The sequence below is a fragment of the Pseudochaenichthys georgianus genome, chromosome 19 (genome assembly GCF_902827115.2).
Source record: "Pseudochaenichthys georgianus chromosome 19, fPseGeo1.2, whole genome shotgun sequence".
Classification (NCBI taxonomy): Eukaryota; Metazoa; Chordata; class Actinopteri; order Perciformes; family Channichthyidae; genus Pseudochaenichthys; species Pseudochaenichthys georgianus.
In genome coordinates, this window is record NC_047521.1 from 17,811,624 (window position 1) to 17,870,789 (window position 59,166).

Sequence of the window (59,166 nt, forward strand, 5' to 3'; positions counted from 1 at the left end):
TTAAGAAAAAGTGGGAATGTAAGTTGCTATTGTCAAATCTTGCCGTTGTTTTAGAGTGAAATTATCCCTTTTTTATTGTAATGTTACTATCACTGTGTCTAATCCTAATTAACTGAGGTGAATGTCTACAAAGGAACTTGGACAGATGGGTGATCACAGATGTTTCTCTGGATTAAACCCACGACACCTTGTGAAAGCACTAAGGTACAGTCTTGCAGACACAGCCCACCTCCACACCTGCTCACTCCACAACTCCACACACACTCCAACAGGATTAAACCCTGCAACACTTAACCCTACAGACCCTTTCATCAGACACCACTCTGTTTTCCTCTTGATCTTTAACCTTATGCCATTATGTAGCTGTGATGTTATTGTTGGCCTCTTGACTCGGCCGCAAAATGAAAATCAAGAAAGGTCAAGCAGCACGATTAAAGGAAAAGGTCATGGGGACGTAGCTCCTCAATGGACCAAAGTGTTTTTTAATGTATTTCCCAGCTTGATTGTATCCAGATCAAGAAGGTTTAAAAAGATTAGTTTGCTTTAGTGTTAATGTTTGCTAATGACCTCCGGTGATTTGTCTCCACACCAATCGGCTTTGCATTAGTGACACAGTCTGAAGACAGTTTCGGTCTCCTTAATTATTGGGTAAACACACTCTTTTCGTCACTTAGTCCAGGTTTCCTAGTTACTTACTGCTTTGTAGTTACACATTGTTCAATCTGGCATACACTACTGTGCCACCCTACTGTATGTGGATGATATAGTGTAGCTGTTAGCCAACATAATGATAATTAAGAGGCCTTTAAAATGCAGTTAAATGCATTAATTATCAAAAAGGAACTAGATATATTTTGAATTAAAAAGGAAAGCCAAATACAATATTGTATTGGTTTCTCTCTAAGTAATTTAAATATAAATGAATACAAAACTAAAATCAAGCCATACAATTTACTCCCTAAAATAATGGAACATACCATGTGTCATCAGCTAGGAGGAAGTGACATCACACAAGTCTTTTGGAAAACACGCTGAAAAGAAAGTATATTTTCTTATCCACCCTATATTTTATTAGTTTTAGTTTTCAGAATAAGATTTGTAGACTCAACATTTCCAACAATTGTGTAAGGAACCCAAATATGTAAATGTCTTAATGCCATGAGGTGCTGATGTCTTTGTTAAAAATTGAATTAGCAAAAAAAACGTAATGATTGGGATTTCAAGCCTACGGTGGGAAAATGTATTTTATTAAAGGTTTACCTAATTCACCATTAATTTAGTGATCAAACTTGAAAATGGTATGCCCCACAGCACAGAAATATAGAAGAAACTGACACCAGCTGAAGACTCAACAGAAGGTGTTTTGCTCTCAGATTTCTACAGCCGTGTGTTTCCTCTGAGGCGCACATGATGAAAGAGTGTGTTGCACAGGTCTTCTTTACGCCTCACCTCCCAGCCTCGGCCCTCGCTCCCTTTAAATGCTTTCCCAATCCAACATGCTCTGAAATCTTGAAAGCGAACTTCACAATCCATTAAGTCGCTAAGAGAAGGATTTGAAATCCATGGGACAGGGTTTCTGCACTCGTTCTCTCCCCAAGGCTCATATTATGCAGCATTTGTGGATCTGGAGATATTAATTTTTCAACTACTCCGCCTCAGCTCTTTTCTCTGCTTATATATAAATAAATATTACAGACACACTTCACTTTCCAGCAGTCTTTTGTTTAGGCTCAATTCATTCAAGTCCTCAATTTTGTTGTATTTCCACAAAGGACGCTCTGAAACGTCCTGGTATGAAGAGGAAAGGCTAAACTAATCTATTCAATTTGAAGTGTGTCACAGACTTTGGGGCTTCTGCCTTCAATGCGCAGGGATAAGAGGATAATTGGAGCTGCTCTTTTTTGCCAAGGATGCTTTGCTTGCTATCAGCCAGTGCTACTTTTTCTACTCGCCGCCCGAGTCAACAACTGTTTTGACGAATACAAAGATGAAAAAAGGAACATTCAGCATTCTGAAGAATCAGCAAGACAGGAAAACAGTTGGTAATAGGCTAGGTCTCGCCTTGCTTGGTATGTTTTTACAAAGGAAAGTGCAAGCTTCTGAGAAAGAGGGTAGAGGAGGACGGAGAAAAGAAGACTGAAATAGTGGCACAACTATTTTCTATTCCATTAGTTGATTACACAGTGTTGAAACTGTCTGCAATGCATAAAGTGGAATTACAAAATGTGACTACATCCACAGCAAGGACACATGCATCTCCAGCCTGAATGACTTTTTAATCTTGAGCTGTTCTGAACATCCTGTACACAAGAAAGTTATTTTATTTTCAGCCATTTTGTCAACAACAACAACTTTGTTGCCATTGACCCTGCTACCACTTCACCTTGATGATATGCACTGAGCATTTTCTGTCATACTTCTCTCCACGGAGGCGTCTCATCCTTGTTGTGTTCATATTTCAAACTGCATCTGATTGTCGTTTCCTTGTAAACAATTTATAGTTTTTCTTTCTTCTCTTACATGCACTCTCAAAAGAGTGTTTAGGGGGCTAAAGGTCAGGACTAGAACTATGGTCACTGCTGGATTCGAGAAAGAAAACCACTTCAATCACAATTCCTCCTGCATTTTCCAACCTAACATTGAATATATTAATTCAATTAAGCACACTTGATCAAAATGAATCATCTGATCATGCAGAGGATTACAGATTGATTCAGCATTTAATCAGTTATTGATGAATGGGCATAGCTGACTCATTTAATATTAATAGAAGCATTTAGTTTACTGCTGTATCTGCCACTTCCCCATACTGTAGCTGTATTGATTATTTAACTTGGTTTGCTGTTAAGCTGTCTGCTCTCACAGTTAGCTGAGGCAGTACACTTACAAATCATAACTGACAAGTGTATTTGTACCACTTTAACAACCTTTAGGAGTGAAATAAAAATGTTGAATGTGATTTCCTTAGCCAAGTCAGAGGGTGGAGGACATGTCGTGACAAGTCATTGTCAACAGGACAGCCAGGTTGCATCCAAACAAATCACGATGATTTAAAAAAAATAGTAGAGGGAAGACATTCGCTAAGGTTGTTTCCATCATCTGACAGTAATGTCTCTATTCATCCTGTGATTCCAATCCAACCCACAATTTAAAGGGTACTTACTGGGCCCATGTTTCACCCTTTGAACAAGTTTGAAAGACATTGCAACCTTAGGTTTGACAAAAAGATAAACAAACTAAACCAAACATAAACAATATTAGCAGAGGGAATAACTCCTGTCTATCAAATGCGGTTTGAGTAGTTTGCTGCTGTTCTTGATTTGATTTCACTTGACTTGGCTTGTGACTGTTCGGAAGTTCAACATGTTTTACCCTTGATCGAAACTATTATGAATTTGAGAATATAATGTGAAGTTGTAGAACTGGTTGCATAATGGTCGAATTTTCAGTGTCAAGTAGACCAGAGAACGTAGGAGCAACGACAATGAGGTTGAACCAAATGTGTTGTGATCAAGAAGCTGCCATTTTAAATCTTTGGTTGGAAAAAAAAAGTATTGCCCTTCTTTGAGCCAGCACACTCCATATAAATTGTGATCTACTTGATTAATTATGTCTCGTACTACAGAGCAGTGCCTGGATGTGTGATGTGTAAAAGCACGAGACCTGAAAGGGCTGAGGCCTGTGTCTTTCTGAACACCATCTGACAGCCCTGTCTGATCCCATAGATCTGTGATCTGTATCATGGAGCTCGATTAATCCCTCTTTCAATCACCCTGAAAGAGTGAAAACACGAGAAGCAGAATGAAGCGTGCTTAGGCCTTCCCATGCCTCACAATGCTATATATCTCCATATATAAACCAAAGCAATTAGGCTACATATTTGTGGATCAGTAATTGTCATTCTTAGCATCCATGTTATGCTGCACACCAAACAGTAGTGAATCGTCATAGAGGGAAAGGAAGAGAACATAATAGTGAGGGTAATAGTGTTGCCTTATAGGCATGTGGTTGCGTTGTCAGGTTAGGATTACAGATTTATCCCATGCACATTAAATTTGACATTTATCAATCCATCCTCCAAGACCTCTGTGAATCCATAAAGGTCTCTTGATACCTAATTACACCACCGAAGAAGAGACACAGCTCAATACCCGATGCAAACAGGGTCATCAAACTGCCAAGTGCCGGTTAATGCTTTTAGATGTTGGATAACTCTTTTAATATTTCTAAAAACAATTTCCCTTTAATTACTTTTATCTCCACATCTCAATTGTTATTGGAGATCTGTTGAACTCTTCGATGTTCTCCATTTATTTTGCCAGGGTTGAAAGGCAACTGTAATAAAAAGTGCTGCTTCGTTTCATCTCATATTCCTCTCCTTATCTAATCCCATTAAGGCTCACGCTTCAGGAAATAAGAGTGCCTCCTTGTAATGAAGAAATACATTAACCAAGCTACAAAATGGCCCCTCTGCACAAAGCCTGTTTTCGCCTTCAGCAATCCTTATGACATCTCTCTGGAGATCTCACATGTATATAAATAGATGGTGTTGTCTTTATATTCATTTCAGATCCATTTACTAATGATGACATACATTTAAATCGAATTTTCTTTACGGTGTAACAAAATGAAATGAGGATGTCATGGTGTAATGCTTTACTCCAGCTCCTCAAGGATGTTTTCCTCCTAAAGCTTGGCTATCAGCTGTTTATGCGTGATGGTGCATGATCCACTAACAGAAGCTATTACAACCAAGTCTTAAGATGTGTTAAAACATCTGCCCACGTGAGCTCTCCTGAAAGGTTGTCAAGGAAAATTAAGGAGGTTCAACTGTTTATTTCCTTGTCCAAAGCCTACGATACATTTATTCTAAAGATTATTTCGTAGACAAATTGAGTAAAAATGTCTATCTTAGTTACACGGACAAAAATATAAACGCAACACTTTTGTTTTTGCTCCTATTTTTCACGAGATGAACTCAAAGATCTAAAACATTTTCTATACACAAAATAACCATTTCTCTCAAATATTGTTCACAAATCTGTGATAGTGAGCACTTCTCCTTTGTCGAGATAATCCACCCCACCTCACTGGTGTGACATATCAAGATGCTGATTAGACAGCATGATTATTGCACAGGTGTGATTTAGGCTGGCCACAATAAAAGGCCACTCTGAAACGTGCAGTTTTGCTTTATTGGGGGGGTCTGGGGGGGGGGGGTCGGAAAACCAGTCAGTATCTGGTGTGAGGGGTAGGATTAGGGTTAGGGTAATGTTGTGAATCGAGTGGCCTGTGTTCGTCGTCCATAACATACGCCTGCCCATACCATAACCCCACCACCACCATGGGCCACTCGATTCACAACATTACCCTAACCCTAACCCTACCCCTCACACCAGATACTGAGTGGTTTTTGGACCCCCCCCAATAAAGCAAAAATGCACGTTTCAGAGTGGCCTTTTATTGTGGCCAGCCTAAGGCACACCTGTGCAATAATCATGCTGTCTAATCAGCATCTTGATATGCCACACCTGTGAGGTGGGATGGATTATCTCGGCAAAGGAGAAGTGCTCACTCTCACAGATTTTTTCAGATTTGTGAACAATATTTGAGAGAAATGGTTATTTTGTGTATATAGAAAATGTTTTAGATCTTTGAGTTCATCTCATGAAAAATGGGAGCAAAAACAAAAGTGTTGCTTTTATATTTTTGTTCAGTGTAAGTCCAAAGTGATGTAAGTGAAATATAAATGTCTTGTTCTGTCAGTTCAAATCCAAAGATTTTCAGTTCAATATGATAGTAACAGGGTATTTCCATATTTGAGAGGCGAAGGAATTCTGCATTTTTTTTTTATTCTAATAATTGATGATTATTTGTCTATTGTTCACCTTATGTGTAACATGTAATTGTAAAGCGCTCTAATAAAAAATGTAATGCATTATTATTATTATTATTATTATCAATAAGTCGACTTATCGTTGCAGGTCTTATCCATAGCCAAGTCATTTTGAGCTGAACTGCTGAATACATGTGAATCCCCCTAATCTCCTTTCTCATACCCACAGACGTATGTGCACAGCAGCCTGTCTGTCCTGGTTAGCAGCAGCAGCTGCATCGGCAAACACTTCAGTCAGACCTTCTCCAGGGAGCATGCATCCTTCAAGGTCTGAGCAAGAAGCGAAAATGACTTCACGAGTGGAGCGTCTGCAGCTCAGGTCTAATGTGGCTGTGAGCTGAAGCATGGCCATTGTTTGTATGAAGGTGTGAGAGTCCCTTTGAGGGTAAAGTGAAGTAGATGAAGTATTTAATTGCTACATGGTTAATAAATGAGTTGGGTATTTAACTAATTGTATGGGTTCCTCTGTATGTCAGCAATAGACACAATATAAAGTCCACACTTAAGAGTCAAGCTGACCTCAAAGTGGCTAAGAGCATGTTAAATATTAAACTGCCCTTTGATGCCAACTGCCTGCTGATGTGGTTGCAGAACTCAAATGGGATTAAATAATGTTCATGCAACAGATGAAGAGTGTTAACCTAACATTTAAGCCCATATGAAATCTGCCAGTATTCTATTGCTTAAACATCAGGATGACTGTTGAAAAACTGATGCTATGGTGCCACCTGTTGGGCTGTTGAGACGTACACAAGAATGTATCCAAGACATCTTTAGCCATAACAAATACACACCTTTCCCTGAGATAAAAAGGCTTACTTCCCTTATTACATGGCTTAGTTGAATACTCAATTCTGATTGGTCAATTTAGAAATCGTGACACGTTAATCCAGAACAGACCGCTGTCAATGACTTATTGACCGTTGTAAAGGACGCACAAATCTGCAGAAAGAAGTTTGGTCGATTTAACTGTATGTTTTGGCCGAAAAAGCAAACCGATGCTTCGCGTTGGGCTTCTGAACAGCCTGTCGGGTGTTCTTTTCCCCATGACTGCCTCACTGCACATTGTCGCTGCGATCTCAATTAGTAAAGTTTAAAATACGAGGTTAAATTCATTCGACTATCAGTCGCCCAAAAGTCACTGCCTCAAGGCAAGATCACTGCACTTCCGTACAGATTGTCAAGTATTGTACCCTGTGTCTCCTTATGATGTAATTTTAAGGGCAAAGAACAAAGTCAATAATTACCAAACAATGATCGTTTTGTCCAAATTTATTAGCAAGAAAAATGGGAATCCAACATGAAAATCTTCCTGTTTAGATTCATTTCTTTGTAGCTTCTTCCTCTGCGAAGCTCTTGATCATCTCTTCCTTCTTGGCCAGGAGACGTTCTTCTCTGCGCTTGCGGGCCTCCTTTGTCTTGGAGCGGCGAGCCTCAGCCTGGTCACTGGATAGGTAAAGAGAAAAGGATTGGTCAGTACAACCGAAGCTAATGGAAAACATACTTTTACACATGGATACGTTCAGAAAGAGCAAGCTTAACTATGCCAGGGAAATGATCCTAAAAACAAATATCAAAACGGGTCCAACAAAAAGAGCAACTTACGAGAGAAGCTTTCTGCGAGCCTTGTCTGCCTTCAGCTTGTGGATGTGCTCCATCAGGATGCGCTTGTTTTTGAAGACATTACCCTTGGCTCTCAGATAGAGACTGTGGTACCTGGAGGAACAGAACAAAGATATTCAGACCATCTCAAAACAAGATGCTTCTTCCCTTCCTGATTAGAAGTCAAACTCGACTGACTGTCACCAGAAAAGAACTTCACACTTACATGTGCCTGTCAATTTTCTTGGCCTCCCTGTAGCGACGGAGAAGACGGCGCAGGATTCTCATGCGGCGCATCCAGCACAACTTCTCTGGCATACGAGCATTGGCTGTTCCCTTTCTCTTACCTGGTAAGGAGAAAAAACACAATTTAACATTTATAATAGAAGGATAACATTCAGTGGCTCATTTTAAAACTACTATTTGCAGGATTAAGAACAATTGACATTTTTATTTCTTTAAACTTTTTTTACCAGAGCCATTGACTTCCATATTGTCCACAGAGAAACTACTGAACTCGATGCGAATACTCGATTCAGTAGTAAAATCCTAGAGTCTTTAAAAGCAAATCAAATGTATGCATTTTTAACGAAATAAAGAAAAAAGGAGATTACCCACCATAACCCATGTGACGTCCCTTCCGGCGTGCCAACGTGTTCTTGCGGCAGCGAGCACGGGAATGAACCGTCACAGGTTTTCTGATGATCAGACCATCCTTCACCAGTTTTCGGATCTGCTGGCCTGTGGAACAAAAACAATGCAATAAAGATGGTTGCCTTTTGTGCACACAAATCTACAGGAGTGCTCTTGAATGTAAAGCATACTACTCACGAGAGTTTGCGTTGGCAATCTCGTTGGTCTCATTTGGGTCCAGCCACACCTTCTTCTTGCCACAGCGTAAAACGCTGGACGCCAAGCGTTTCTGGAGCCTGGGAAAGGGAGGATTAGTATTACAGCAAGTAATCGTGATTCATCTGAGTTGTTGTTCTTTTTACTTCCTGTACAAAACACTAACCACTGGAGGTAGTCTCTGTGCTCTAGTATTGACTGAAAGGGTAAATACACAGAAATATTGCTGCAAACTGAAGTACATTTATAATCTGGATTAGAAATAAAAGGCACATGGAGAAAAAATATGTATTAAAAAGGAGGAACATAAAAACCTATTGTAATGAATAGCCTACTAATACTAAAGTATATAATGGTTTGTGATTTCTCAAACTGAGAAGAAGTCTTTGCCAAATGCATTTAAACAATTAAAGACTCAAAGTTAATAATGTTGCCCAATTGTTAATTGGAGGAGGCCCTCCATGTTATTTTGCATATAAAAACAATTCACTTGACCTTATCAGATATTTCTCAACTACTAGGTGCCATAATCATCTTAATCCATGAAGGTTTATTTCTTTAAAAGGAAAAATGTGCCAGTCACAAAAACGAATTAGCAGGATGACCGGTTCATTAAAAAACAGTCAGTTATTTGCTCGTAAGGGTTGATAGAAGGCAGAATGGAGACAGTCCCATAGGGATGTCATGACATTTGTTTGACTACTAGGCATAGAATTGAGAGAGAGACATTTGGAAATTGCCTCTAAGAAATTCTGAATTAATCCACCTGGAAAATGGGAGGATCGTGGATGCACAAATAACCGTAATGACCCACAGTTAGCGTGGCACGGGAAGGAATAGAGCAACTATGCTAGTTTATTTATATTTTATTGAAATGTTTGATTGACCAATGTTTAAAAACTGCATTTTATGTCAGTTGATTTGATGCGAGGGGCCTTAGGTGTTAAAGTGCATGGTGTGTCATGTCTTGGTTAGTGTAGCTAACTCAGGTTAGCTCAACGACATAGGCCCCATGCTACATATATTCCGCTAGAAATAGGCGACCTTACTCAAAGTCATTCAGAGTTCAATGTATCCCTCTAGTCTTGTATAACAATTACAAGTTTAAAAATCCTGTTCATTTTTTGTTTCGGATAGAAACACATTGTTAAATGTTAAATGCCTGGCTTACCTCATGGCTGCAGCTAGCTTGGTTAGTAGGGACGAAGGAAATAGAAAGAGCCAGAGCATCCCATTTTAAATAACGTCACGGGGGAACTCAACTGCGACAGTTTTAAATACATCGTTAATAAAGCAACCGGTAGTAGGCGGTGGCAGTATTTATTAAGATTTCATTAAAGATTTTGATATTTTATGTTGTATCTATGATTTAATATAGTTCTATAGTCAAACTGAGTGTATTAATAGATCACCCCCACCGTAGCACAGTGGTACGCTCCATAAAATGTAATGTGTATATCTGACCACTGGGTGACGCACTATGTCCATGTTTTAAGAACTCTAGTTTCTAAAACGTCGAATCTTTGTGTTAGTGTTTTTACTCTCCAATGTTTTATCTAATCAAAATACTTTATTCACCCCTATTGCACTTGGGAGAGCTGCTCTATAGTTTAGAATAAAACAAAAATAATGTAAATAAACAAAATAGAATATAAATATTCATACTAAAAGTAATATTGTGCAAAAATATATAAAATAAAAATAGATGTATAATATTTGTACAAACATAAGAAGTTAAATTAAAATGTCCAATAACAGATTCAATAATATGATGTAGATACACATAATAAATAAAAGAAGGAATGTGCAATAAAGAAAAAATAGAGATATTTTATTAAAACCTAAGCAGTTCAAGGAAAATGTCCAAACAAGTAAAGTCAAAATGTGCACAATTCAGTACAACAAATAACATGCATATAACTATTATTATATGTATTAGTTTTAGGCTTAAGATATGAATGCCATCTATCTTTATATGGATCTGATCGGCCAGTTCTGCCCTCTCCTGGTTGATGGCAGTACTGCACCGCCGGTAGATCACCTCTACACCAAAAATAACAGTGCTCCTGCCTCCTGTCCTGTGACACATTTGTGTCTGTCAGAGCTGAGCCGTCCAGTATTCAGAGGAGAGTGGAGCTCTTGCAGGGAGACACGGGCACTCAACAACGAACCACAAGGCTGGCTGCAATTTTGTCGACGAGTTTATTTTTGAGATATGAGTCAGCGTAACACAACGTTCAAGGTAAGGGAGATTTCGTTCTGGCGAGCCATGGCTAGGAGCGAGCTAGCGCTATAGCTACATCGGCAACGTTGAAGTAACTGTTACTAAAGCCGCGCGTTATTGTCATGGAAACAATAACTGCATTGTAACAATAGATTCCTCGACGGCGTTGACATATTTGTGAATGGTGAAAGCTAAACACAGTCAGGGCCTATTTTAGTGGCATATAACCTCACGTTAGCCGGTTAACTTTACATTGACATTGAGTCAAAGCAGACCCCTTGACAGTATATATCTTACTTTGGCTGGCTTTAGTGATTTACAAATAGCTTTAACCGCCTTCTCATTAACTAACCCAACGTTAAGCTAAAGGGATTACATTCTGCGTAAACCCTAACGTCAGGTTTGCCACATGAGGCTCGGCAGCATGCCATATAATGTGCCTGACCCGGTGAATGAAACTGCACATTTAATTTAACATGTTCACCACCAAATAAACCGCCTTTAAACCAGATAGTGTTAAGACATTTTAGCAGCCAAACAATTCGGCGTTAATATGTATGTTAAGCAGACACCCTGCTGCCTGGTTTGTGCCATTGTTGTCTGCACAGCTAGTTATCTGACTGCACCCCATCTGTGAGACTTCTGCTGCCTGACCTGCTTATTGCAGACAGTTTGGAGCGCCTGAGTCGGATTAACCTACTGTATTCCCGTGCAGTGAATCCAAACAGAGATGGTGTTGTCTTCTCAAAGATAAGCATCCTCTGGTGTAACCCTTACTCCTTAATCAATACTGGTGTTTGCCCAGTACTATCTAAAATCAGCAGAATGTGCTGTTGGCATGTTTGTTATCTATGTTGCAACTGTTTCTTTGTTGGGAAATTGTTTCCCTTGATATATAAGGTAAGGACCATAGCCTGCATCAGTTGGTATACGTAAATCTTGAATATTGGTAGTATGTTCTGTAAAAACTGCATTTTTACATCTTAACATTAGCTCTGAATTTCTATCATGCTGAGATACTTAATTATACGATACGATTTGAATGATAAGAAGTTTGTCACACTTTTTGCAGAACAAACACAAAGAACAGCACTGTAATGTAAAATAAACCATACGTTTACACGAGTAGCCTATGTAGGAAAAAGGTATACTATTTTAATAAATATATAAAAAGCTCCAATTAACATAATCATATATATAATGGTAGTCGTGGATATGATATGATATGTATGTTTTGGTGTTGTTAAGTTATTGATAGTGTATGAATTCTAAACTAAACTCTATATCAGCCAATAGATTTACTTTTCTGCTAATCTTTAATTATGGCTACCTTCTTCTGCTCCTTAATCCCCACAGCTCCTCACCCTTCAACTGCTTTGTTTTGCTTCCAGCAAAGTCACCCCATCAAGGGGAGTACTCTCGGCCATTGACCCCCTTTTTTAAAGCCCAGTTTACCTCATCAGTGTGCGTATCGCCTACTAGCACCACAGCACTGCAACAGCACAAAGGCTTACAGGGCATTCATGTGCTGCTGGACCAGTTAAGCTGGAACGTATGCTGTCCCCCTCAAGCATAATATTCACTGAAAATGGACTTACATTCCCCCCTTAACTTGCACACAGACTCTTAAATGTTTGGTGTGAAAATATTAAATAATTGAGTTACTCACTAGCCTTTTACAGGGGCCCTGTATGTGTTTGCTGTTAATTACTTTAGTACCCTCTTTGTACGTCTCGAGGCTGTTGTACTCTTCACTCTGTATTTTATTATTGGAATGAACAATTGCGGAACAACAGAAATTGTATTTATTTGGGGCCAAGACACGGCACACCTCCAATTTACTGAAAAGGTTAACAAAAAGTAACCAATACAGAATGAAACCAGTATTTATCAGGTTTGTTGTGGTCAGAACAAAGTACAATATTATTCAGTGTTTAAATCATCAAAACATTCGCAGAATATCAATCAAAGCTGCAATGAACTGGGATATTAAGGATCCATATTTGACAATTAATTCCACTTTTATCACTTGAGAAAAGCCACGCCATTTTGAGTAGCTGAAGCTGTAGAGTTCAATACTTTATAAGTAATACGACAATTACTTTACCGTACTTCAATTTGTGCAACTATTTTGTTGCCCCTCTTTACCGCCTCTAACAAGTTTCAAAGGCCCAGCTCTTATCCGGTAAATACTCTTTAATATAAACTACCAGAAGCTATTTAAAGATAGTTAACCTTTAGGTGTGCAGTACACGGCACATCGGTCTGCTGAAACCCATAGCCAGTAGGCACAAATCAAATGAGGATAAATGTCTTTGGAATGGCCCGGGAGCTAACTAACCTGCTGCAACAGATATTTATAGAGTGAATCATCCCAATCATCCTCTGGGTATAGTTCCAGATTCCCTAATATGATGTAATGTGGAGTTGAGCAACTTGTGTGTTGTAACATTTTACAGTATGCGCTCGAGTATTATGTACCCACTGCTACTGTAAACAAGATATGCAAATGTTAACTGTTATTGCTCTTAGCTCTGGTGTCTAAATATACATGTTTACTGACGTTAGATATACTGTATATGAGTTTAACCTTTGTACATTTCAAGGAAGTTTTCTGTCCGTTTAATTTCTTTTTTAAATGTGGATAAATCCTGATTTGCATACGGGAAAGGAAGATGTTTGAATTCTGAATAACTTTGAGTTTCAAATGAGGAAGTAATTGACCCTACTAGTAAATTGTGGTATTTAAAACAAGCAGAAGTGAGACTATAACAAGTCAAATATAGTCGTAAACAAGGGTAAAATGATATTGGAGTGTTCATGAACAATGGTAAAATAATCCCAGCCTTTTGCTTTGCATTGTAGACGTTTCTTTAACATAGCGACCTTGCTTTTCTGAAAGCTCCTTCAGTCTCAGGGGTTTCGGTGTAAGGCACAAAACGTTCTTCATTGGAGTGTTGCTGGTTATTTGAACTGCAGGAGATCAGCCCATTAATTGTACTCAAAGGCTCTTGGGACTAGTAAAACAACGTCATCCTGATATTATTTAGAAAATGGCATAACTGGAGCAAACAGGTGTTCATTGAAGCCTCTCCTTCTAGCAGGGTGATGCATCATGGGGGAGTGGTGCACATTATTTTAGCCTTTAGATACACCTAGTTTTCCTGTTGAAGTGAGGCTGGTAACAGCTGTTGTATGCTTAATCCTTAATTCAGTGAAAATGCTGAGCAGCAGGCAGATGTTCCAGGGTGTGGAGGGCAACATGTATACATCACAACACCAATCATTGTTTTAATATAATATTCACATCATCAAATTGTTATAACATAAGTACGTAGCAGCAATCCCATTGTCACACAACATGCAGTATGTTGGCATTGAGTATCTTCTCTATATCTTCCACTGTAATCTATGCATTCTACTTATTATATTGATTCTTTTGCACAGTGGAAAGTTATTGCAACAGAGCTGGCTGATATAAAATGTACATCCAATATCCCTCCGCAGCTAGACAAAAAAAAACACAGAACAACACGTACACTACATAAAAGGGCACCATAAATAAAAGTCCTTCATTGTGAAATAATGAATAGAATCACTTTGACAAAGACATTGTAGACAAGACAGTGGCTGTTTCTCAATCGCGAGGATGCTGGCTTGGTAGTCGCGTACTTCCAAGTCACTTCCTTCAGAAACGAAGCCAGTATGCTTCCAAGCCACGGCTTCGGAAAACGAAGAAGAATGGAACAGACTAGCAAGTGTGCCTCTCTCTAACGGTTTCAACATAAACTGTACCGAAAATAAATACCTCACAATGTCTGTCTAATTATGAACTTGCTTTACTTTCACGGAACACATTTTTGGTGATAACAAACAAATGTAACAAAGTAACATATTTACCAACACATGTTCTACGCCACTACATACTTACATTTAAATGTGTGCTGCGTCGGTTCAGCAATTCTCCGCAAGGGTTTTTGAAATTGGTCCGTGCGCAAAGCATTGTGGGGATTGTAAGGACGCGAAGTCTACCCATGTGCAGCTCGAAATTACCTATACATCCATGGAAATTACCCCCAAACCAAGGACGCGGCCTCGGTGGAATTCCAAGTATGCTGGAGATTGGCGGCACTCGATGACGTAGCATCCTTGAAATATTTCCTCGAGATTGAGAAACGGCCCATGTTTAGTGACATGTGTGCTGACTTCAGCGAAAGCTTGAGGCAGGTTGTAATGTCTCTAGTATTGTTTATTATAATAATAACCTTGTCTAGAGTGAACACATGGCTAACAGAAAGTGTAGTTCATCATCTTCATAATAAATATTTAAATCTTAAATACAAATTGAAATAATGAGGCGATAAAGTTTTGCAACTGTCAGTAGTTTTATGTTGGTCTATTTCAAATGTGATCTTACTTCGTAAAAAGTGAATTGTGTCGAATGCCAGGTATATTTAATAGACGATACTCTTGCTTTTAAAAGGGAACAATACATATTACCCGGAGCGATGGCTGCATTAAAATATGACTGTGATATCTGTGTCTTGCCAGCTTGCCAGCTAGTGGTGTGTGATCTGGAGGGAGCGATAAGGACGGCAGAGAACATGGCGCTGTCAGACGGCTTGTTGCTGCAGGTCAACAATGGAGAGCAGTGGACTAACCGCTGGAAACATCCCAACGATGACTCGGTAAGACACACCGATCGATGCATCTCGCTAATGCTGTTATACACTGGGCTCAGCATTACACATCTTGTCAGTGTGTTTAATCTATAATCATGCCTTTACCTTCAATGATTTGTGTATGTGGCTGTGTCCCCAGGATCGCAGCACCAGCCCCTCTGTCCTGCGCTGCGTCGCCAGCACGTGGAAGGAGGGCCTGCTGAGCAGAAAGAGGCCCTTTGTGGGCCGCTGCTGTCACTCCTGCACTCCACAGAGCTGGGTAATGCTAAACCAGAGCTCATAATCTCTAACACGAGTCCCTTTGCTGGACTCTTGTCGGGTCCAGGGGATTATCTGCTCTAATGTAAATGTTTAAGACTCAGGAGAAAATGTACAACTAAAAGTACACCTACACCTTCCAAAAAAGAATGTAGAGACTGAAGACACAAGAAGTCCATCTAAGCACCAAATCATTTGTATGTGAATCAATCGTGATTTAAGATTGGGTTTAATTGTCTACTATTTTGATCTATTTTCTGCCATTTTTTTAGACGATTTATCCATTAATCTAGAACATAATCCATCATTAAAATAATCGTTTTTGCAGCACTTCTATACATCCAAATAAAAAAACACATACGATATGTGCTACATTTGCCACGGTTTGGTTTTCCACATTTTGTTCTCACGATCCAAGGCCAACCTTTCTTGTAACGTCTCTAAAAGATGCTAGAAACACTCGCCTACTAAAAGGCCTCAGGCGTACCATTTGTAACCGCTTAGGCAACAGTCATTAAACACATTTATTTTAAAACAGTGTGTTCAGCATGAGTTATTGCTGGTTTGAGCGTGGGGAGTACGTTTCCCCACAGCATTGGTAACAGGTAACGCAGTACATTAGTGTGTGACAAGCGAATAAAACACCATGCAAATGTGGTCTGACACACTTGCCCAAGGTGACACATCGGTGGCTCCAGCTCGTCTACCTCTGTAAAGATTTCTCATTTGAATTTCGGTCCGCATTGCTTGCAAAAGAAAATCCTATAATGAGCTCAGTGCTGGTCAAAGACAAGTCGATTGTTTCCCAAATCTTCAAACCCATTGCTGTCTCTAACGGCCCGTCCACACAGCGCCGTGACGCTTGCCGGCGGGCGTGTCTGACACTCGACCAACAACCAATCACATGAATCTCCCGCCCCAGACACACAAGCACGCGGTTTGATTGGCTAGAGCTTGTACTGGCATATGATTCGATTGGCTGACGCCTCCGTCGAGGCGTCAAAAGTTGAACATTGCTCAACTTTTGAAGCGAGCAACGCCAGCAACGCTCCACGTCGCTTCCCAAAATGCAGTTCGGCTAAAAGTGACGTCACCCCATTCAAAGTGAATGGGCAGAAGCGTTGGAAGCTTCAACGCACGCCGCTGTGTGGACGGGCCGTAAGGCTCTTAGTCAAAGTTATTCTGATACTGTTGTCTTCCTCATAATAATAATCATTTTTGTTTTGGTCGCAGGAGAAACTGTTCAACCCCAGTATTCCATCTCTGGGACTGCGCAATGTCATCTTCATTAATGAGACCCACACCAGGTAAACAAAGCAAAGTCTAGCATTCCACCGCTATAACATCATCTCATTACACGGGGTTCTGCCGACGTTCACCGTCTTCTCACCTGATGACCTTTTTAACTGCACCTGAACCAAGCGTATCTCTATACCTCCTCCTGTACAGTACAATCAAAACAGTACAGACAGACACTGGTAATCATAACATCCTGTGTATAATAAATAGCTTTAAATCAAGAAGGCCGATCTGTGAAACAGTGGAAAGGTAGACTGATGAATAATTGAAAGTGTTTGTCAGTAGACACCGGACAGATGCATCCAGTGACTGACCTGAGCAGGCAAAGCTGAGCAAGGCTCCTTAATACCTCAAACAGTAGGAGGTTTTGGATAGCACTGCTGTGTATTAGCATGTAGACAGAGACATTCTTGGGCCTTGATGGGCTTAGGTCAATATGCACCGGTATTAGTGTTGGCTAACACAGTCATGTGTGTGTCATAAGTTCAACTCACACAAACACAGGCATTGTCGCAAGAAAGCTGCATGCATGTAATCGATATGTCAGCCAAAGCTGATCTCTGAACATGTGTACAGTTACCAGCGAATACCTAGTTTGTCTTGAAATGTGTGTAAACTATGATCAGTTCAACTATATACAGTATTAGGGCTGCACGATATTGGAAAAAACTCACATTGCGATTTCCCCCCCCCCCCTTGCGATATATATTACGATAAGAAAACATACAGGAATTGAAGAAAAGACCGTTTTTTTTCCCCGCAAACCACCCTTTCTTGAACTTTAATGCTATACAATTGGTATTCTTTTAACTATATTTAACCGGATGAAGGATTTTAGTCACGGACGTCTGGATCTTATCAGAGCAACAAGCTGAGCTAACTCGGTTAGCAGCGGCGAACTGCCCTGGAGAAACACCTGAAACTACTTTATTCAGTGTTTTTACCTTTAATCACCGGGTCCGTTTGTTTTGGAGATTTGATTGTGATTGGTGGTTTGCTGTGCATGCAGAGCCTGCATGTCACTCACTCAAGTACCCCTGACATGAGAGCCGCGCAAGTTTTCCTTTTCGAATATCAATAATACATATTTCTAATCGATTGAAAAATGTGTTGATACATTCGTTAGCCCCACCGTCTACAAAGTATATTTAAGAATGTGTTTTCTACTTTACATGTTTTGACATTGGTGTGTGTGCGCGCTCATGCAGGCAGCGGGGCTGGCTGGCGCGCAGGCTGAGTTATGTGCTGTTTGTCATGGAGAGAGATGTCAACAAGGACATGTTCACCAGGAACGTAGTGGACAACGTGCTCAACAACAGCAGGTAACGGCCCGACGAGCCATCGATGTGCACCTGAGCATCACGAGAGTCCGTGGTTTCCCCCACTTACAGCATGTCTGTGATGTGCTTTGGTCCATGGCAGGGTGGAGAGTGCGATTGCGGATGTAGCCACGGATTTGGACGCTGCAGGAACACAACCTGGCCAGGAGCACAAAGCGGTCCGAAAAGTGAAGCAGAAAGCCCGGGCCTTCCTTCAGGAGATGGTGGCCAACATTTCACCGGCCTTCATCAGGTACGTACTGCAAATCTTAGCTCACTTGCTTTTGCTGGGCTTATAACCAGCGCTGTACTCAATAAATATGTGCTACGAAGTTCAAACCAAAGCGTCGCGCTCATATTCGGAATCGAGATTTGAATGCTCCAAAGCAAATGGTTCATCCAGACTTATATAATGTTACCTCACTCCAAAATGCACTATATTTTCCCACAGCTAAACGTTTGGACCGTTTGTTTCTGTTGCACATCTTCTCACTCTTTTCTTTCTGTCCAGGCTGACAGGCTGGGTCCTCCTGAGGCTCTTTAATGGTTTCTTCTGGAGCATCCAGATCCACAAGGGTCAGCTGGAAATGGTCAAAAAAGCTGCGACAGAGGTCAGCAAAAGATAAACAATACTGTCTATACATGGTCTTCTACACAACACGTGCAACAATGTATTGCATTGTAATTGTACACATATTTGTGACCGCTAAACAAATGGTCTAACAAGAAATACACACATTGATCATTACAAATGTGTTCTATATTAGCTGGAGGCAATAGATTAAAGTAGAAGATACAGTTTGTATTTGTCATTGTTCCATCTGTGTTTATATTCAAATCCTCTTTGTCTTGTCTTTACAGCAAAATGTGCCCATGGTCTTCCTTCCCGTTCACAAATCCCACATCGACTACTTGCTCATCACGTTGATCCTGTTCTGTCACAACATCAAAGCCCCTCACATCGCAGCTGGGAACAACCTTAGCATCCCTATCCTCAGGTAAAAAGCCCACGAAGCCTCACGTCAGGTTTGATCGTCTGGCAACGGAAGGCTCTGAGTAAGGGAGAACTCAAAGATCAGTTTGATATCAGAAGGAAGGGAATTCCTCGGAAGTAGATCAGAGAGGATTTAGCACAGAACTGAATTGAATTGATTTATTTAAAACAAGGGACAGTGTACATTAATCAACATATTAAAAACATGTAAAAGTACTCGAGTTAGCCAAAAGGCTAGTTTTCACCGATAGTCCGTTTGCCAGAGGGTGAGAGACATCCTAAAAGCAAGAACGAAAATACCACGACATTGTTATACCATTGTACAAAAGAGTGAGATGGACGACAATTGTACATCTATGGAATACAAATAGCAGGGAAGCTAATCTTACAACAAGTCGGGAAGCTGTTTTATCATAACCTGCTTTTGAAGTGTCAGTCCAGATCTTATGTAGTACATCCTGGGACATCTTTACCGAGAACAGGAACACAACAAGCGGTCGCCACACATCGACTATTGGCTGTTTGCTGCATGTCATCCATGCCTCTTCACCTCGCCCTGCCTCTCCAATAAAGGAGAAATGCCTAAAATATATCTGTATACAAAATAGCGTAGATAGTTATAGAGGTATACACAACTGAAGGGTTCAGCTAAAAAATGTGTAGAGGCGGTCATTTCATGCAAATTCGCTTGTTCAAAATGGTAGAGGACCACCGTTGTCAGCTGTCATCATCACTTCGTTGTTTAAATCACAGTGAATATTCCCAATAATGACTTTGAAGGTGCATTACTACAGTACAGCATTGCCCTTTAATCACAGCGAAGCCAATATCAACATGATTGGCCTTACGTGATATCTGAACCGTCAAATCGCCGCTGCTTAACATTGAAGCCATGTGATCGTTCTTTTTCTTTTTTAGCACTCTAATCCGAAAACTTGGAGGATTCTTCATACGGCGGAGAATGGACGAGACGGGAGATAAGAAAGACGTTTTGTACAGATCACTCTTACACGCAGTAAGTCCCACGAGTCTGTTTCTCTTCTACAATAAAGGCTGGTTTAGCATACTCTTCCTCAATTCACGAAATGTTGAGTGTGTTTCTTGGCATGGCTGCTTATGTAACTGCATGCTGTCTTCATGCCTTCTGCTCGGTGTGCTCGTTTCATTCCTGAGTGATGGACAGGGAGGGTTAAAAGCTTTTCTTACATAATGTTAGTGCTTTTCTACCCCACCCCCCCCCCCCCCCCCCCCCCCAGTGTGCTGCACTATCAGTCGATACTTTTATGCATTTTAAATAAGTTACTTAGACATTTAAAACTCTTGAGTAACTAAGTTCAGTAGACTGCTTTAAAATGACTAAGTCAGGACTGGGTCAAAATCATGATAAATTTGACCTTCAAATGCCTGTTAAAATGGTTTACATATTGTTTTTAAAGTACTGTCGATGTTACATCAAACTCAACCGTTATTTGGTTAATGTGTCAAGTCCCCGTGACACTGGTAGGATAAGTACCTCAAGAAAACTCACTGCTCCAAGCCTTTTGAATAGATTGAATAAGAAACTGGACGTGTTCCTTTTTGTTCCAAGTATTTGGAACATGTGAATCAACAAGCTACTGAGAACATCTGAAGTAGAACTAATGTCAATGACTGCTAATGTGTTTTCTACCAAAATAGTTCCTGAGCAGTGGATTTGTCTAATTGTACCAGACCACCCAGTTGATAAGTTGATAATTGCTTTTCATTTGTAAGTTTAGAGTGTGTGGAAGAGAGTTCAGGGTACTCGACGCAGGAAAGGCTGAGTTATTTGATAGAGATAAGATAAGAGGGTAGCGGCTTAAGGCAAGAACAACGGTTGTAAAGTATGACCTAAATATTATCCCTTTGTACTGCAAATATAACACCACCACATTCCACCAACACACCGTGTACGGGTGGACTATGCACTGCTCTAAGATGGGAAAATATTCATTTCATTTGTCGCTGACAGACATTTTGACAACCAAACTCTTCCACATGCAGAAGGTAATAAGTCATGTGACGCTTTAATTTCGTGTCGCTCTGGTAAAAGCCGAAAACAGACCGCATGTCCTCTTCACGGCTTTATCTAAATGCCACACAATCCATTTCGGGATAATGTTCTCCCCAAAAGTGTCGACATAGCAAGAGGACAGCTGTGTATATCTACTGTACTCAGCGGGATACTGTTACGACACCGCCGGCTCGGCACGTGCCCATTCCCCGCAGTGTGTTTAGGGGTCAAACCGTCGGTGCCCCCCCTCTCACCTTTATCTGTATTCAGGCTATGCATATACAGTACACCAGCCTGCATAGTGCTGACCTCCATCTTTGTAATCGCGGCAATGTTGTGTTTCAGAATCTCAAAGACTTGGCAGCGAATTGCATTTTCATCAAAGTATTATGACCTTCTACTTACAGCCTATAGACAGTTGCTCAGTTTTTGACATCCAGTGCGTGCTTTTATCATCCATCTTCCCCCACCTTGCTCCCTTCCACATCATTCTGTGTTTGATCGCTCTCCCCTCAGTACACGGAGGAGTTGTTGCGTCAGCAGCAGTATTCTGGAGATCTACCTGGAGGGCACGCGCTCCCGCAGCGGGAAGCCGTCTACAGCGCGCGCGGGCATGCTGTCCATCGTGGTAGACACAATGTGGACCGGGTCGATCCCAGACGTGCTGGTGGTGCCAGTTGGCATCTCTTATGATCGTATTCTTGAGGGCAACTATAATAGCGAGCAGCTGGTGAGTGTCGGGTGGCGTCTGTTGTTTGTGGGCCCTTTTGCTTTGGCAACAAAGGGTTTTTTAACTCCGTTATTAAAGGAAACAGAATAGGTATTATAGCATTTTACTTTTGAAATTGTAGCTGTGGTAAAAATGTGTTGTGTGTGGTGTTGACAGCTATTACATGTTGTTTGTTTATTATGCAAGTCTACATTTTAACCATCTGAACTCCTCCATCCCACCAGGGCAAGCCTAAGAAGAATGAGAGTTTGTGGGGAATTGCATGTGGAGTGTTTAGGATGCTGAGGAAGAACTACGGTTGTGTTCGAGTTGACTTCAATCAGCCCTTCTCCTTAAAGGTGACTTTTCGCAGGTTTATATAATAAAAGAAGCTCTAACTATGACAGCACTCAGCTAACCCTTTAAAGGAACACTTCACCCACAAAATGACTCTACACATGTTTACTTTGAAACATCGCGTTTAATGCATGACTCACCAACGTTTTGATGATTTAAGTACAATCGGGGTTGAGTTTAACATCAGCAAAAATATAAAACATTTACGAGGTCTTACACAACTTTTATAGTCTAAGTCTCATTTATCCAGTCTTATGCCCACTTCTTTCCGAACACATGCATTTCTGCTTCAAACTTACTTTTAACTGCACGGTCACATATTTCACATGTTGGCACTACTTGTCCTTCTGAGTTTTCTTTAACAACTCACGGTAACACAGGGTGAGTAACTGAAATACACATAGTTATTTTGTGGTGGAAGTATTGCTTTAAAGCGCTTAAAATAATTAAAAAGCTTAAAAATGTAGGAATCTTACAATAAAATGTCATGTTTTCTTCATATTTATTTACTCAACTAAATCAGTGTTTTTTTGGGTCTAATATAGGAGTACCTGGATTCCCAGAGAAACCGCCATATTCCTCCAGCAGTGTCTCTGGAGCAAACCTTGATGCCCATCATCATTTCGGCACAGTAAGGCCAAACACAACACACACACACACACCACACACACACACACACACACACACACACACACACACACACACACACACACACACCACACACACACACACACACAAACACCACACACACACACACACACACACACACACACACACACACACACATACACATACACATACACATACACACACACACATCCTCCTCTGACCACAAAGCAGCGGCCCCACATTCCCACCTGTAATATTATGAACTTTCAAGTCTAAACTTGACATCTCCCTCCTGCTACTTCACAGCACGCTCTGTTCTCTGACATCTGAGCACACAGCACTCGAGTTAGCATTGGCAGAGGTCAGTGCAGTTCAGAGGCCCTTCAAAATAAAAGGGATACAGTCAAACAGTACATCAACAAAGACAGCAGCGCTCCATGACAGCTGGTTTGGACACAAGTTTGAACTCATGCTAGCAGAGCTGACTCAACAGAAATGGTGCCCTGCAGGGTTTCATTTACAAGCCGGGCCGGTCGTGCTTTTTACAGCTTAATATAATAAAAAGTGTTCTGAAGTGAATTACCTACCCCACCTTCATTTGTGAAATGAACTGGTGTGTCATTCATGCCATATCAAGCTTGCATAACAATACATGTGTCAAACTTGGCTTTACATTGTTGATTTGTTATCCTTTCAGACCGGATGCCCAGCTGTTTGAGGGGCAGGAGGAGGAGCAGCAGAACAGAGAGATGCCAGAGGACATCGTGAGGCGCCAACTTATAAACAACCTGGCCAAGCACGTCCTCTTCAGTAAGAAACTCACGGCCCCGCAGACAGGGGACTCACCACACCCTCACTATAGCCCTCCTGCATACAACATTAAGGGATCACCATCAGCCTCACCAAGAACAATATTTTGAGTTTGCAGAATAGAAATGCATGTGAAAGGTCACGGATCATCATAAGGTCATCCTATTCCAAGTCTTTCAATCAGGATGTCTCTTTTATTTCAAATACTGGAGCACATGTAGCTTTATCAGGCTCTTATATCTGTTTCCTATACAGCACATGGTCTTATTGTCATCCTGTTTCAAAGGTGCGTCTGCTAGCCAGAACTAAGGCAGCACACATGAAACACTATCCCTCATTCTGCCTGCATGAATTGAAAAACAGCACAGCATCCGTCCATCCGCCCCACATCACTGAGGGCTTTTTCTTGCCATGAGGGTAGCACTACAGAAACCGGTTCTCCCCAGCTCATTCAGCTGCATTCTCCTACGCTAAGCATTTGTGTTTTTCTCCCAGCCAATCACAAGGCCTCCTGCTGGATGGCATGTTGTTTTCAGCCAATGGGATGAAGGGGAGGATAGAGAAGCAGCAGAAGGGAGGATTGCAGTACCGCTGCTCACACATGCTTTACACCGCTGAACTTGAGCCATGCTTAACGTGACCACTAGTAACCCTTGTACTTAGACATGCACACGCACGCGCACACACACGCGCACACACACACACACACGCCTCATAGGTAATTGTTGTTATCAACTCTTTTTTTACTCTTGTGTAATATAATATCTACATGCCTCTATGGAGCATTCCACAATGGTATATGATGGCACACTTTATTATCAGTAGGTACGATGCAAGAGAAATAATAATAAATGTATCATTTATAAAGATGTGGTTGCCAACATAAAATCAGTCATAGATTCTAGTCACATGATTTGAGGTCTATAAGCTGATTATTTGTGAAATTGTAATTATTTTAAACACACGTGAATCAGGTATTATTTTTGTTTTGAAGTTGTATTTAAAGAGTAACAAGAAGATGAATTCCCCAGTCCCAAAAATGTATAAATTACGTCTTCAAGTCACTTTTACCGACTTCAGGTCAGCTGCTTAAACAGCCTGTGTGCGTAGCTCATTGTGTTCTCTTTGGTCTTCCCTCACAGCGGCTAATAAGTCATCAGCGATCATGTCCACCACATTATAGGCCTGGTCTCCTGCTGTACAGACAAGACAGGTAAGATGGCTCTGCATGTGCTTCCCCACTGTAAACCGCACCATCTTCCATTTTTCCTTTTCATCCTCGCCCCTCTGTTTCTCAGTTTCTACTCCTTTTCCCCATCACGCTCCCTCCGTTACACCAAGGTGATCCAAATGTCACATGACCCTCTGCCCATGAAAGTAATGAAAGTCCCTCAGTGTTGGAGCTCCCTCTTCCTCGCTACCTCCTCTAGTGGTGAGCCGCTGCCCTCCTGCAGGTCACACTGATGTAATAGGTTGACAGATGACCAAAAATGACTGAAATAACTTTATCTTTTGAGGAATTTGCAACCTTCGACATAATGCAAACTCAAGCCCCGTCTACCTTTTTTTTCTCATACTGCATAACATTTTGAGGCGCACATGATATCAGTTTGTTTTTGACTTATTTGTTGAGCTGTTGCCTCCGCCTTTTGCTCCAGGGGGTGGTGCTGTCCAAGTTTGGTGAAGACTTCTTCAACATGAAGGAGGAGATCCTTTCCACGGGACTTTGACATGGGCTTCTCGGGGAACTCTGACGGATGTTGTGGTTGCGTGCCCTTCCACCTGCTGGGAACTGCGTCAACGGACCAGCAGCGCTAACCGCAACGGAGAGTTTCACCATCGCGCCGAGCCAGACTGTGCCAGCGCTTTTCGAGCTCAACTTCTACAGCAACGGCCTTTTCCATGTCTTCATTTCTGATGCAATCATCGGTATGTAGAGTTCTGTGGTCACTGATATTTCACTTGTTTGCTGTTGATGTTACATCTACATGCAATAATACATCTCATCAGGCAGACTTCAGCTATCCCAGGCCTAGATTGTCCTCTACCAAATTGTTTATTTTTCAAATTGATTGTTAAAAAGCATCATTTTCCAACCTGGTTTGCCGCCCTTGTTTTCTCTATATTAAGAAACATGTCAAAAAACACAGGAGAAACACTCTTTAATAACAAAAACTATAAAGAATAGATATATTAAAAAAACAAGATAAACACATTTCAAATACATCATGAATCAAATTGTTAAATGATACAGTTAATAAAACAAATAATTACTATTATTATTATAAATATAACAAAAATACCTTTACAACTTAAACTAAAGAAAGTTCTTGACTAACCAATACATGTGTTCCTGACGTGTCTCCAGCCTGCAGCATCCTGTCCCTGCAGCGAGAGCTGGTGGCTGAATCAGAGTCTGACCCCCCCCCCGAGGGTCTCAGCAGCCTCCCCCTCAGTCAGGAGAGGCTCATCCGAAAGGCCGCCGGGCTCTCTCACTTCCTTGTCAATGAAGTGACACTGGCACCAGTAAGTCCTGCCCCTATCTAAACGTTGCATTAAACAAAAATAAACGTTTGAATTGCCTCTCGATGTCCCTGTATGTTTGTTATGGATTCAAACTGATTTTTTAAAGTGTTTTTTCCTTCTCCTCCCGTCTCCTACAGCCCTGTCAGACTATTTACCAGGTTTTCCATGACGCAATAGCGCGGCTCATCCAATATGGAGTTCTCTACGTAGCAGAGGTCAGTTTACAGATACACACCTCACTGCTGGTGGACAAAACTAAAAGTGAAAGCTGTGACTTGTGCTAGAAGTATCATGGGGAACATCTATGGATGGCTGTGGGCCAACTCGATCAAATGCATTTGTTGTTGTGTGACAGGGAGGACCAGGAGGAACTGAGTCCCAGCCCCACAGAGGAACCTTGGCCCAAAAAGTTCCCAGAGCCCCTTTCCTGGAGAAGTGACGAGGAGGATGAGGACAGTGACTTTGGAGAGGAGCAGAGAGATCGCTATCTAAAGGTCTGTTTAAGTAACATCATAAACGTAGTCTATTTTATGATTAAACCAACATAACCTTTCGCCTTGCACCAACATTTAGAACACTTTTTAAGTTGTCTTTCCCCCTCCTTGTGTTTCTTTGGTCAATCAGGTGAGCGTTTCCGCAGAGCATCAGGAGTTCTTCGTCTTCCTGCAGCGACTCGTCAGCCCCGTGCTGGAGGCCTACAGCGGCGCCGCCATCTTTGTCCACAGTCTGAGTCAGCCCATGGCCGAGTCCGACTACACCCAGCGGCTCTTCAGATACCTGCTCACACGCACAGAGAGAGGAGTGGCTGCTTATGGTAAAAACTGCACTATCTACCTCCATACTGTCCACTTTTCATCATCCCGGTTTAGCTTACATGAAAGAAAAACAGTCTTTGTTTCATTATTTTTGTATTTGATCTGGGATCTTACACAGGCTTTAAGTTAAGAAATGTTTTTACTTTAAGAGTTTATTGATAGGTTAAATATATCCTTGAATTTGTATATGTGACCCGCTCTATCGAAATCAGTCGGAAGTCGCAACGGCTCATTTCAAAATAAACGTGGATTTGCGAGAAAAAAAAAGTTTTCCGGGGTTCGGGTGTTTTGTTTGATTTTAAATAAACAAAGTCTTGGCTTTCAGAATATGAAACTTTTATTTCCAAAATCACACGATAAATACATTTTTGAAGCTTGTAAAGGGAAGATAACAGCTCTCACTCGCACTGGGCTGTTCCGCAGTGCCGCCCCCCCCTCCCTCCGGCTGACATTATGAATGTAAGGCGTATAGTAATCATAAATAACACGGCAGGGTCCGTTACAGTTTGTTTTCAATCTGGTTTCAAATAAACAAAGTCTTGGCTTTCAGAATATTAACTTGTTTCGGCAAATTCAGATGATAAATACAACTTTGAAGCTTTTAACGGCATAATTACAAGCGGAGAACGGAGTAACTTGACGTCACAGCAGGCATAACAACAGCCGGTGTTTCTCGCGAGGGTTTTCCCCGGGAAACAAACACAATACACACAAACACAAAAAATACACAAACACACACACACACACACACACACACACACACACACACACCACACACACACACAACACACACACACACACACACCACACGCGCGAGAGCTTCCCCCAGACCAGTAATCCAAACGAAAATATCTTCCCTCCATACTACTTTGATCATTTGCTCCGCTAATAATCAATCAGATCGATGGATTCCAGACAAGAGGAAACTTTGAAGGCCTTTTTCTCAAAATGATGACTCGGTGACAGTCATTATATAATGTGACATATTTTGCTTAATATTTGGAGTACATCAGCAATCCTGATATCATTAGAAAGCTAGGAATCTCCTCTTTCTAACAGTGTATACAACTCAAAATGTGTCTCCGGGTCAATGCGACTGATTTCGATAGAGCAGGTCACATAACATCTGCAAAAATACCTGATATTCAACATAATCTAGTTTTCCATCTACACAATCAGCCATGTACACCAAATATCTTTTCATATTTGAAATGAAACAATTCAATTTAGGAAATATATATATCATAGCAAAGACTACTTCTTAAATAACCATGAATTAAAGAACATTTTAAAAGGTATAAAGTCATTTGCAGCCTTTGTTTATGTATGTTTGATCTCCTTTCTTCCAGGTGAAAGTGCGACTCATTACCTGGTTAAGAACACAGTGAGGACATTCAGAGAGCTTGGGGTAAGAGTGTGTTTATTAAATATTTCAAGTTTATAATTACATGATGTGTTGTCTGTAGTTATTTAAAGAAAGTGTTAAGGAAGTAGGTTTCATGCCTTTCTCGTCTCTCCTGCAGGTCCTGAAGCAGAGAAAAGAGAACCAGGTGACGACTCTGGAGCTGAGCAGCACCTTTCTACCTCAGGCCAATCGGAACAAATTACTGCAGTACATCTTGGGTTTCACCCTGCTGTGACCGACACCACCCTATCAGCCCAGGCTCCTTCCAATAAAGGGGCTTCTACTGGTTACTTCTAAACAATCCCAGGTGCTACTCTGTGGAAAGCTTTACCAGGAAGTGCCTTCACGTAACAGCCGCTAACTGTTAGCTGTTAGCCGGAAGAGACCTTAAAGCCAGTCTTCCCTTTTTGTTCCAGTCTAAGACTAGAACTGTGCAGCTGATAAAACAACATGTATTGTTCTCTTCGAAGAGGGATCATCCTCTCTTTGTGAACTTTACCAGTGAAGTCATGAGGTTTTAAAATGATCAACATTTTAAACTATCACAAAATATACTTAAGCAGGTTAGAAAATAAGAGTTTTACAGCAATCCGAACAAAGCAAGCTGCCTTTCATCTATTCAAGTGAACAAGACAAATATGCATAGAAAATATTGGTGAACATAACCAACAACAAAGGCATTTTCACGTAAACTATGCTTGTTTGTAAGACTGCTGTTTTCATTTCAGTGCACTCTACTATCATACCGAAACAACTGGTCAAAATGAAATCTGATGAAAGGCTAATTTTTAAAACAAATCTCTGTACATATGCCACGAGAACAATGGTTCTTGTTCGCAGTGCATTTATAAAGACGCCCTCCGGTGTCAATTAAATAATATAGGATCATTAGATAGATTCGTCCCTACAAAATGCGTACACATTTTGATTTGCAACACTAAATGTCCAATACTAATCCTCCTTATAGACGGCTTAGGTCCGTTTTAATACTGATTTAAAATATAGGCAGCAAATCAGAAAAGCCATGCATTAATATCTACGTGGCGAAGTCATAAGTCCGGTGCAGCTAAAATCACAAACATCTACAGTTAAGTGCATTCAAACCACTAATATCTAAGTGCTTTCAGTTCCACTTTTCTTCATGGGGTTTGATGAGAAGTGATCTATGTGTTTTTGTAACACTTTGTTCACGTGTCAATGAATGTTACATGGCACAGCACTTAAAAAAAAACATCATACCAGCCATCACATCCCGCTCATTTTCAAATGCTATGAGCTCAGAAAACTCTTTGGTCATGTCTTTCAGGGAAAGCAGAGATTTGGGATAACCACCATTTTGTTTGTTCCTGTATTATACACACATTGTATGAAGTCTGTTAAAGCATCACTGCTGAGAGCAATTTCTGCTGACTCGTTAGGCTTTCGCAAAACAAAGGAATTACACAGTGAGGTACAAATAAGTGGTACATATCCAGTGTGTAGTCCCGTCATGTCTCTTTAAGACAGTGTCTCTGTTCTAGGATGTAGAGGACGTAATTTATCCTTTGTTTACTATGAAATGCAGAATACTGAAATAATTTTCCATAACTGCAGGCTAATCTATTTGAACTTTGTAGTGGTTTGATGGTACACCAAGGAGATCAATATAATTTCATTTCTTGTTTTCGGACGTGTCAAAAATAAATGGGGTCAGTCAGTTTGTGAAAACTAACTCTAAAAAAGATACAAACTGAAAAACGAAACCTCTCTGCATTGAGCAGCCGAACATGTACCAGCTTTTAACTTGTACTGTAGGATCAACAGCACTCAGTATTTAGTTCTCGTCTTACATGTGTAATTCTTTATCTGAAGGCATTTTGTTTTGAACATAAACGTACATCTATGTTAATAGTGGTGTACGAGTGCACACAACTAAAAAAGGAGGAGTGTGTGTGGAAAGGGCAGAGTAAGTTTGATGAATTCCCTGGACTACTAGAGGGGACGTCTACTATTTTTCTTGTCAGATTGATAATGTGAAGACATTGTGAATGTTAGAAATTGACATTCTTCATCGTCAGGGCAATAAAAAGAATGGGAGTTGGGTATGTGATATTTAAATGAATATTTATACGGAAAGATTTGTTGACGGTGATAAAACAACACTGCTTGTTACAATTAACTTTAATGTTTTTCTGTCAACATATTGCTTTATTTAGTATTATAAACCTGCATTTTTTGTCCAGTTTTTCCAATCTATGTACGAAATATCCCTGAAATGGAAACCTATGGAGGATTGTTGACCGTAGCATGTGAAAGAAAGAAAAGTATGTTATGTTAATGGCAAAACGATCAGAGATTTGACATTTAAAGCATTTCTGAGCCCACAATCTGTTTTAAGTCCCCCGTGCTGAGGGACCCCCCCCGCCGCCAAGATGAAACCACTCTACCTGCTGTACTGCATGTTTCCTCTGGTCGCCTTTAATCATCGACATTTCAATGTGAACTCTACTTAACCTGAGAATTGTATTTTACAGCCTAGTATGTGAATTATGTTTCAGAGAAAGATAGTTGTTGTTGTAGGAGATGAAGTTCAATTTGTTACCTCTTGAATGTATCTCATCTGTCCCCCTGAAAAAGGTCAATGTGATGTGGTGAAGTCCTCACTTGAGTCGGTACGGACATGATTTTTATGAACTGCTCACGGGGGGTTATTGTTGAGACTCGTTGCTACTGAAGCTGCATTAACAACATCCCTCTGCAACTATGTAACTGTAGGATTAAAGAAAATGCCTGTGTCTGGGAGCAGGTGCCTTTTTAATACACTGTAGTGTTCTTTGGTTGTGCTTTTTTGTTCTGTTTTTGTGCATGTTAGATTTGTGTGTGGGAATCCAAAAGAACACTGTAGATTGTAAATGAAGAAAAACAATAACACGAGCAGAGAACTTGTGGTTACTATAAGAAGAATCACCAGCTACTAAAAAACAAAAGTGTCACTTTTTTTGCTTTCTCAGAGCAAGCACAAATGGCATTATTAGGTTTTGTTTTTAAATAAATTAATCATAGATTAACAATGGTTGGTTGTCTGTCTGTCTTTTTATGTATGTATTGATTTTTGTAAGGGGGAGGGACAGCAAGTGATCATGATTGAACAGACATGTTGCCTGTCTAAGTTTATGTTTTTCTTTCCTATGTTGAATTTGCCCTCAATTTAGACAGTTTGTCATGTTAAGTAACTATGTACATTTACTCAAGTACTTTACTTATTTGAAATACTTGTACTTTACTTGAGTATTTTCATTTTCATTTTATGCTACTTTGTACTTCTACTCCACTATAATTCAGAGGTAAATATGAAATACCTTTAGTTACTTTGCAGATTTGGATAAATGATGTTAAATATAATCAACCCTTAATAAGACTTTAGTTCCACCTGGTGTAAATTCACAAGTTACCCTACAGTATACAAGTGATTAAAACTAGCTGCACCTTTACCAGCTTTGATAACATATAATCAATCATTATAATCAAAACATAGTCTGCATAGTGAGTACTCTTGGTACTTTAAGTATATTTTGATGCTAATACTTTTGTACTTTTACTTGAGTAACATTTTCAATGCAGGACATTTACTTGTAACAGAGTATTCTTAGAATCTGACTTCTACTTTTACTTAAGTACAAGATCTGAGTACTTAGCTTTTACCTCACACATTCTCGTTTGTCCTGTAGCCTCTTTGAATTATTCTGCCTTTTTGATAAACTGTTTTGCAAGAATGTGGTATAAATGGATGAAGCCCAAATGCTACACATCTCTACAAGAAGAATCTGTGATAATTGAATGTGCAAAGTGAGGATTTGGTGCTTTTTTGTGCAAAGTCATTACATGTGAGGTTAGGGAGGAAGACCTGTGGGAGGACAGGAGGAAGATATATATTGAGGCCTCAGACCAACTGAAGCTTTAGTCACCATGAGGACGTCTCAGAAACGCCAAGTGTCCATCCTTCTTCCTAACAAGCAGCACCTGGACTGTAATGTCAGGGTGAGTGCTTAAAAGTCCTTTTGTATGTCTTCGTTATGTGTATTTATTTATTTGAATGCATCAGTTAGAATTTAAATGGATGTATGGACCTCATTATGTGAGTGTTGAAGAGCTATCATTTAAAGTATGTGCTTGTTTTAAATATGATGTGATCTTAATAATTTGGAATGTTTGTTTTTTTACTGAATGGTAATTCTGACATTCATTTTTTGAGCTAAGGGAAAATATATAAAACCAGACAGGGACTATTGTTCAAAGATAAAGGATAAGATTCAATCAACAATGGTGAAAAAGTTAAAACACAATATAGACAAAAATACTGAAACATGGTCAAACGTATAATTGATGCTAACATCGAAAATAAGCAACAAAAGAATAAAAGAAAAAGATCACAAAAGTAAAGACGCCCAATAGTGTCACAACGTAGTATCTGTTTTGTTTTTTTAAATAATGTAGAAATTCAACTTTTTTTTGTCTGTTAAATAATTGTTTAGCTGTAAATCTTAGACGCGAAGTTCCATATTCATGCCAACAAATTGCGAAATAGGAACCCAACCTTACTGTATAAAATCGTGAGTTTTTAATTTGTGTTATTTCCAGGTGAGAGCCAGAGGCCAGGAGGTGTTGAACAGAGTGTTGAAGCAGCTGGGCGTCAGTGAGCTCCAGGTCCTTGGTCTGGCTGTTCTCAAAGGTCAGCGTCTGTGTGGGAGTGCATAAGAAAATATTTTGAATTCATTTACTGAGGGATGCCTGAATGTAGGGAGGCTGCTCGTAAATTAAAAAACTCACAGGAGCCCATGAAGTTAAGATAAGTTGATCAATGATTCAAAGAAGTGTTTTCGTAATGTTAATTTAATAGGTGTCTTTTTCCTTCAGATAATGAATACCTCTTTGTTGATTTGGAGCAAAAGCTTAGCAAATACTTTGGCAAAACATGGAAGAGAGGATCCTTAATGGTGAGTTAAAACTCTTTCTATAGATGTACTTACAGTGTTGCATGAAATCCATATGTTCTGTGCAAACTACTCTTTGTCCAAGTATTGTATATGTTTTATCTTAAAACTGAATGTGCATAAGGTCTGTGCAGTGGTAGAAGAAGTTCTCAGATTTGTTAAGTAAAAGTAGCAATACCGCATTTTAAAAGTAATTTGTTACTAAGTAAAAGTCCTGCATTCCAAATCTTACTTAAAGGTGGTAATTCACTTCAGAAACACCTTTTGTTATATTCCATGGAATGCTCTTAACAGAGTCCTGCGGGAGTAAGACTGACAAAGACAATAGAGTCCTGCGGGAGTCACGAGGGATGCAAAGAGGAGGCAAATCCTACTTTGATTAAACTAAGTATCGCTGGTGTTTTATTTTATTTGGTTGTTTAGCCCCTCATGCTATAATCATGTGTATTTTCTCCATTCCTGTTCATGTGTCTTCTCGCAATTATCACTGGCCCCGTGTATCTCGTAATCGATATAACCGGCCTGCTCTCGTCTATCCCACATGCTCCACTGACATCCAACATCTAGTTACAGGTGGCCTGTGGAACTGCCAGTCAGCTGTTCCTAAGGCTGACTTCATCTCTGGCTACGCTTCTCTGCAGTCTCTGGATTTCCTTGCTCTCACTGAGACGTGGAATACTCCATCCAACACATCTACCCCAGCAGCTCTCTCCACAGCATATTCCTTCTCCCATACACCGAGACCCGCTGGCAGAGGAGGTGGCACTGGTCTCCTGCTCTCTCCCAAATGGAGCTTTTCCCTCTTCAAGCTACCTTCACTCCTTCCACCTTTGAATTCCATGCCGTCACAGTAACCCATCCTATACAATTAACCATTGTTGTTCACCGTCCACCAGGTGCCTTGGTGGACTTCTTGGAGGAATTAGATAATCTCCTCTCACACATCCCTGAAACTGGCCTTCCCGCTGTACTTCTCGGAGACTTCAACCTCCAGACAGGGAAGATAGACGAACTAACATCTCTGTTAACCGCATTTGCTTTCTCACTGTCTCCATCCCCACCAACTCATAAAGCTGGCAATGTCCTTGATCTCATATTCTCAAGGAACTGCACTACTTCTCAATCAATCAATCAATGTTTATTTATATAGCCCAATATCACAAATGTTACATTTGTCTCAGTGGTCTTCACAGTGTGTACAGATTATCAGTATGACAATACGACACCCTCTGTCCTTAGACCCTCACATCGTACAAGGAAAAACTTCCGGAGAAAACCCAGTTTAAAGGGAAAAATGGGAGAAACCTCAGGGAGAGCAACAGAGGAGGGATCCCTCTCCCAGGACGGACAGACGTGCAATAGATGCTGTGTGTAAATTGAAAAGATAATACATTTGCAACATAGGTAGTCCAAATGTTTGGAAATGCATGTGTGTATAATAGGAAGATGAATCCACGAGGATATCCATCCAGGACCACAGCCACGACTCACGATCCAGCACTCGCGATCCAGGACACAGGACCGCAGGATCATCCATGACTCCGGATCCCAGCGTATATAGACACCAAAAAGAAAGACATTTGGGGAAGCTGGGTTAATCGGAACATGAGAGTACACAGGTATAGACAGAGAGAAGGAAGAGGTAAGATGTCCCCCGACAAACTAAGCCTATATCAGCAAAACTAGGGGCTGAATCTAATCAGCCCCTAACTATAAGCTTTATCAAAAAGGAAGGTCTTAAGCGCACTCTTAAAAACGGATAGGGTGTCTGCCGCCCGAACACAAACTGGAAGCTGATTCCACAAATGTGGAGCTTGATAAGAAAAGGCTCTGGCTCCCATTGTACTTTTAGAGACTCTAGGAACAACCAACAACCCTGCATTCTTGGAACGCAATGCCCTAGTAGGACAGTAGGGTATAATGAGTTATTTAAGGTAAGAACTACCCTACTTCTAACCTCTCTGTGAACCCGCTCCACACATCCGATCACTTCTTCATTTCATTCTCTCTACCCCTTTCCAAACATAACAAACTAATCTCTTCTCATCCTGCACCTGTCCACCGTAACCTTCGTTCCCTCTCCCCCTCTACCTTTGCCTCATCGGTGCTCTCAGCCCTCCCTTCCTCTGACTCGTTCCAACTTCTGCCTCCAAACTCTGCTGCAGAAACTCTCCTCTCTACTCTCTCATCCTCTCTGGACTCTCTCTGTCCTCTCACATCTCGGCAGGCTCGTCAGTCCCCTCCTGCTCCCTGGCTAAATGACGCACTGCGTGCTAATAGAACCATCCTTAGGGCAGCAGAGCGGAAACGGTGGAAATCCAAACACCAAGACGACCTCCTAACCTATCAGGCTCTCCTCTTTCTCTGCTTCGATCTCTCAGGCAAAAAGCACTTTCTTTCAAGATAAGATCCAATCTTCCTATTCCAATCCCAAAAAACTATTTTCCATCTTCTCCTCCCTCCTGGACCCCCCCAAAGCCCCTTCCCCCTCCTCCCTTCTGTCAAGCGACTTTGTTAACCACTTTGAAAAAAAGGTTGATGATATTCGCTCTTCTTTTTCTGACTCACCTTTACTCACCGCTGGGTCACCAGACCCTCCTTTCACCCACACACTGACCTCCTTTCCCCCTCTCTCTCCAAGTGAGGTTCTTACCCTCATTACCTCTGCCCGCCCTACCACCTGTCCTCTGGACCCTATCCCTTCAAACCTCCTTCAGACTATCGCTCCTGATATTCTACCGTTTCTCAGCCATTTCATCAACACTTCTCTAACTTCTGGTCACTTTCCAAACAGTCTCAAGGAGGCAAGAGTAAACCCTCTCCTAAAGAAACCCACTCTCAACCCGTCTGATGTTATAAACTACAGGCCTGTCTCTCTACTCCCGATCCTGTCTAAAACACTTGAACGCGCTGTCTTTAAACAACTCTCCTGTTATCTCCATCAGAACAACCTTCTGGATCCGCACCAGTCTGGTTTCAAGGCAGGTCACTCCACAGAAACTGCCCTCCTTGCTGTCACTGAGGAACTGCACACTGCTAAAGCAGCCTCCCTCTCCTCTGTCATCATCCTGTTGGACCTGTCTGCTGCATTCGACACGGTGAACCATCAGATCCTCCTTCGCACTCTCCAAGAACTTGGAGTTTCAGGCTCTGCACTTTCCCTCCTCACCTCATACCTCAAAGACCACACCTACAGGGTTACTTGGAGGGGGTCGGAGTCCGACCCTTGTCAATTAATTACAGGGGTCCCTCAGGGCTCTGTTCTTGGTCCCCTCCTCTTCTCCTTGTACACAAACTCGCTCGGATCTGTCATTATCCCGCATGGTTTTTCATACCACTGCTACGCTGACGACACCCAATTAATTCTGTCCTTTCCCCGCTCAGAGACCCAGGTCGTCGCACGTATCTCTGCTTGTCTAGCGGACATCTCTCAGTGGATGTCTGCTCATCACCTCAAGCTCAACCTTGACAAAACTGAATTGCTTTTCCTTCCGGGAAAAGATTGTCCCACTCTTGACCTGACAATCAACATCGGCACCTCTGTTGTTTCCCCGACTCAGACTGCAAGGAATCTGGGTGTGACCCTAGATAACAAACTGTCCTTCATTGCAAACATAGCTGCTACAACCCGCTGCTGCAGATACACGCTTTACAACATCAGGAAGATACGTCCCCAGCTGACCCAGAAAGCGACGCAGGTTCTGGTCCAGGCTTTCGTCATCTCACGCCTAGACTACTGCAACTCCCTCCTGGCTGGTCTACCTGCATGTGCCATCCGACCTCTGCAGCTCATCCAGAATGCAGCGGCTCGTCTGGTCTTCAACCTTCCTAAATTCTCCCACACAACGCCGCTCCTCCGCTCCCTCCACTGGCTTCCGGTAACTGCTAGAATCCACTTCAAGACAATGGTACTTGCGTACCATGCTGCGAATGGATCTGGCCCTTCCTACATCCAGGACATGGTTAAACTGTACACCCCAGCGCGTGCTCTACGCTCTGCATCAGCCAAACGACTCGCTGCACCCTCGCTGCGAAGGGGACCCAAGTTCCCATCAGCAAAAACACGTGGGTTTGCTATCCTGGCTCCAAAATGGTGGAATGAGCTCCCCATTGACATCAGGACAGCAGAAAGCTTACACACCTTCCGGCACAGACTGAAAACTCATCTCTTTCGACTCCACTTCGAGCAATAGAACTATTAACAAAACAATTATATACTAATAAAGGACTGGCTTACCTAAAGCCAGTTGAGTAGCACTTGAAATGTTTTTGCTCTATGAAACCTGATGTACTTATATGATTCTGTTTTGGATAAAAGCGTCAGCTAAATGCAATGTAATGTAATGTAACATCCCGATAGCAATGAATACATTAAATGCTTTGACAATAAATACATAAATACATTTCCTCTGTGGAAGGTGGTGCTGTAAAAAGCACGACCAATCATCTGAGCCGGCCCGGCTAAAATAACTGGAACTGCCTGTCAGCCTTCCATCTCGTGCACAAACTTATCTCGTGCCCTCATTGCTCATGTGCGCGTTCGTGTGTGTTGGAGGAGGGGCTCTGCAAGGAAGTACTCAGAATCATATTTATTAAGATTATTCATGTGTTTTTATCACAACTGGTAAATGTACAGCTAATTTGAATAACATATACTGCTACTTGATATTTTAACCTATAAATAAACAGTATGTCAAAGTATATTTAATCATTGATTTTTAGATTGTGTATTAGCTAATAATATAACCTAAAAAGTAACTAAAAGTTGTCAAATAAAATGTAGTGGAGTAGAAGTATAAAGTAGCATAAACTGACAATACTCAGGTAATACCTCAAAAAAATACTTAAGTACAGTACTTGAGTAAATGTACTTTGTTACTATCCACCACTGGGTTTGTGTAACATGTTTCTTTTTGTTTCTTCAAATATTACCATGACTGTCTAGAATAGTCTAGCCTTGAACCTTGAACCTTGAATAGTGTAGAATAGTAGAGGTTTTATGCTTGATTTAAAGTGAGCAATATTTTTCTTTATTTTACTTTTCCAGGTCCCATTCATCTTGTTTCTGAGGGTGCATTATTATGTAGAGAGTGGGCTGCTGATAATGTAAGCTGATTTGCATATTATTATTTTACCCACGTCTTAACACCATGAATGTTGTTCTTGTTTTAAGTGATGTCCTATTTGGTTGTTTCAGGAGCAGCAAGGTGCAGCAGCTGTACTATGCTGAGCTGAGGCAGAAGGTGCTGCTTTCAAAGAGCCGCCACCAGGAGGCTGTGTTCTTCCAGCTGGCAGCGTCTGCACTGCAGGCTGAGGTCGGAGATGTGGAGGAGAGAGATGTGGAGGAGAGAGAAGAGGAGGAGGATGAAGAGGAGAACAGAAAACACAGACTTTACTTTCTTCCTGAGGATTACTTTCCCTCATGGGTAAAAAGAAGTGTGACCATTATGTGCTGTTTTATTTTGTGTGGGTGTGTGTAACAACATATATGTCCTCAGCTGATAAAGCGTCGTGGGCGGGACTTCCTGCTCCAGCACTGCCCGGGGTTACATGCTGAGCTGAGAGGTGTGACACGAGGCCAAGCCATCCTGCAGTTTATAAAAGAGGCCAGGAACCTGCAGGATGGAGCAGTCACCTTCTACAGGATGAGACAGGTCGGAAATGTTTCAAGTGTCATATGTTATTCCTGGTTATTCACCAAATGATTTATGAAAATGATACAAAGAGATATCCAAAATTCCTCTTTTGACCCTAATGTTTCAACAAAACAAAAAATGTTGAACCTTGCTTTATTCAGATTTGTATCTCAGAAATGTATGTATTAGCAAATATTTAATAAGATATAGCCTTATTTGCACATTGACATTTGAACTTTTAATATAAAACAATAGTTGTCTCAATGTAATATATCAACTGGGAAGTTTCATGCTGATTTCTTTTAATAAATAACTATTGCTTTACACCTGTAGTGTCTTCCCTTAACATATTCTGTCCGGCTTTATGAGATCATTATCTATTTGTTTAAAGTAACTCTGCTTCTTTGTTCATGTGTAGGAGAAAAAGGAGCTGAGAAGTGTAATCCTTCTTGGTGTTGCATCGAAAGGAGTGCATATTTATCAGGTGGGTTTGTGTTGGGAGTTTTTTTTTACTTGAATTCTTTAAGGTTTTGACTTTGAACAAACCTTCTGGAAGTTTCTTAATGAATGTACTGCTGACTTTGCATGTATTAACATTGAACACTTTTATTCAGGAGGTGGAAGGGAAGCTGTGCCTATTGTATGATTTGACCTGGACCCACGTTGACCGCCTTACTTTCCAGGTCGGTTCTAAAGACACACACACACACACACGCACACGCACGCACGTATTGACATAGACGTGCATGTTGCATGGATGGTTCTGTACCTCTCTGTTCTCAGGGCAGCAGGTTTGAGATCTCTGCAGTGGGCTCTCTGTGCCTCCCTCAGCTGGTGTTTTACACGGCTTCAGCCTGCCACTCCAAACACATCCTGACACACCTCAGAGACAGCCACCGGCTCCACATCAACACCAGAGCTGCAGTGTGCTGCATCCAACAGCTGGAGGACATGCAGGGTCAGAAATCTGAAGAAAAAAAATCATTATTTCACTTCAATCCATTCACAATTTAATAAATGTTGGTATATTAAGGTCCTTGCAGTGAGAGTAGGTTAAAAGGAGCCTTACAACTTGCCATCAAGATTGATAACATGTGAATAAAGAATTAAATAGTAGTTTAGAACAAAAGCAAACACTTATTCTTAAGAGGAAGGCGTTAATGTTAAAAATGTATTATTGACTATCGCTGTTTACAAGGACCTTAGTATAAAGGCTTATCTATATATCCTTTTTAACCATATGTAGTTTAAATCTTTGCAATTAAAAACAATATCATAACACATATATTATGGGACTTTAAAATCTGTTTTTCAGCTGATGACAATCCAAAGGTGTCTCTTTCTTTTTCTCTGTCTCTCTGCAGCAAGTCACTTGTACAAAGAGGCCTACATCTGTGACACAACAGGTTTAGCACAAAGACTCCAGACCAACAGCCTCTCATCATTCATGTCCGACTGCAGTGTGGCAATCCAAACAACCACAGCCTGGTCCAAAGAGGAGGAGTGTGAGGAAGAACAAGTCAGAGGTTAGCTGAGAGGGGAAATTTTTCTGACACACTGCAGCCCTGTGTGGTCTGATGTTAAATACAGTAATAATGCCATGAGTGAAATGAATATCACATAGTTAAATTATTAAAGGAGAATGTTTAAATTAATATTGTTTTGACTTCTATATTTGTCGTGTGTTTTCTTGGCTATGAATAATGAGAATACATTGATCTTCTGTGTTCATGTTGGCAGAGTTTGAGCTGTGTGTGGACGAACCAGAGGAGATATTTGTCGATGAGGTGTTGTGGACGGCTGAGCTGTCAGTCGATGAACCTCTGATTTTCCCCTCTTCTTATTGGACAGGTTAGTCCATGCAAAAAGACATTTATTTATCATATATCAATTAATGTGCACTACATCATTGTGCTGTGCTCTTTCATTATCAGCTGTCGCCATGGAAATGAAACAGGTGAGCTGATCTTTCTGGTTACAAATTTCAAGCAAAACCCAACATCAATAATGTCAGTGTTTCCTGTCTCATGTCTGTGCAGGTTCTGAGGAGGAGAACCGATGAAGGGGTTTCTGTGGACTAATATACTTCCAGAGGCAAGAGGGGTTCATTGCAAGCTGAGAACAAGACCCCTAATATTACTGCATGCTCACATGATGTTGTTAGCAATTCAAGTAAAAGTAGGCTACTCATGCGTTGAGGTCTTCGCATTCAGTAGAAATAAATGAGTATTTAAGAATATGAGGAAAATAAAATGATACATTCAAGTTGTCAGTCTTCGCTTCTCTTCAACATAGATAGATTTCATGTGATTGTATGTAAGTGTATAGAGTGCGTATGTGTGTAAATTAGACGTCACCCTGCAGTCAGCCAATCAGAGCGACAGGCTGCGACCCAAACACGGAAGCAGTTGAAACTACTGCGAAGCAAAAGTATGTCTGTTTTCACATAAAGGAGGATTACACGTTATTATTCATGTGAACATTTAAAACCACAGGTCAGATTGTCTGCTTGAGATGTATATCCCTTGGGTTCTCCTTGCTATTTTATGTCTTGTTTGCGCTATCATTGGACACAACCAGGGTAAGTGGTTTCAATTTGATAAAGCTGATGTCTAAAACGATGGAGAGGCCTTTAAACTGGAGTGTAAATCCATGTTAGTACTGTAACTAGTATGTTAGTACTTCTGCTGTTGCCAAAGAGTAACTGTTGCTATTTAGAGTAGCTTAACTTAGTTGTAAATATAGCAATGATTCTCTTATCCACATAAAAGACAGGCAGTAAAACCACATGTTAAAGAAAGTGCGTGCTTGGAAGTTAAATATGAATACGTGGTAACGTTAGAATTCAATTAAAAGTAACGGCCACACCGTTCAAATGATATACACTTTTCAAATGATTAGAAGTTAATGATGTTATATGGTGTGTAATGTTGGCTCACAGCGCCCCCTCCTGGCTCTTCTACTGGTTATGTTTCTTGTGTAACACCGGCTCCTCTCCACACACAGCCATGCCGCCTCCGCTGCCCACCGCCCTCGGTGTGTGCTCTCTGGCCGGCATGGCGCTCCATTGGAGGGACGTCAGCTCCAAGATGAAGGGTGGGAAACGGTCATGGAGCAGTCTGCTGAGTCAGTATCTGGCGGTGAAGGGAGTGGGCTGGCTGGGCAGAAGGCAGAGAAAGACACTGGAAGCGGACACTCTGAATGTGAAGCGAGTGCAGGAGGAGACCCTGCTGCAGCGCCTGCGCAAAAACGAAAACACAAGTTATGGAAAACAGTACGACTTTAGCTCTATTAAAGGTATGAAATGATTAAGATGGTGTTAATGAACAGATGTGACATTGTGTTTTATTTATATAAGCAAATGTAAGTATTTTGTTAGATAACTATTTGTGTTTTACCTCCTCTGACTCTGATTTGTCCTCTGAGTGGCTCTGATGTAACATTATGTTTTGTGTATATGGCTATGGTCAGGATGCACAGCAAGCACTAACCAGGATTGTAAAGCACAACTTCACCCCCCTCAACATATTTTTGACACTTTTACACACTGAAACCTTTTGATCATTTGATTAATATGAATGTAACATTCTCTTTGTACATACAATCAGTACAGACTACAGAGTAGACCATTGTCTCATTTGTATGCATATATTTTGCTTTCCACTTCTAAATGACAAACATTACTTATGCATTGTCAAAACGCAATACAAATATTTTTGATCAGAAAAATAAAATGACATGTGCAGTTTATCCTTTGTCATTTCTCACCATGAAGGATGAGTAATGCAAGCTACTTCTCAAGCTTTTTAAAAGGTCAAACTTAATCTAAAAAAACAGCCTGTATAATATTGTAATGGCGTCAGCTGTTCAATACCAGAAAGAAAATCCTCAAATGTATGTGCAGGAGTAAAGGGCAATATTCAAAACTGTGTTTCTTCTTATAAAACTTATGTTCTAGATATTGATGTCTTCCGGTCACGCCACCCCATCACCACATACGAGCACTACCGTGAGCTGATCAGACGCATCGCAGCGGGAGAGGAGAAGCTGATCATTGCTGACAAGCCGCTGATCCTGGCCATGACCTCCGGGACGTCAGGAGCCAGCACCATGCTGCTCAGCACCAAGGACACCAACTCTGAGTTCTTCCTGCAGGTGGAGCTTGATGATGATGATGATGATGATGATGTGTGTTGGCCCAGCTGTAGCTTGTTGTTTTGCATGTAAAACAAAACAATGCTTTATTCTTTCTGTCAGGGAGTTGCTGTGTGTTTGGATGCCATGGCAAGAGCATTTCCTGCGACCGACAGCCTCCAACGCACCACCAAGTTCTTCTACTCCCCTACCTTTCGGCAGTCTGAAGCTGGTATTCCCATCGGACCAAACTCCTCCACACCAGCCTCTTCCCGCCACATGCTCAACATCTACACCACCCCAGCACCTGCATTTGAGGTACATTTTACAAGAGGATCAGCATGAATCTCACTTCACTATTTTGTCAAGTAGGATTTACGTGTTATTTTTATTAAGTGCAGAATGTATTCATTTTTTCCATTTTAAACCGTTTTTAAGGTATTGTACTCTCCTTCCTTCCAGGTTCCCAGTGAGAAGGACACCCTCTACCTGCATCTCCTGTTTGCTCTGAAAGACCCCAGTGTGGGAACACTCGAGTCCAACTTTGCTTCCACAGTCTTCTACGCCTTCAGCGCTTTACAGGTACAGCACCGTCTTTATTATAAGGACTGGAATGAAAGGAACATGTGTTATGAGTCCACTAATTGTTTGGATTAAATGTATACCACATGAATGCAGCTAATATAATCTCGCAATGATAAAGCAAGCAGAACATTATTTGTGAATCCACCCTGTGGTTAAGTTGAACTCCTACAGGTAATAGAGTCTCCCATGGCCAATGCTACACCCTTCCTACACTTTTACTGTTGTTTTTTTATTTATCATAATGTCATTTTACGAGTCATTACAAATTAGAAACATATGGGAAATGTGACCGAAAATAAGCTACTAAAGAAATATTACATCATCCAAAAACAGCACTCTGTTTTTTTGATTTGGAGAAAAGGCCTTTAGTGCTGTATCCTTCATGCATGCCTGGACCGAGTCCCACCGGGACGTTCTCTAGTTAAGTGGAAAGAAATCATGAAACAGGTGTCAGGCTCCCACTGACCCAAAGAAAAGCTCAGGTAATTTCTCTGATGGCGAAAGGATTAAAAAAGTAATTTCTATCCCATCTCCTGTGCGTCCCAAAGGACCGCTGGCAGGAGCTTGTGGAGGACATCGAGAGAGGGAAGGTCAGCAGTGCTCTGGCTCTGGAGCCCGCAGTGAGGTCCAGCCTGGAGGCTCTGATGAAGCCGGACCCAGAGAGGGCCGCCCAGCTCCGGGCTCTCTTCCAGGACGGCTTTCGTGGCATCGCCAAGCGGTTGTGGCCTCACCTCCACCTGGTGCTAGCAGTCGACTCAGGCTCCAATCAGATTTATGGGGAAATGTTGAGGGAGAACTACTGCCAGGGAGTTCCTTTCTATTCGCCTTTCTACGCTGCTACTGAAGGTAGGAACCTGGGGAGGTATTACAGGAACTCTTTGTTATTGTTTTATTGTTTTTGTGTGTTTCAATCAGACAAATAGAGTTTATAAAGTTGTTTAGCTCGGCAAGATGAAAAAAGTGGCATTTGTTGCTAGCTAGCTGATTAAAACTGATAAGCAATGTTGAAATTAGTATTTAGAATGTCCTTACATGAAATAAAAAGGATGATATAAAATAAGATTGGATTCTTAAAGTTAGTACATCTGCTCTAAACGTTATGGTGGTCAAGTCTCCAAAAGTCCTGATGTATTCAGTATAAAACTCATCTATAGCTACTAGTATTAGCATTAATGTTATATATGGGCCCCTGCAGGACTAATAGGGGTGAACCTGTGGCCCCAGGAGCCAAACAGACGCTATCTGCTTTGTCCTCGCTCGATGTTCTGCGAGTTCCTGCCAGAGAGCGGCCTGGAGGAGGAGGCGCCTCACACCCTGCTGATGGAGGAGGTGACGGAGGGACAAAACTACGAGCTCATCATCACCAACGCTTCAGGGCTCTTCAGGTCAGGGTTTAATTTACAAGCAGAAAGGGATCAAATCATCAGGACAGAGAGTGCTCCATGGAAAATTATATGTTTATATCGTTTTTGGGGAAGTAAATCCCTATTTTACCGATTCTAGGTGTATTTGAATGCACTTGTTATGGGCTACAAAGGTGAGAAAGAAATATATTCAATAATTGCTTCTTGCCATTGCTATTGTGATATGGTTTCACTTGACTGCACTCTATCAAGAAAGATGAATAATGCTATGTCATATCAAGATGCGTGCTTACAGACAATTTGACATCCAATTTAATTTGGTCAGACCCACAACCAGCATTAGTCTCATTTGACAGCTGCATACATGATACCCGATTTGTGCCTGCTTTGTTACAGATATCGTGTTGGAGACATTGTGAAAGTAGTTGGATTCCACAACCAGTGTCCCATTGTTGAGTTTCAATACAGGTACATTTTGTTCCTGTGCATATTTGTTTTCTTGTATCATCTCGTGCTGCATGTCTTCCTGTTTGATGGTTTGCTCGTGTGTTCAAATATATAACACAATCAAGTATTTCCTCCTTGCTTCCGTCCATCTTCTGTCAGACGGGGTCAGATGTTGAGCGTTCGAGGGGAGAAAGTGTCTGAGGCGTTGTTCCTTGATGCTCTGAAGAAAGCTGTTACTCTGTGGCCTGGAGCTCAGCTGGTCGACTACTGCTGCGCTGAGAGCGGCATCATGGGTAAGACGTCTCACCTTCACCCCAAATCCATAGCAGAATTTGGGATCTGCTAATAGTTTGGGGACTTTTTCATGTTCAGTTTGCATTAAAATGAATGCAATTCTTCTCTGTGGTGTTGTAGGAGATTCAATAGGAGGCTCAGATCCTCATTACCAGGTCTTTGTAGAGCTGAAAGGTGTGAGAAACCTCTCAGAGGAGCAAAGATACAGGGTGAGGCAAATCTAGCAAAAAGCATGTTTTTTCTTTCTCATGAAACAGATCCTAACTCTTTTGCCGTTCCTTCTCCTTGCCTCCAGTTGGACACCAGTCTCCAGCAGGACTCTGCTGTCTACAGGTCTTTCCGTAGCAAAGGCAGCATCGGATCAATGAGGGTGCAGCTGGTGGCGCAGGGTGCATTCAAGGAACTCCGTGAGCACATGATGGCCTACTCCAACACCTCACCAAACACCTTCAAAATGCACCGAGTGCTGCGCAGGAAGGAATACGCAGACTTCCTCGTGGGAAAAACTGTTTCCTGAAAGCTCCTGTTCTTTTAAGGAAGAGACAAAACAGTGGACTCTGACTGTGGTGAGCGCTGACCGAATGAAATGGGATATTGATCAACTTCTCATAAATGGGTTAGTTCCTTGTGGAACTCTAACACAACATCTTTCATTTTTGAAAATGTGAATTTGACTCATTATTTCTTGAATATTTCTATAATTATAAATAACGCCAACTGTAAGTTTTGTTGAATTAAATGTTTAAGGACCTGGTCTTGAACTATAAATATGACATAAATGTATATCTTACTATTGCCTATCATTACAACGATGTTTTTTTATTTATAGAAAGGTGTTCTTCCTACATGTTCTAATGTTTCTTAGGACCACTAAAGAAAAAGTAAAATAACAGATTGTAAATTCTCCTCCTATCTTTTACAATACAAGCCTTTGAATTTCTGCCATCTGGTGTTATTGAATGTTGCGGCACCGACACATCCACATTGTCCCTTAAGTGCACTCACCGGTGAAGCAACAGTTATTTCTAAAAACTGATGCAGTAAAAATGGAGAAGGGCTGAAATGCAATGGAGAAAAACATCCTAAACCCTGTTGCCTATAAACTATCTGTTTGGATGTTTAGGCTGTGATCCGAAGTGACAAATCAAAGTGAGTGACTAAAGTATTATTGGTTTTATTAATCATTTTCATTTTGTTGTTTATGTAGTAAATATGGACTCAAAAGCAGTACATGGGCGTCTTTGTTGTCCCTTTCATTATCCTACTGATAAACAGAACTCACAGACTGGATGTGTTGGTAAGTAGATTAGTTAATAATGATTTACAATTTTTCATTATTTCTTTGTCAAACTGTTATTGAATCTCAGCATGCTCTGTCTTCTGAACTACCATATAAAGATAACCTGGCGCTGGCCTCCTGGAGTGAGCTCCCAGTTTCTCTTTGGCTCCAGTGGGCCTTTCAAAAAGATGAGAAAATTAAGAGCAAATTCATTATAATGCAGACTGTCCCATGACAGCAAGCAGCAAACACAGGGTGGGCAGTTTCTGCACATACCTGACTTTTCTCTACTCGCAATACTTTCCATTGTCAGGGCTGTGTTGTCACCACTAGGAGGGAGTAGTACATACGGTATGTAAGACTTCTGCACTAGATGTTACTCATGCTGTTCACTACAGCTCCGTCCAAACATAATCAGTGAATTATTTACGATAACTTTAACTGTTAATGCCTCCATCTTAAACAGAGAGGCCGATGAGATATTCTTATAATAGTGTCTATCTCAAGCTTCATCATTTATTTGATTACAATTTCAAACGTGTCAATGATGTCCCTCTTGTGGGTTTATATTTCATTAATTTCAGCCGAGATTTGACAAATCAAGTCAAATGAAAATAAGTAAATGTACGTGTATGTGCTATGCTAGCTGTTCCCAGTCTTTTGGCTGAGCTAAGCTAACCTGTTGCAGGGTGCATATTTGTAACTATTGTTTCAAGGTTCACCATACAACTAAAAAGAAACCTACATTAAAATAATGCTTCTCAAATCATATTGATATTAATATATACAAATAAATAAAGACTTTGTGAAATGTTTGATTTTTACAAAAGCTGTATTATAGTTGCGCCTGACTATACAGTAGTTCCAACGTAATACATCATCATACTGTAGTTAATAAAGCACAGTTTCAGCTTACAGCATCTTTATGTTTATGACAGATTGTTGTCTATCATCCTCGCCTGGAGGATTTACACACAGACGCACATACATAAACAAACAAAAACAAACACACAGAGCTCCTAAGCACATCTGCTCAGTCACCAGTTAATTCAATGTAAACAGCAGAGATTTGAGAATGACAGGCCTGATTTATCAATGGGTTTACTGGAGGACGGAGATGTATTTCATTTAGAGAAGGGATTTCACATGTTGAGTGAATGATGCCAGCTATAAAGCTTATTGATCCCACAGTCTGGATTATTATAGGGATGTTCCCGCAAATCTAAAAAAATATCTTCAGTTAGAGTTCTTTTCGTAAATGTAGGCAAATAATTTACCCGCATTTGAAATAGAGGAACATTCGTCAAATTTAACCTCAAACAACTAAATGTGGGGAAATACCAGCAGTGCAGGCAGAGCTGAGGATTGTGGGAAATGTATTTGGGATAGTATTTCACTTGGCCGCCTGTGGGGTCACTCGGTCGTATTAGAATGTAGGTAGTGAGCATGTTTAATGTATTAGCCTCTATATTGGCGACAAGCAGAGATGGATGAACTACAAGAGGAGAGGACAATGAGAAGCCATTAAAAATAGATAGCAGTGACGGGCTGCCAGGGCTTGAATAGGATCCGTGAAGGGAAAAATACTTTGTTACTTTCTGAGCGCCAGCCTTTTACTTTCACTGTTTTTTTTCCTCCTCTATTTTATAAATGCAGCTCACCTTTGCTGCCAGCTGGACGGGTTGATTCTGCATTTTTAATCACCTTTTCTCTCCAACATTTTCTGACTGAAAGAATATTAGTGATCATCAGCTCAGGAAATGATCTTCTCCTAGATGTTGTTGTTGCTGCTTTTTCAGAAATGATTTCAGAGAGGTCGTTTCAATTCACCACTTCATTAACCTTATTATTCTCATCTCAGAGATCTGCAAGTGCTGCCAGGACGGTCCATAAAGATCCAAACCAAATGTATTCTTCTCCCTACAGATGACAAAGTTCATTTCTGGCTCGAGGAAACGCCCACACAGCGGCTGAATCTGCTCAACTTTTCCCAGATCTTGAAACTTGTGTATATATATTTCAGTTTATTTTCTCACATTGTTGCTTACAATTTGCATAAAGCTACAGTTGATTCAGGGTCTAGGAAATATAATGTGAAGATTGTATTTCTTATTTATTGTCTTGTTTTTTTTGCAGATAGAGAGACTTAAAAATATCCAAGTTTCAAACTCATGATGTTACAGGTAGGTTATTTAATATCTTCCTAAACCATCACTTAAGACAGTCATGTCATGCTAACTTTAAGAGTGAGGGTGCTGAAATAAATAAATAAAAAACTCAAAATGATGTATAGTTCTTGGTAGGGATTCTAGCTTCTATACTCTATCTATCTATACTACCTGAGCGCCGTAGTTGGATCTATCCTCAGGCTTCACATAAATCACAGAGACCAAAATAGAAACACCTCGTTTTTCAGAAAGACTCAGTCCATACTGAAAACTTTCCATAGTCCAATTTAAAATGAACACACTCAAATCAGTCTACTTCCTATTGGCCTAATATTCCTGCAAAAAGAAAACCTTGCAGACATTTAAATAACATCTAAACATCAACATGTGCTTTCACTTAACATAAGGACCATACTCACTTATCCAAAGAAGAGGACGCGTCTACTTTAAAACGTCCCCCAATTATCAGGTTTCTTTTAGAATAATTAATATTTAATGACGGTTGAATCAATTAGTTTAATAGCGGGATCATCTTTCCCCTCATCACTAAAAAAGATCGAATGAGGTTTCTGTTGACAATTTATTAATAATAACACAATATGATAAATATTTGTGTTACTTCACTATCTCGTGGTATTTTCCTCGTTGGCAGAGCTTTGTAAAAGTGAGTTAAGATGTGACTTTACTTTGGTGTGTCTAGTATCAAGTCGTCATGAAAAACATCTCCGGGCTTATCCTTTTAATCCGCTCTTAGCCGCTCTCATTCCAGATCCTTAATTCTTTCATGAGGATACTGTAAGGGCTGTGAGGGCATCAGTGACCAGCCCTCTCAAGCAGAGACAAAAAACAAACAACATTATTCTGAGATTGATATCATTTGGGCTTCACTCCTCGTGCAGTTCTGTCACTTAGCAAAGTGTATATGCAGGTAAAAGAATGAACCTGAATATATCCTTTCCCCACACACACACACACACACACACACACACACACACACACACACACACACACACACACACACACACACACACACACACACACACACACACACACACACACACACACACACACACACACACACACACACACACACACACACACACACACACACACACACAAACCACCATTCCCCTCGAGTCGGATAAGACGAATCAACACAATAGCACACCGTCAAAGTGAACACAATAGCCTGCACTGAGCGACATGCAGGTAATCCATCTTTCCTTCTTCAGCAGACATGCACACAAAAGCCATGTGCTGATAGTAGCACCTTGGGGTGTAATGGTGCTGTCAGCTGCTCCGAAAGCATCCTCCCTCCCTCCCTCCCTCTCTCCTTTCCCTCCACTCCCTCAACTTGCTTTCACTCCTTCTCTCTCTCTATCCCCCCCACCACAGATGAAAACAGGTCCCCACAGAGGATGCCATCATCTCATTGGCTGGGATATTACAGGAGTGGATGGTAGCCGGAGAAAGAGAGAGAGAGAAAGCTCAAGAAGATGCAACTACTGTGGCACAGCATCCTGACGGCACTGAGCTGAGGGGTGTCAGAGGTGTAGGAGCACGTGTTCTGTCATTTTTGTCCTGCAGATTTGTTCCCCCCTCCTTAAAGAAAGAAGCTGTGGACTTAAAGGATAACTTCCACCATGTTCCTGCAGGAATGAGCCCTTGGTTCTTGAAAGGTGCCGACAAGCAACAGCTGTGATCTGAAGCTCTCTGGATGTCAGCGTCACCTGGACTTGATCTCTCTTTGCTGACTGAGCAGCTGCTGGTGATTGCTACTGTTCTGTATTGTTGGAGTGAGCTATTTTAGTCCTCCCATACTGCACTGTTGTCTTTGGGAGAGGCATCGCTTGGAGGAAGGTGTGTGTGTGTGTGTGGGGGGGGTCGCTTTTACTGTAAATGTATGTCCCTGCAACCAGCGCCGAACTGTCACCCTCAAAGTGTCCTGCACCTGCTGAGAGCCCCTGGAAGCCCCCTGCCGTGCCTCTGGGATGGTGTGACCGCCAGCCAGCTTTTGGCCGTCCCACGTCTGGGTCAAGATGCCAGTGATGAAGGGCCTCCTGGCCCCTCAGAACACCTTTCTGGACACCATCGCCACCCGCTTCGATGGCACCCGTGAGTACAAAGTGCTTTGAGTTCAGAATCAGGATAATCAGAATTAGGTGCAAATTATGGAAATTGCAAATGAGAAACATATTAAGAAGAAACAAATGCAGGGAAGAGTACACAGTAACATGTGTAATGTAAACATAACAGTAAAGTGTATATAAAATGATAACAAACATGTACAATGCGTTTATTGCAAGGTGTTCGCTATATCCTTAAAGAAGAAAAGTAAATTGTTGTTTTGGCACTTTCAAAATTGGAGCTTTCTCGTTGCAAAGTGGTTTAAGTTGCTTCTCATGTAACTTCCTCTTCCCTGGTTGCAACCCTACCCTGTCATATTTCAGCTTACTGTATTTTGTTTGACCACATTAACTATATTTGGAATTAAAACATTTGAAAGAAACAAAATGTCAGCAGGAGAGCCACAGGCAGATGAGACTGAATCTTGAGAGTGTTCTCGGATCGGTCCATGGGCCCTGTATCTAAACACCAACACATCAGCACCACCTGACCAAAGGCCCGTCTGCAGGCAGTGGCAGTGCGATGTGGAGAAAAGTTTGTTGCCACTTTTACAGTCAGACACAGCAGCCGAAAATTGACCTTCAGAAATCATGTTGTCCTTTCACATTTGTTTCACACAGTGAGCTCCAGACTAGCCGCTGCAGCCATTAGGCAGCCAGTCAAGTCGAGCCTGACTCGTGTGTCTTGTTTTGTACCTTGTGCGACCTCAGGGGAGGTTGTGGCTCGTTGTAAACAAATACCGTGGGGATTTCTGTGTTTTGTTGTCGATTGAGCCTGAAAGAACGGCTGGTTGCAGACTCAGGGAAATAAACACAGTAAATGGGGGACATTACTGTGTAATTGATGTGGGTGTGCAATTACAGCTTTGACTCGTGAGGCATTCTAATGAGGCGTTAGAGGATTTCTCAGGAGCTTAAAACATGTCTGTAGTTTGAAAAACAGAAGAGGTTTGTGTGTTTAGAAGATGCACATCAGATGTAGAGATGACGACAAAGTTCAGCCGTAGGATAACGGGTCGCGATCCCATGGTGCATCTGTCCTGCTGAGGGGTTCTTGAGCTAAACATGGACTCCCTGCCGAATCCTCAGGGCTGCTCTCTGGGTGGAGGTCTCCCCTGACCTCCCAGTGGAAGGGGAGGAAAACCCTTCGCTTTGGGGCTGGATGTCTATTCTAATGTGCTACATCACCAAACAGAAGCTTTTCAGCTCTAAATAGGCTTCAACTCATTTCCTTTTTGATGAATCTGCCACTTTTCTTTATAAATTAATCGATGAATTACTTTAAAATGTGAGTACATTGTTAAAAATGTTTCATCCAAAAATCCTTGGTTATTCAAATGAACATTCAAGATATTCTTGAACATGATATAAGATAAAAGCAGCACCTCCCCACATTTTAGAGGCTGAAAACAGCATTTGTTTAAAATAAATAAATACATAAATAACTCTTTTTCTGTCAATCAACTTATCGACCGGTTGCTTTAGTCTCCGAATAAGTCGTAATATTAGCTCATCCATGCCCTTAAAAACAAGAGAAACCTCATTGATCTTCCAAGTTCTCTTCTGTTGGTATAAGTGTATTCATTATTGATACTTAAGTCTAGGAACATGAAGGGCCACGGGGCCATTTCTCTCTTACATAGTGCTATTTAAGCCCTCAACCTCAACAGTCCTGCAGCTCTATTGTAACTCTGGACCGATGAGCCCACATTCACCATGTAAGGATGGCAAATCAACAAACTATTTCATATCTTCATACTGCATGGCAACTACTTTATATCTGCTCATACGTCAGTTTTTGCTAGTGTTTATTCTCTCCATGCTTGCTTGCGCATAAATAACCAGTTAATGGCCGAGATGAAAGTGTGTTTGTAGCAGCAGGATACACCTCCTTGCAACTACATGCCAGTTTGTGCCACTTCCTAGCCATTCACAAAGCCCACCATAGGCTGTGGCTCCGTAAGTAGGGGCAGTGTGCCAACGGCTCAAAATAGCTTCTTCCTGTTGCCGGGGCGACACAGTCCCGCCACTTGACATGGATGATGCTTGAACACTTTGGTCTTTGAAAAAAGAGTGTCCGCTAAAGAGAACACTTGAATTGGTTTCTAATCAAGGACTTTTAGAATCCAGCTGCTCTCTTGTTTAAGGAAGGCGCTTCTTAAACAAAGGGCATTGTGGGTCGTGCAGCTGCGATCACTTTTCTGGGTCACCTCAGACCGCCTTTAACTTGATTTAGAATAAGGTGGTTTTCCTCCTTGACTTTGAACAAACTCTGGCTCTATATACAGACACACACTTTTATTAGAGACAGTATCTGTGTTTTTCTTCCTTTGCCTTTGCGAGCACATCAGAATGACTTCAGAGCCAATCATGGTCCACGTTTACACAAATGACTTTTTTTTTTAAAACTCATCATACACAAATATATTCCAAGAATCATTTTTTTGTCGTAAAAGATGACTGTAGGAACTTAATACTTTGTCTAATGTCTTAGTTTTAAACTGAAACGCCTCCAGATGCATATTTAAAGTGTTTCCAGTCCGACACACTGCAAAAACACAAAAGTAAATATCAAGAATTAAGTTAACCATATTCAAACTAAATAATACATATAGTGACATAGTCATCCTGTTTGTTGGTTGAGAAATAAACCATCTCTGAGCACAATTACAACATTAAGATGTATCTGCATACACAAAGAAACTATTTTCAGCTTCAAAATAAGTCAAACTTGATGCTTCTGCACACATTTTCAGCAATTTTAAGCAACATTTGCAATTAATAGCATACATTATTCCCGTTAACAGATGTTCCTGTCCATCATTCATTTTGACAAACACATAAGAAAAAGATCTGCAGTGTTAAATATTCAAAATAGGCTTGAAGTAGAGTTAAATACAATATGTATCACATCTTTGGCATTTCACTGAAAACAATGAAAAGAGGGGTTTCAATAATTAAAACATAATGCCAATATCACTTTGAACCAATGTTTTTACATTAAATAGTTAGAATAAATAAAGCAGCTTTGAAATATGTAACATGATGCCTGTCTCATATATTTAGTCACATAGTCAAACGTTTTTTTTATCATCAGCTAAACAAAAAGAAACTGCTGACTTAGCAGCCATTCACTTTATGTACAGTAATGTGTCATTCTTACATCGCCCTTGCCTCGACTGCCCTCTCTAATACATATATGATGTATTTCAAACAATTGTGTATGTAAACATCATCATCCCATTATAATGTATTTAGCTGTCCATATAATTACTCACATTGTGTCTCCATGCAAAACGAGACCACCCTTTGCCTTTATGAAAACTGCTCTGTATGACAAATGATAGAGCATTTTACTTTTAATAGCCCTCCTAGCCATTATCTATCATTCCGCTTATATTTCAGATGTTAATGCCATCAGAGGTTTGCAGTTTCTTAACCTTAAATGTATTCTAATGGAACAGATCGAGAAACACAACTGGTGTGTGGCACAGACCTCCCCACACTACAGGCAAATGTCAGAACAGGTTAAGTCAGTAACCTTTGTCTCGTGGCAAAGTCAGCGTTCCTGTTCCCCACAGATCTGCAGCTTTGCATTATAATGCTGATTCTATATGATGTCTCCATATGTTTGCGATTGTTTATTGATCCCTGAAGGGGAATTAACCGAGGTCAAGGGTCAGGGTCACTTCACAGAGCGGCACCTCCGCCTTCTGCAGGCTGATGTTTGTTGTCACGCAGGCGAAAAGAACTCAACCTTTGAGTTTCCCTCTGTCGTATGTGTGTGACAGCACACACGTCAGTCTTTTGCACTCATTCCCACCGCTCTCAGCTCCTTCACAATGACCTCCCCGGTGGCGGTTTCCCGTTGTCAGCAGCGCTCGCCATGTGGGGCGACCTAACCACAGGGCAGCTGCAGGCAGAGATAAGAACAGGGTTTATTTCCCCCCTGAACACTTTTCAAATATAAGGCGATGGGTGGATGAACTTAAGAGGAGATGTGTTAGAGTGAACCTTATGTGGCTCAATGCTACCCCGCTAATGAGTTGGAGGCGGCTGGAAATACCAGAAACCTGCTCCATATGTAGTGGAAAGCTGAAGCTTCTTGTATTTAGTTTGCCATGTGACGAGTTAATCCCAATGTTTTGTTACATTTTCTACGTTTCTACTACATTATCACTTTATCAGAGATGAAGAGCCTCCTACATATGGCTAAGAAGGGGCCTGCTACCCAAATGATTAGATGAAGTACACATCTATATTTATGGTTCCCCACCAATCTAAATACAAGTAGGTTGTGTCCTCTAACATTTGTTCTTAGCTGTACATGTGTTGTGCATTAAACTAAAAGCGAGTTATAACTTAACTAAGCTCAACTAACGTCCGTTATTTATGTTGTTTTACGCTAACTTTATGTGACATTGTGTAAATGAAAGTGAAGTTTATTAAAACTGCAAGCCTTTAAAATAATAAAGAAAGAAAGATAAAATAACTGAAAGAAAGTAAAGCACTGTCAAGGATGATTTAAACCATAAAACAATGATATACTCTCCTGACATGACTTGATAACAATTAAAAAGTAATATTTCTCCAAAAAATGTAACAACTATACGATAACAAAATGGGTGTTTACTTGCATACAACAGCAAAAGTATTTAGCTGGCATTGTCAAAGTCTGTAAATGGAGTTCATTCAGTTATCACTTATGGGTGGTTTGGTTTACGGCCTCCTCCCAAATAAATGTATTTGAGTAAGATCTAAATCCGCTCCTGACGTGCAGGTCTGCTCCTTACGTGGGACCTCCGCCTCCATCGCTGTGTGCATGTAGGTGTGAGTCTTTGTAGTTGCACCGTTCCCACATGCTTGCAGTCCTTATAGCTTTTGTAGGATTCAACAGCACAGATACGTTGGTTTGGAACAAGCTTTTAATAAAACTTTGCCCTGACGCTGTTGAAAAATACTCTTATTAATATCTCATTTCCAAATAAACCTCATTAATGATTTGATCAGACCTCTCTACCCAACCAGTGACCTTCTCTCCCGCAAGGCCACCTTTCTTTGCACTCTCGCCCATCCTCTCTAATAAGTCATTACATGCTGCTGGTTGCTAATGATCTGGTAAGGCAGTGGCCGGGCTTCATTTGTCTTTAATACACTGAGGAAATGGCGCAACATGAACACGATGCAGGCGGCTTGCAGTCAGCAGTAGCATGTAGCGTCATCATGTCAGATTACAGTTGCAGCGAGTCAGCACAGATGTGTAATTAAGGGAGCTGGCACAGCGGAGCGGCCACTCAAAGCAATAACCCTGAGAGGATTACAGCCTGAGAATTGAGGCATTGTCAACATCTCACACACACACACACACACACACACACACACACACACACACACACACACACACACACACACACACACACACACACACACACACACACACACACACACACACACACACACACACACACACACACACACACACACACACACACAAATACGCCCACAGAAACGGTTTATTAAGTGGCGTTCAGTGCTTGCTTACTAAGTTACCACAGGAGAAATAAGTATGTGTTTGTAGAAGCCAAAGTGAAAGCCTTGAACGAGCTTTTTCTTTTCGAGGACCTCATCCAATTTAATTATATAGTCTGACCCACTCACACGCATCAATTTCTTGATGAACAGTACTTTCTGCGAATCATTTTTCCTTCTGAGGGTTAGATTCTGTTACTACCGTCATATTTGTACAGCAAATATGTAGCTGGAGCTGACAGCCTGTTAGCTTTGAAACAGCTAGCCGGGCTGTGTTTAAAGGTTACACAATCTGTCTTCGAGCAGTTCCAAATTCTCCTCACCTTTTGATATGATGCTATGTTTAATGCATCCAAAATCCAAAGCTTAAAAACAACAATATGCTGTTAGAAGGCACGATTTGCCACATTTGTTTCTTGGAATCGGTGACTTCATGCACGCCCTAAAACTAGAATTGGTCTGGTAATCAGATGAGCTATGATGTGTCTTTGAGTGAGCTTGTAGTGGTGGCATGCGAGCTGTTTCCAGTCTGCCTGCTGACTGTAGTCTGTGGCTTCACATTGCCATGCAAACGTGAATGTTATTTCTCTTCTTGTCTAACATTTGGCAAGACAGCAAATACATGTTGAGCTATTTCTTTCATTGCATTCAAAACACACTACAAACCAATCCACCTTGATTTAAATGATTGTGAAGAAAGCCTGAGTTCGCTAAATTGAATGGACCAGATCAACAACATTTATAACTTCAATGACTAATCTTATGTGTGAAGCAGCACAGTTTCAATTCCTCGAAGCGCAGCATAACAGTTGTTTTCCCGCTGGCGCTCGTAGGTTTTAATACATCCTTACAAAGTGATTTATGACTGTACCCTGGCCCTCGACCTATTTTACAGACCGATTTAGGGATCCTAAGTAAAGATGAACCTATTCTTAGGTAAACATTACATAAACCACAGATGAACGCGGTTGCTCTCTAACACCTGCTGGCTCTCTCAGATGGGGTATTAGAACGAGGACATATTGTATTAGGCTCTGCTAAAACATGGTGTTTAGCCACTGTTATAGGATCATTTGTTGAGGCGCTGATACATAGCTGAGCCATTCGTCTTAGGAGTTTTGAATTCGCATGCACAAACAACTATAAGAGTAAAAAAACAGCTATTAATCGCTTTACATGAACCCCAGGATCCGCAGCGCACAGGGAACAGAAACATATCAGTTTCTCCATGTTGAAGTCTGGGAAACAGCAACTGTAGCAAGGCACAGAATACACGTAAAGACCCCTCTGCCAGTTGATGGATCCAACTAATGCCTGTCTCTTCCTATAATTCCACACTGACAGTTTAGTTGCTGCTCACTGCACACCCAAGAATGGTTGTCACCGCTCAGAAAATACATCCCCTATAGACTGCTTTCGGCTCAGCCTGGCCAATTAAAGTGCTAGATTGCGGAAGGCGCTGTAGCAGCTGCTTAACACCGCTCCTTCTTAGGCTCGCTCTCTGTGGAATCGGGAGAATTTAGACTACAAGTGCGCTGCCTTTCTGCTTTGCGTACAGAACATAGCGAGGTTGATGTTTTCAGTTAAGCAGTACAAAGATGTCAGAGACTGTGGAGCAAAGTGTAATGCCTCTGTGCTGACTTTTGCAAAGAATTAGCTAAATATTATGCACTCATATTTCCTTAAACACATCCATAACCCTGATCCGTAGATGTGTACGTGTTAGGGGAGGGGGTTAATCCACTTGGTATATCCAGTTCAATCCAAGAGCTCTCTGTACCCCAGGAGGGATACGTGTTAATGTGTTTCATATACAGTATAGTCACGTATCCTATTAGGATTACAAATGTGTCACACAAGGGACTCTGTAGATACAGTCTGAACAGCTCTTGAGAAGAAAGGTTGAACACCTAAACTAAAAAGGGTGAATATTTGTCTTAATTGTCCACAGTCACCAAAAGCAATGGCATAAGTGCAAACTTTACCAAACTAACAATAATTGATATGCTGTTGGCTTACTAGTGTTCAGCTGCTTTTGTGTCTGTCCATTAATCGCTAATCCGTTGAAAATAATTTCCTTATTTATTTTTAATAACGTTTTTGGCACCAGTTTGCTAAGCTGTATTCCCTTTGGAAGTGTATATCACTTTCTTCCACTTGTAGCTCGAGCATCTCTTCTAATTTTTTGATATACTTTATTAATCCTCGTGGGGAAATTGTTTCTCTGCATTTGACCCATCCTAGTGTT

At 41.1% G+C, this 59,166-nt stretch overlaps 4 protein-coding genes across 5 annotated transcripts; 3 read left to right on the top strand and 1 right to left on the bottom strand.

The window, feature by feature from the left end:
• Nucleotides 1-7,150: 7,150 nt before the first annotated feature.
• Nucleotides 7,151-9,597, bottom strand: LOC117465245 (large ribosomal subunit protein eL19-like). Its single transcript, XM_034108180.1, has 6 exons — nucleotides 9,519-9,597; nucleotides 8,330-8,427; nucleotides 8,117-8,239; nucleotides 7,725-7,845; nucleotides 7,502-7,612; nucleotides 7,151-7,342 (listed from the first exon to the last, which is right to left on the bottom strand). Exons 1-6 carry the CDS (start codon nucleotides 9,575-9,577, stop codon nucleotides 7,219-7,221), a joined length of 636 nt encoding a protein of 211 aa, XP_033964071.1. The 5' UTR covers nucleotides 9,578-9,597; the 3' UTR covers nucleotides 7,151-7,218.
• Nucleotides 9,598-10,386: 789 nt separating this feature from the next.
• On the top strand, nucleotides 10,387-31,438 carry gpam (glycerol-3-phosphate acyltransferase, mitochondrial). Its single transcript, XM_071206831.1, is given in 24 exon segments — nucleotides 10,387-10,589; nucleotides 15,123-15,259; nucleotides 15,393-15,512; nucleotides 16,745-16,818; nucleotides 18,019-18,132; nucleotides 18,233-18,382; nucleotides 18,641-18,740; nucleotides 18,991-19,127; nucleotides 20,042-20,138; nucleotides 21,672-21,704; nucleotides 21,706-21,885; nucleotides 22,110-22,223; nucleotides 22,767-22,852; nucleotides 23,528-23,640; nucleotides 24,783-24,828; nucleotides 25,274-25,358; nucleotides 25,360-25,398; nucleotides 25,401-25,569; nucleotides 26,009-26,166; nucleotides 26,304-26,380; nucleotides 26,522-26,660; nucleotides 26,791-26,980; nucleotides 28,331-28,389; nucleotides 28,505-31,438. Coding segments are annotated over 23 exon segments (2,481 nt in total). The 5' UTR covers nucleotides 10,387-10,589; nucleotides 15,123-15,175; the 3' UTR covers nucleotides 28,622-31,438.
• An 893-nt stretch (nucleotides 31,439-32,331) lies between these two features.
• On the top strand, nucleotides 32,332-41,209 carry LOC117465120 (FERM domain-containing protein 6). The gene is made up of 13 exons (XM_034108029.1): nucleotides 32,332-32,403; nucleotides 33,004-33,094; nucleotides 33,280-33,359; nucleotides 38,404-38,462; nucleotides 38,554-38,782; nucleotides 38,855-39,010; nucleotides 39,411-39,476; nucleotides 39,607-39,675; nucleotides 39,776-39,950; nucleotides 40,357-40,518; nucleotides 40,733-40,843; nucleotides 40,927-40,949; nucleotides 41,032-41,209. Exons 1-13 carry the CDS (start codon nucleotides 32,332-32,334, stop codon nucleotides 41,071-41,073), a joined length of 1,335 nt encoding a protein of 444 aa, XP_033963920.1. The 3' UTR covers nucleotides 41,074-41,209.
• A 140-nt stretch (nucleotides 41,210-41,349) lies between these two features.
• On the top strand, nucleotides 41,350-47,043 carry ghdc (GH3 domain containing). Of its 2 annotated transcripts, none has more exons than XM_034108028.1 (11): nucleotides 41,350-41,422; nucleotides 41,999-42,289; nucleotides 42,951-43,147; nucleotides 43,250-43,444; nucleotides 43,589-43,708; nucleotides 44,260-44,557; nucleotides 44,907-45,096; nucleotides 45,472-45,543; nucleotides 45,682-45,815; nucleotides 45,937-46,025; nucleotides 46,112-47,043. In XM_034108028.1, the coding sequence occupies exons 2-11, from the start codon at nucleotides 42,001-42,003 to the stop codon at nucleotides 46,331-46,333; spliced, it is 1,806 nt and encodes a 601-aa protein (XP_033963919.1). In that variant the 5' UTR covers nucleotides 41,350-41,422; nucleotides 41,999-42,000; the 3' UTR covers nucleotides 46,334-47,043. The 2 variants fall into 2 exon arrangements, with proteins under 2 accessions (XP_033963919.1, XP_033963918.1); XM_034108027.1 differs by having other exon boundaries at nucleotides 41,384-41,573.
• Nucleotides 47,044-59,166: the final 12,123 nt, after the last annotated feature.

Coding starts and splice junctions, on each gene's coding strand:
- ghdc (XM_034108027.1), top strand. CDS start 41,507: ATGTATATCCCTTGGGTTCTCCTTGCTATTTTATGTCTTGTTTGCGCT. Junction 42,290..42,950: donor CGACTTTAGCTCTATTAAAG/GTATGAAATGAT, acceptor CTTATGTTCTAG/ATATTGATGTCTTCCGGTCA. Junction 43,445..43,588: donor CCCCAGCACCTGCATTTGAG/GTACATTTTACA, acceptor CCTTCCTTCCAG/GTTCCCAGTGAGAAGGACAC.
- LOC117465120 (XM_034108029.1), top strand. CDS start 32,332: ATGAGGACGTCTCAGAAACGCCAAGTGTCCATCCTTCTTCCTAACAAG. Junction 33,360..38,403: donor GGAAGAGAGGATCCTTAATG/GTGAGTTAAAAC, acceptor TTACTTTTCCAG/GTCCCATTCATCTTGTTTCT. Junction 38,463..38,553: donor GAGAGTGGGCTGCTGATAAT/GTAAGCTGATTT, acceptor TGGTTGTTTCAG/GAGCAGCAAGGTGCAGCAGC.
- LOC117465245 (XM_034108180.1), bottom strand. CDS start 9,577: ATGCTCTGGCTCTTTCTATTTCCTTCGTCCCTACTAACCAAGCTAGCT. Junction 8,428..9,518: donor AAGCTAGCTGCAGCCATGAG/GTAAGCCAGGCA, acceptor TCCCTTTCCCAG/GCTCCAGAAACGCTTGGCGT. Junction 7,613..7,724: donor AAGAAAATTGACAGGCACAT/GTAAGTGTGAAG, acceptor CTGTTCCTCCAG/GTACCACAGTCTCTATCTGA.